Below are 63,958 nucleotides of genomic sequence, written 5' to 3' on the forward strand. Positions count from 1 at the left end.
CATTTCTTAGCAACATGACAGCTATTTGCTGCACATTTATAGGTACAGTAGAAAAAAAAAATGGATTTGCTGCACATTCCTGTTAAAATATGAGGTTGTAACATCTTTCCATTAAATATCAGTGCTGTTACCTACTGACATTGACCCTTGGAAAACATCATATATATGAAAGGCTGGCTTATTTTAGGGATCTCTTTCGTGATAAATCTTTTTTTTTTTTTTTTTTTCCCCAAGCACTTTTTCTTCACTAAAATTAAATTATATTCTTCATTCATTCTTCACTAATGCCAGGACTTGCCACTATTGTTTTGTCAGCCTGTTTAAAGCTTATTTTTAAAATCTTTATAAAATAAACTGCTTTTCTGCCTTTCACTGCTTTTTTGTGTGCTTCAAGTTAAAGGAATGCTGTTTGGCAGGTCCCTTTTCCTTTCAAGTTACTGTGAAACTATGTAGTTAGTAGAAAATATATAACCACAAGAGCTCCAATAAACTGAACTGAAAGTGGTTGTATATTTTGGTGGGCTTTCTAGACATTCTGCACAAAGTGCAGTCGGATGTGACACATCAGGAATACAGCTTTAATAGGTAGGCCTCCAAAGCACACAACCCTTTTCTCGTGTTCCTGTCACTTTTAGCACATATTTGTTACACAGCTAATTAAACTGCCTTTTATAGGGGTGGCTGATGATGGACCTTTTCCAAGTACCTTTCTGAAGGGAAGGTATTTTGTATATTCACAAGCATCCTATTTAACTCTATTTTATTTGTTCCTTAGTTTGAAAAAACAACAACAAAAACATGCGTTAAATATGTTTTATTATTATTATTAATCATACAGTTTTATCTGAAGTGAAACTTACCTTGTGCTTTTGCTTTTCGTTCTTAAACATGAGTAGTTCTTAAAGTATTTTGAATTTAATGCTTGTCAGAGTTGCTCTCCTAGAAGCTAAAAGGTCTGAAATAATACACTGAATGACTAAATTGAAGAATAGAGATACCATTGCAGATTTCTTCTTGCTTTCTTACTGACCTACCTTTAACTGCATGAAAGGCATTACTGCATTTTAGTACATGCTGTGTCATCAACTTTGTCACATACTGACAGCATCCAAAATATACTCAGTGGCTTCTAAATCCTTAGAGAAGCCAGGGAAAAGAAAGAAATGTATCCTGGAAAAAAGAAAAAAAGAAAAAAAAAAAAGGTAAGTGTAATCCAACTGAATATTGTTTCACTTTTGATATTGCTATGGTTAAACACCCTGATGTTCCTTCTGTAATTCAGATCTTTGTCTTCTTACTGCAGCACTCAGTAGCTCCAGTTCCATGTTTTTGAATTACACCTTTCCAGCACTGATGAATAATTCTTCTGTTAACAAGTTGATCATACTTCCAACAGAGGTATCAGCTAGAAGTGTGATGTAACGATCATCTTCAAGTGCACAGTTGTAACACTACTAATGGCAGTGAGAACATATAAACTAACAAACATTTTTTGATATTTTTTGGCACCCATCACAACAAAGTCCAACTCTTTTCAAAATTTAGCTACATCTCAAATTTCAGCAGATCTGGATATATTTTGGACATTAACTGAGGCTAAAACATAAAATATGTAAATAACCTAGAGACCATCACCAGTCTCTAGCTTATTTACTACATCAAATTTTTTAACTTCATCAATAAGTTATTTTCACAGTAATGCTTCATTTCTTAGCAAGAAAATGTGATGTCGTTCCTCCATTTGCCTACAAATATATTGATAGTGGTATCTACATATATTCTAACAGTATCCACTCACACGTCTAGGACAGGAGGAGTTACATGAAGTCCATGGGACTTACCAACTCACACAACCACAAACAGCTCCTGGAGACTGCAAGGTAAAGTACTATATGCTGTGCTACACCTTGCATGATAAAAGCTAGCTGTTCTGAGAAAGATTTGTGTATACTGAATAGTAAAGCCCATACTTACGCAGTTAGTTAACTCTTGGTTTAAGCTTTGATTTGCTTCCCTATGAAGCCCTTAGGCTAGGGCTTGAAACCTTGGAGGATCCTAGGGATCCTAAGAGAAAAAGATCATTCTCCAGAGGTTTATTGTACAGCGTAAATGAGGAGTGAGACAGAGCTGAGTAGCACAGTAAGGACAGCGTGAATTTCTTTTCCCCTGATGCTGCCACCATCATTTGATGTAACAGGAAAAAAGAGTGCAACAAAAACCCTGTATTATTCTGTTGCCAGAAGGTAACATTTAGTTTAGTGGTTTTATTTGTTCAACCTAGACTAACACCCTTTTTGGGAGGAAAAAAATGTATTTGGTTATTAAAAGGTTTTCTTTTCTAGGTCCTCATTTCCATATAATTCATTAATCACCTCTTCACTTTAGTTTTCTTGACCCACTATGGTGTCCATGCAGTCAAACGTTGTTCTTATTAAGCTTGACAGAAAATAGCTAAAATTAAGAGGGTGTGTTTGAAAAAGAATGAATGGTATGAGGCAAAACTGGAAGCACGATACATTTTTCAGGATATAATCCAGCATTTCTGTGGAGAAGTCATTAGCCAGGAAGTCCCACTACAGTTTCTTGTTCTTTAGTACTGTGGCAAATTATGGTTGTTCAGGCTTGTTTTGTACCTTTGCATTCCCTTTGCTTTCTTTGCCTTATGTTCATCAAAAAAAAGATCACATCTGCTACCTTCAACTACTATTTCCATTCTGGGAGCGTTCTGTTTCTCTTTTCCACAAAAAAAGTAACATTTTCCAAGGAAGAGCAACACTCAGCTTCACACATGTTTAATCCTGAAGTGCATTTAGGAAGCGCTAAGACATGTTTCAGGCTCTTTCAAAAGCATTAAAGAAAACCTTCATCCACATAGTTTGCTGCAGCTATTTCTTTCAGAGCAATCATTGACAATGTTATATCTTTACCATGTTATCACCTAGCACTTCTAATGGGAACTAAGTTACATTTCCGCCCCTAGATCCTATGGAGAAGGGCTGGGGTCATAGTTTCTGTTGTAGGAACTAAAGAGGTATTTGGTAGTGGTATAAATACCGACAGGCTTCACTTTTCACTGTTTTTCTCTAGCACAGCATTTGGAACCACCTCTTCAACTTGTCAGCTGCATCAGTCTTGCGTAGTACAACACAGCCCCAGTGCAGCTGAGAAAACAATGCTTTAGCAGTTCTATAGAGGAGAAAAAATGTCACGTTTCTCAGGTGCGATTTAATAGATTCTTATTCCTATATTTTTGTAACAATGTTTGGTACTACACAGGTACCGAAACTGAATGTTACGAATAGGAATGACTTTGCTGAACATCAAGAAATGGCAATTTCATAAACTGAAAAGCCCGAGGATCAGTCTACTGTTGCAGCAGAACAGGAATATGAAGCAGCTAAATTGTACGCCTGGTCACAGGCATTATCTCTTGAGGACACTGGATGATTTGCATCCTCAGCTGATCCTCAGCACAAGTCTTCAAAGTTAAAGCACTGGAAAATTGCTAACCCACATAGTTGCTTTAACACATTCTCTCTGGCTTTGTGAACAGACTGCAAATATGAAAACATGGCTTCCTGCATTTATTTAGTAAGTTTAGCAGAACTGATATATTCACTGTAATTATTAAAAAAAAAATATAAATAAAAACGCTAATAAAAACCACACTCTGTACTGCAAACCTTGGATAAAACTAAAACAATTATCACACTTGCTCAGGTTCAGAACTTCTCCGAAGAGCAGCTGGTTGATTATTTGGGTGTTAATAAGCTTGTATGGAGATTCCTCTGGCTACAGTATTTAGGTTATTTCACGTACTCACTGTGGTTTCAGAGAACAGCACTGTGCCAAAATCCAGCTCTTTCAGAAATCAGCTAAAAATTTCCAATAAGCTTGGTATAAGTGGATCAGCTCCTACCTTTAGGGACATGAAGTTTCATTAAAATAAAAGCTTTAGTTCAGTTAATTATCATTACTTATTTCTCCTTGTCTACAAGATTCTTTCCATAGAATAATTTGGATATTTTTATTATCCAAGTGTTTTGGATGATTTGTCAGGAGAAACAGTGAAAGAAAAATATGAACTGAGGATCAGGGACGGGGAGGTTTTGCACTGTAAAATGTCTTCTAAAACTTACATTTTTTAATGTTTTGGGTTTATTATCATATTAAAAATTACTGTTGGAAGTTCAAATAAATTCCCGGTATTAAGTTGCCACCCATGTTAGATAAGAAATGTGAGAAGAATGACCTGCATGAGCCAGAAAAGGAAGCCAGAAGAGCTGTTACACAAGGCAAATCCCACAGAACATCCACAGCTGGTCGGGAAGGCTCAAGTGATTAGGACTCCATCCCAAGAATAAATTAGCCAAGAGGGCTTTCTGAGAGGCACAAGAAAATACCAGAGCAATTTCTTTCTAGGGGTGAGCTGAATTTTCCTCCAATAGGGGAGAGTGCTTTGGTCGTCCCTTGTACTGGCACCACCACAAACACCATTCTGTGGATTTTGTAAGACTTCAGGAATCTGGGAAGGTAAATATATACAAGAGGAATATACTGACCACCTTGGAACTGCTCCCTTCAGGTTATGGAAGTTAAAAAAGCAGCACGTGGGTGAAATACTTGTTTTCAGTTAGCATCAGGCGATTCTTTTGAAAAAGAAGGGATGGTGAAGTGAAAATCTCATCAGTAGTACTCAAATACCTGTACACATACCCATAACATGCACGATTGACCACAGGAGAGAAAAGATTGTCAAAGAGAATAAAGAATTACATGGTCGGTTTAACTCAGGCTTGTGAGATGAGCAACACGGCACCAAAGACTAAAAGAAACAACGCTTGCGCTGTGCCTGGGGACACACTGCAAGTGGGTGGGGGAAAGAAAGGCGCCAGTTTAGGTCAAAGACAAACCTGTCTGGTAAAACTAAATGCTGCAGCAAAAGGGTTAACCACTAAAGCCATCTATCTCATTAGAAAACAAGTATTTTACTCAGCACCATTTATTGAACTTTTATCCATTAGAGGAGTGTTACCAAGGGCGACATCACCATGAGACACATTTGACAGATACCAGATATGTGGCAGAGTTTTTTCTTATTTTCTCAAGTAATACATAGCATTAATCCAGAAGGCTGGGTGCTCAGCATGAGGCACTTAATCGCTGGAATGAATATCAGTGACAGGAGACTGGATATTTAAACAGACATCACCGTGAGATCTATTTTTACCTGTAAGCATTGCCAAAAGCTAACTTTTCAACTAAAGCAGCAAACGTAGAAGTAAAAAATGTTAACAAAAAGAAATTAGGATCATCTTTACACATATTCCCTTACCCTCTCACTTGAAGAAGCAAAAATTTTGCACGTGCCAGGAAAGTTGCATTGGCCAAGGTGGTGCTATGATCAAGAGATGACATTGAAACATCAACAAGACTGGATAGGCTGAAGACTTGATACCCTGGGGGCAGGGAGGGGATTCATCAAGTACGTTGTTAACTCCAAAGGTACCAAAGAAATACAGCATCTGTGGAACACCCAAATCTATAGTTCTTGTTTTAATATTATGAAGCTGATGGAATAAGAAAAAAAATAATCCATAACTAACAGGGAACATCTGTTAAAATTAAGAATTTCAAGTCAACAAGGGTGGATAACATACTAAAAATCTAGAAGGAATTAACAAAATTACCTTTGCCAAAGTACCATTAATTTAATATCACACAAAGCAAGTGAACACAGATGAGTGAGCTACCATGAAAAAACGAGACCACATACTCCAAAAAGTAAAGAATTTGGTAAGAACAACTCTGAGCCAGTTAATCTCAAGAGTCTCCACAGTGAAACAATGGAAGCATTACTTAAGGTTCCTAATCAACTAAGCAGGTGCTAAAGGCAGCCAAGTGTAGCATCATGGTAGAAAGGTACCACCAGAAATGTGACCTCGCTCACAAAGAAAGGAAGCTTAAAGATGAACAAAAATAATTGTAAATAACAAATCTGTGACATGGAAAGATTGCTGTCATCTTCTATTCTGTTGTATCTGTCTACTACATTTGGTCTGAGCCAGAAATGGGGGACACACCACAATTCAGAGGCCCCTTTTCTTGTGGCACGCTCCCTGGGGCCAGTGGATCTGCGCTGTTCTCTGCTGAATTGTGCTGCTTAGTGTGGCATCAAGTCAGGCCACCGAAGAGGGAGGAAAAGAAGTCACTTTGTGCAAAAAGTCTTAGGTCATCCCATGTACCAAAATAAAATTAGAATACTATTTTTGGACTGTGATAAGACCATCAGTTATTTTCAAACATTTTTCGTAATAGCCTTTTAAACCAGGGACTTTGACAGCAAGAGAGTCGCTGAAGAACGCTTGCAGAGAAAAGGAAAAATGTGTCAAGGGACTGACAAGGAAGGCTTACGTTAGCCTGCCTGAGAAAACAAGGATAACAACCTCCTTCATTTTACCTCCCTTCTTGGTATCAAATCTTGTCCTAATCCAATACATCAATCCTGAAATTAATACCTCGTTATGGGAAACTCAAAGTGGTAGGACTTAGCTTTCAGGGTCCAAGTGTGTAATAAATGCACGTTGTCTCAGAGCCCCCGATTCCATGTAGTTGATAGATTTGGTTGGACCTTCTCTTCTCCCAGCCTCTGAGGAACATGAAATGCTGGCCTCAGTTCCCATTTTTGTTGTTTAAATGTAAATTTAGTAAAGTCCTGCAAGCCAGGTACACTACACTAAGTATTAGAAAGTATACACAAGAGCATTTAAAGCTTAAAAATATTTTATTTACACTTTTCTTTATACACATTTTATACATCTTTTTTTCAGTTTAAAAACCAAACACAGCGCATATGCAAGTCTGAGCATACTGTATCCATAGCTAGGGAAAATTACCTTCTGCCAAAAAGATACAAGATTTTTTTATTTTTTTTTATACAGTTTAAAAGAGGCAATTCTTAAATAATTCAGAGTTTATAGCAGCCCTGGGGTAGTCATTAGACAGTTAATCCAAATGTACATATGAGGTCATATATATATATATATAATTTTAATTTTATATAGGAAAAGTATTTCCAATTGCTAGACAGAAACGCGGCAGACTCTGAAAATAACTCTTCCTGTTAACTTATCAAATACATTCCTCTCGATACAAACAATCTGATATCGTACACTGGAAACAAGTGGGATCCTATAGCAGAATTGCATTCTTCAGCATATAATAATATATTTTTAAAAGATCTAAAAAAATAACAATATATAGGGAAAATATTTAAAATAAAAAACATAGCTCACTCTTCCCCTCCACCTGTTCCCATAACTGACATGAAAGTTAGGTGGGTTCCACTGAGGTAATACAAGCCCCCTACATATAGCCTTACAGCCCTACGTAAAACTGTATTTCCTGGACTTACACCAATGCTTTCTACCAGAGCCATAAATAAAAACTACTGCCTGCAAATAGAAGTGGTTTTCCCCTAGCTACCAACTTGATATTAATCCAAAGATATTTGATCGTTGAGAGTTATTTTAAAAGACTGTATAAACATCAATTGAAATCTGGGAAGTTGAAAAAAAAATAGCAGAGAGAAATCCAGGAAAGCTGTACACACACAAAAAAACATCAGTTTTTCTGCCACCTGCCACATTGACGATGCTTTTATGAAGTTCATCCATACAAAGGGAAATTCTAAGTTGCTTATCATCTTCCAAAAATAGAATACAGATGCAAAAGTAGTCATTAGTATTTACTTTAAGCAGCTTCAGATTGTTTTACAAACATTAAAACCTCAACAAGATAGCTACAGGACACTGGCAAGCTTTGTTTTAAACGAGTTACGCGTACTTCCCAGTTATGTTCTTTCCCAGATTCCTTCCGTGAGCCCTGCCACATGTGATGGACCACGCTTATTCAAGTTAACTTCACTTTTTTTTTTTTTTTTCTATTAAATGAAGAACAACACGGATGTTTTCTTTGATGACCCAACCCTGGAAATACTTAAGCACAGCTTATAACATTTGTGTCTTTAGGTTAGAAGTACCTCACAGTTCTGTTTTCTTTACATTGGACTGTTCACATACGTGAAGAACGCAGTTGAAGTGCTGAAAGAATGAGGGGCCCAATTCACTGCTTTAGTTTTGTATGGAAAAAATGCATTAAAAAGGCTAGGCACCTCTACAAATGGGATTATTTCCAAAAAAGACTGCCACTTACAAAACTGACATAATCTTGAAGTCTATTTTTAAAGAGCCATTCGCATCTCCTTGTAGTGCTTGCCTTCATTTTGCAAAAGAATGGACATACTGAGTTAAACAATGTTTTTCTTTTTGAACTTCCTATAATTTGTGCCAGCTGAATATTATCCTTTGCTTCCTGAGCATCAGTGCTTCATCCCTGATGCAAATACTGTATCATCAGCAGGAAAAAAGGCAGCACTTGTGTTTGTAAGGCAGGAGGTCCATAAGAAAAAACGGCTGCAGGCCTCAGAGAGCAGCACAATATTAAAGTCCCAACCCCTTAGAACTAGGTACAGCAGGACGCCGTCATGCTGCAGAAAGTAGGGCATCCATGTTTCAAAAGAAGGTAACACAAAAGCAGGTTGTCAGGTACCTGCTATGCTGCTGCTAGCCCTTCTTGCTAGCGATGCTTTCTGAAAGAGCACTGACCCTTTGTAAAATCAAGTCCTGCCTTCCTCCGGTTGAATCGATGAGGAAAGAATTTCAAAAGGGTTTTTTTCCCCACCTCATACCTCCCGCTATGAAACTACTGCCAATGCTTTGTGGGGAAAAAAAACGAGCTAATTCTTCCTTGTGGGGTACTTTGAAAAGAGTAATCTGTCCCATAAAAACAGACATGGCAGGATGCTGAATGGCAACTGGCAGTGTTTAACCAACTCACAGAAGCACTACACATTTTGTCCCTTCTGGCTCATTTGGAAGCAAACCTCCTTCCTGGAGCCAGGTGCTACATTAAGACAAGAAGCTGATACATTTTGGTATAAATGTGAATCAACTAGGCTGTAACTCACTATGTCCACCTTTGAAATTAAAGGCAAGTACACTTGCTATTTAAAAGGAGGTGATACATTAAGTTCTAAGTATGTAGGTAAGATCAGATTTGCTGGTATTCTTTTAAGGGTGGGGAGGAAATAGAAGTACCTCCCAAGCTTACTGATCAAACACTGTAACTTACCTTTCCCTTGATGAATGAGAGGCATTTAGATGGTCTTAAAACCCTCCTTATATTAACTTACTCATAACACTTAAAATTTGATAGCAATAAGCAGTTCTTTTTAGCCAAACTAATTTTGTTTAAATAAAAACATTAAATCATCTGGAGCTAAATACTAAAAGAAAATACAAAGAGCAACTTTCAATAAAATCTCTCTCTGAGAGAGGACATAAAAACGACTGGCTCAGAAGTTCCCACTGCAGTGGAAAAAAAGAGAATGTAAGCTAATTTTATATTTTGTGTTTGAAACAATAAAAGCATGGTAGAAATGTTAACAAAATTAATATAACATTCTCACATACCCACACACGCTCTAAACCCAAGCAAATTCCAGTCATTCCTAATGTTCGATGATTACAGCCAGCTTCTAGACAGAAACACAACTTCAGGGAAGCTGAAACCAACAGTGCGAGTCGAAACCTCGTGGAATAATTGCTGTTACAGTCCTGAACAAGGGCTTCCAGAACTGGGCATCTGAAGACTGTATCTGCTTCAAAGCAGAGCACCTAAAAATGATCTGGTTGTTCACGTTGGTGTCGATACTCACCAATGACTTCACTGGCAGTTGCTTAGCCCACAAAACTAACAAGGTACTTAAATGCAGAGCTGAAAACTTTATTTGGGACACCTCCATCCTTATTTTTAATCGAGTCTTAGCCATGTGCAGTTAGTACACCTGAAACACGGAAGACCAGGTTTCCATTCCCATCCACATCCATTCCCCAGACTGACTGGTAAAGTACTCCATGCCCATTATGCCCATTAAAGCTTACTTGAGCAGGATTAGATTTTTGCTGCCCCATATACTTAAGAAACACGCTGGTAGAAATAGACTATGAACAGAAAAAAAAAAAAAAAAAAGTGTTTTTTTCTTGTGCCCTAGTATCCTATGAGATAGGTACAGCAGAACATTTTTTACTTGCGCACAGCCAGCACCTCCTGGAATCAGGTATCTCTGCGCCCACGTGGGGCGATGTTCACAGACATCTCATAGTGAAACTGAGGTTTTAGTGTAAACCAAGTTGGCTTTAAGTTAAACTATTAAATTATATTTCTTACTCAGTAAAGAATTAAATATAACTGCAAACCCCAGTCTGCATCAGAAGACTGAATATCAATATTTGGTCCAGTCACTACTGACATAGATAACTGATCACCACAGCTATGATGGCATATATTCTCTCTTTCTGTTAAAACTTATGGAAAGAAAATACTCTATCAATAAACCATTTTTTATGGAAAAGATCCCGCTGACTTGTCATGTAGCTCCAGATCCTCACACCTGAACCCAGCATAACTGCTACAAAGGTATCGTTAAGTATATGGATAAGGAGTTTTAGACATTGTTTTAACTTCTATGGATGATTTCAGATTTAGTTTAGGCAAGTAGGTGTTATTTTTAACACAGGACGTTTTGTGTGATTTTGGTCCCTCTGTAAGTGCATTCTTTTGAGCTCCCTGAGTACAGTACATTCCTTTTCTACAGTGATTTCTGACTGGAAGATGCTGTATAAAGTGGACTTGCATTGCTGCATATGAAGTAGAGTCTCTTGCTTAAAGAAAAACACAGTAGCGTAAGATTTTACAAAATATGCAGGTGCACGTTTCAGCATTTTGCCCCTACATGTCTGAACTAAGCCTCTGACTTCCACACGTTTCTCCTTCGGATTCTAGAAGCGACTACTTTCACGTAATTACAGAAAATGAGGATTAAATAATTACTCATCATTATTTATGCCTTGGCAAATAATTCTTACCCATGTAGTCTGAGTATCTGCAAGTTAACACAATGGACTTTTTAAATGCCCGCTTGGACCACACAGCTCACTCAGTTCAGGCACTCTGAGGTCAGTAGCTATAGGTATGAAGGTTGTTGTCATTTTTTGTAAAAGAAACATAAACGGTACCAACCATCCAACCACCGAGGCTCCAGATTTTTAAAACACAGTAGTTCACAGCAGCTGATAATTCAAAAATTAATAGTAATAAAAGATTATACCACTCCAATATAAGTACAAGCAAAGTCACTGCTGAGAATAAACATAGTACACCCAGTTCTGAAAATAACCGTGGGTCAAAGCCGTACCGTTGTGCATTTGCTTACTTACATTTTCCATTTTCATAAAAATGATGACTGGGCAGCACATTCAAACATAAAAGAAACTCAGGTAAGATATGTTTACTTTTAAAAAATAATTTATAAAATAACAAATTATTAACAGTTCATTATGTAGAATCAATGTAAAGATTTTAAAGTTACTGAATCAATCAGTATATGCTAAAGAGAATTTGATACCAGATGAGGCCTCCAGTTACTTAAGAACTTTGAATTATGTAGTTTATAAATGGAAAATACTATACCTTAAATTCAACAGATATGGCTGACTCTGTGCACTAGTTAAAATATAGCTGCACATGAAAAGATTTTTTTTTTTTTACAGTGTATGCATGTGTGTGTAAATATCTTACTCACCAACAAACACAATGCAGACAATAAAAGGCAGCACAGTAGTGTTTTGAATAAAAAAAGTTCCATTTTCAATTTTGTAGAAAACGTGTAAATTGCGTTTTGGCAGACTCACTGGTACTACTGTACAAAACCAGGAAAAAAGCCATGCAAAGGGGTCAGGATTATTCTTGAAAGTATTTAAGGGAAAACAGAAACACCTAGCAGATTTGAGAATACTTTGCAATTAATGGGAAAAGCATCCAAAGACAACACAAAACACAAAAATGGTTTAGATTTCTTCTTTTAAACCTGGTTGTACCCTAGTATAGCTAATGAGTTTTACTTTGATGCTCAATAAAAAAAATGAGAATAAAGTCTTTCTTCTCTTCTTTCCACAAATATTTTGTTAAATTCAATTGATTTCAGAAGCAGTGTGGTATCATGGCCATAGAAGAAAAAAATTAATGTATTATGGACATGAAATGCTATCAAAAAAAGTAAACACACCCAAAAATATATTTTTCTTTCTCCTACTTACAATTATGTTTGTTAAAAAAAAGCTTTTACAATATCAGACCAACTATTGACTTTTCCAATAAACTTGGTAAGAACTCTCCCTGTACATCCCCGTTTCTCTGAAGCATTTAGCAGTTGTTCATACAGACAAGCTAATGTCTCTGAAGGAATTCAACTGGTTTGTGTTTTCTGACAAAGGAGTTCAGCTTTTCAAATTTCACCGGGTTGTTCATTCCTTTTTAGCTGCAACGTCTAACATGCTCCAAAACATATTCAGGAAAGTGCAAGCTGCAGACTTGTAAGCCATCCAGTTTACACGGCATCCTCGGGTATTCATCTTCTTTCCATTTGTTTTCCTCTGGATCAAAGGTGAGAATCGAATCACTGTAATGACCATTGTAACAAAGGCCTCCAAGAACCATTATCTGTTTGTCCAGAACAGCTACACCATGACCACTCCTACCGATCGGCATAGAAGCCAGTATAGTCCACTGATCAGTATCTGGGTCGTAAACCTCTGTAGACGGACACCCTTGAGACTCAAAGGAAGCCCTCAGAATCACGCAGACACCACCAAAGACATACAGCTTACCATTATAAGAAATCATTTTGTGAAAGCATCTCGCATAATTCATTTTGCACTTGTTTTCCCAACAATTAGTGACCACTTGAGTTCTCCTCGTTCGCTGCTCTACTGTCCCTTCTTTACTGGGATCGAACACACACACTTGCTTAGAGGTTGAAGATGATGTAATTCCACCAGTGATATACAGCTTGTTCCCAAGCACAGTCCCTTCATGTCCGTACTTATTGACTGGGTAGGGATCCACAAACTCCCATTTATCTTCAGTAATATCATACCGTTCGGTTGAGTAAAACGTTTCGTCCCTGGTTCTCCCAGCCACCGCGTAAACATACCTCCCAATCACTCCAACAGCAAACTCAGACCGTGGGACAGACATGTCTGCCATTCGTAACCAAGTGTTCTGTCTTGGGTCATATCTAAACACTTTGGATGAAGCATGAAACTCACCGTCTGGCCCCAGTTCTTCCCCACCTAATAGGAACACAAAGTTATTGACAATGGCAAGGCAGTCTGGTCGTAAAGGTACTTGAGGACCCTCGAGTTCCCACCAGACCCTCGGTTTGTGCAAGAGAAGAATTTTACTGTTTACCATACTGTGTCCTATCATTCCTCTAAATACAGCAGTCTGGGGTTTGGCAGAACGAATTTTGTTCGATTTCATTTCCATCAAAGGCTGTTGGTGAACGCTATGAAAGTAATTCATGGCTTGGTCAACCTCATGTCGCAGCTGCCGGGAGTATCGATAAAACTCTGATGTTTTTACCTATGAATACATTTAAAAGATATTAAAATTCTGACCAAGAGAAACATTCCAGCAAATCTAAATGACTATGTGTCATTAAAAGATTATTTTACTTAGTTTCATTCGGGTATTCTTGAGAGCAATTGCATTTGTGTAGGGAAGGTTAAGCTAATGCACTCTTATCCAAAATCCAGAAGGCATTTGAGAAATTAACAGCGGTGGCTAACAGTTTCAGTGGAATACTCGCATGCAAAAATTAAGCAGGGATTATGCACAACTCAAGTCCCCTAGTTTAAAAATCATTATTCCTTCTCCGTAAAAGCTCATTCATCTTCTGCTTAATCAAAGAAGTGCCAAAATTAAAAGCGCACCATTGTCCTAGTTTTGAAAAACATTCTACACACCCATTCTAGACTAATTTCTAATGAATTCTCACCACAGAGCCCAAGCAGGTATTCCTAAACACGAGGCTCTGCTCAGAGGGCCATTTAATCGTGGTGGAAAGGGAAGGTACACAAACCCCTTCCTTCAGGGCATGTGATCACACTAACCACTTTTCATCATGGTTACCTTACGGTTCCCCCTCTGTGCATCTCCACAGGTTAACACACACCTTCAACACAAGAGGAAAATATATCAACAAATATTCTTTTGCTCGTGCATTTTACTGGTAAATTGCAGATGTAGGTTTGAACTACTACTTCCCCAGTGAGCACTAAAACCTTTGTATCGATGCCTAGTCATGAAGCTCTCCTTCCTGCTGCCATCTCTCAATTTGAAAAGAGCTCTCTCTGCTCTGTTTTTCTGAAAGAATGATTGTAATTTACCTTCCCAGACCTCTACCTAGTATCTAAGCTCATTTAAGTTCCTGAAACTGGTCTGGAGATGATTCCAAAACATATCATCTGATTTGAACGTTTTCATTTATGTAACTCCAGGAAGCCCTCAGTCACCATGTGACTCTTTTCAAAGAGGCTTCACTCTTTCTGTGCAACATTCTGAATTATACCTCTAAAACAAAACAAAACAAAACAAACAAACGAACAAAAAAAAAACACATTCCCAAATATTGCCTAACCCACAAATCCTCTATCAGATTTGATCCTAATTCTAAGTATCTTCCACAAAAAAAAAAAAAAAGGATTGCTTTCTAACACTCTCAATACCTTTAGTTCCTACCAGCTCCAAAAAGAGGAGCAATGCTCTGAAAAAGTGTCAGGTAACTCCAAAATTTCAAGGCAACCACACAATAACATCAGAAACTACTCTATTTCAACATCTGTTCCCCCACTTCCTCCTATTCCCAGGAGGCAAAAGCCCAGACCACCACTTAGGTAAGTGTTTATGGTGTGAATGAGTTTTCACATATATGAAAAGCAGTTTTGAAACAACTATTGTTTATACCTTGTGAATAAAATAGCTCCATAAACAAGGACTATGCAAATTACATTAGCTTGCTGTTAATCGCTTCTCTTCCTTGCATAGTAACCACGATGTTCTGCTATCAGATAAACATTTCAAAAAAATCACTTCAAGCCACATCCCAAACACAGGTAGACTTAAAGATTCAAATAAAATAAAATAAACAGTAAGTTAAATACAAAGAAGTAAAACAAAAATGACAAACAAGGTGGGTATCCTCAAAAGTTACTTTCAAATTCTAGAACAGCACTACAATTTCACACTGTTTGCACCCAAACTGGAGCAATCATTTCTGGAATTAAACAAAAAGACAGATGATTTTTGTTCCACCTATGTGCATCTGAAGTTTTCTTAGAAGATTATGGAAGATCAACGTGCATAAAACAAGCATGCCATCAAAGGCTGGCTGAGAAGGGAGGTGGTGTTTCTTTCCTCATCCGTCTGTCTTTACAATTCTGTCTTTAGACCTAGAAATGGAAATGCCAGCTGGAAACTGGCATAAGCTTCATATATCCTCGTCACTCTACTCCTTTATTTAGACAGCCTAAACCTCACACCATGAGAGTACACGAAAAGAAATGAGGGATCTATCTTATTTCAGAGACAGCCTCTCAAGGCCAAGGAGCCCATCTCTCAGTAGTTTATCACTACTTTTCTTGATAAGGGCACTAACATCAAAGCAAAGCTTCAACCTCTTACCTTAAACCAGTAAGAAAGACATCAAGAAGCAAACGTAACCACCAGTTATAAACGACCCTCTCAGACTGACCTATGTCTGATTAGCTACACAGACAATCTTAAACAGAAAAAAATATGTAAGCACTGGGAATTCTTACAATATTCAGAAACAAAAACTAGGGTGGTACGCTGTTTATCTATACACTAGGAAGAAAAGGTACTTGGAGGCTTCCTAGACTTTGCTGGTGGGGAAAAACATCAGTGTTGCTAGCCTTCCACCTTTCACCAGCACCACCTCAGCCATATAGGAACAGTACTTCTCCCAAGACTCAAATGATGGTCTAAGATGAATGGTGGGATGTGTCTACAGGAACAAGTAGAGACCGTTCATGCTTGCTTGATATGAACAAAGGCAAGGCAACTGTAGGACAGTTTGCCCACTTTCACATTCACCTGTGTTCGTCTGTGTGAGATCTGGAATTACTTGAAAGTCCTACCCAGATCATAGTAAGGAAAACTTCCCATACACCTACACTTTGGAATAATTTTATAATACCTTTAATTACTAGCATGTATAATCAAAAAGGGAAGCAAGCTTTAAAATGTATGTGTTTAGTGGTTAAAATACAACAGAAAGTTGTATATGTTTTAGTTTCAGTAAATTACAAGCATGGCCCACAACAAGCCTGCTGTGCGAACTGCTGTCTGATACCAAAAATATGCTAATGGAAATCCCTCAGCGTTCAGAAGTAGGCTAGAAGTAGAAAAAGTAGTTGTCCAACAAATATCTAAGTGCTTAATAGCAGACCATATTTTTCTGTTAAGTTCAAATGGAGAAGATCTAGAAAGAACATGCACCTAGTTACCAACATACAATATAAAATTAAAGAGAATGTTCAAAGCTTGTGTGGAACATCTGATAGATGGAGATGTAAATTTGAAGTAAAACAAACGTGCGTGGTAAGAAGTATACCATCAGCTCTGTAGTGATAATAAAAATGTTAAGTGCTTCACAGCATTCCCAGAATTTAGAGAGACTTTCTGTTCTCTTGCTGGAGGGTCTCACAGAAAGCTTGATTCAGACTTCCTTACCAACACCAGTCTTATTATAAAAATGAAATTTAATCCAGGTGATAAGTCTTCCCTCCTGTGATTTTTTTGCATTCTTTCCAGTATTATTCTTCAGTTTTCTGGACAAAACCTTCTTAGAGGTTCTGCTGGGATACAGGATTAATATTGGGACATAGCTACACAAAGAACCATAGGAGAAGTACGTCATTGCACCATCTACTAGTTACAGTGGTTCACAGTCAGACTTCTAGGTACACAGTCAGAAAACGGCATGAACAAAATGAAGTGTTTCATTCCATAGAAAAGATGAAGAAAATAATTAAAAGCCATTCACCTCCACAGCCCTCCTACAGGTAGCCAATACCAAAACTTTACCAAAATTGTCACCATCCTTCCAGGCATAGTAAATTGGAGCTGGAATGCATTTTCTCTTCTTCAATTTGAATCCATGAGATACTCAGTAAAGAGCTCTGATTCTCTAAAATAAAGCAACTATTCATCACTGACTATTTTCCTGCAGAATCACAATGCATGCAAGTTAAGGAATTTTTCTAACTGTATTCTGAAAAGAAATAAACCCAAAATATGTGCCTTTACATTAGAGTATCTAGTCTGAAAAGCAAGCCCTATAAAGGATCAGATAAACCCCGTGCTATGTCAGTGTTATTTTTCCCCTCTAACAGGGAAGATAATGAAGTGCAGGGTAAATTTCCTTTAACAGAAGTCTGCCTTCAAAGCATAGCTTTTTTTTTTTTTTCCAAGCAGCCATTTACCACTCTCGCTCTATTTGTATTTTTGTTACTTGGTCTTTTAGTAAAAAGCTTACAAAAAATAATATAGAAAGGCTGCTTTTGAAGTGGCCAAAATAAACATCTCTTATTTGTAAACTCAGTAACTAATTCTTAACATGTTATTATCTGAGGTAGATATTAGCATAGTTCCTTCTGTAGGACTGGTAAAAACTCTGAAAGATTTGGATGGTTCATAAAAAAACTCCACGATTTCTAGCTACATAAGCAGAAAACTATTTCAAAGGTCATAAAATTGTACCTAAGTTTTTTAAAATTGCTAATTCTGAATGTGTAAGTGAAGCAACTCAAACTCAACTACCAGGCACGCAGAAGCTATGCTACGTCTTTCCAAAGAAGATGTATGTAACAGATTTCTAGAGCTAACTCCACCTTTTACTTGCAAAACTATTAAAAAATAAATAATCGAGATTTGACTAGAGATTAGGCTGACTCAAAAGATCCATCAACTCTGCTATAATTCATACTATTTTCACATCTCCTTATCTCTGGCCATATTCTAAACACAATTACAAGCCTGTCAACAAACATGATTAAATTTCTGGCACGCTTACTCCAAGTCAAAATTCAGTCAAATTTAAAAAGTTACATGTATGTCTCTAAAAGGGCAGCAACCAAATTTACTTTGCAACCCAACATCAGTATACATGACACTAGGTAAATTGCTGTACTTAACTTTTCCTTTCTCTAGCATGGGTGATTACTTTGTTACAGCCCATGGCCAGTGTGAAAACTGGGTCAGTACCTGCATAAGACTTTGAAGGGCTATTCTGCGAGTGCTACAAATCAGGTAGTGCTTTTCAGCCTAGCTGTAAAAAGACAAAAAGACTGTGCAGCAAGAACAGTGCTCTCAGAGTGTCTCCCCAGTTAAAAAAAAAAAAAAAAAAAAAAAAAAAAAAAAAAAAAAAAAGGAACAGCAAGAAAAATTATCACAGCCGAGCTAGAATCTAATAGCAAGAACTCTCCTATAGAACCAGAAATCTATATGCCAGAATTGAGGTGCTCAGCACATAATAAGTACTGCCAGCAAGTCTATCCAAGTCAGAGATAACCTTCAGACAGAAAAATATCACGTGCAGCACCTATTTAAGAGAAGTGGGAACCACTAACCTTATCCACTAGACACTTATTCTAAACCTCAGAATATTAAATATGTAGAAAATAGTGATGTGTAATTTACTAGATATGGAGGTGAGGAAAAAAATTATAGACAGATACATTTATCAAAGACAAAAATCACAATGACAACATTATAATGCCATCTTTTCAAAAGCAATCATTTGCTAGATACAGAAAAGCACATACTCAAAGATGGACTAATTAATGTGCTTTTCATCGTAGCTCTAAAGTACAAATTGAGGTACCTAGTGATTAGTAAGCTTCTGATTTAAATTCGGAATTTATAAATCAGCATGGACTAGTCATAACACACTCTAAAATATGGTTATTTGAAAAAACTTCCACGATTTAAGGACAGAGATTTTTGAAACATTTACATCTGAGCAGTACACAGATCGAAATCAAAAGATGAAGGGAAAGCATAACATGGTGTGGTGGTTTTACCGTACTGGCCAGCTACACATGGTTGCATACAGTAACAGAGAAAAACTCAGCTTGCCTTAAGACTTACAAGAACTATGGGTAGGTTTAAAATAAAGGCAAATGTAATGTCTAATGGAACTTGTGCTTCTCAGTCATGAACCTTTCCTTTTCCAACAATTTCTCCAAATCCTTATATTTATCCTTCCATTTTCCTCATACATCTATTTTAAGAGCCAAACAACAAAGTACCTATTCCTACTTTAGAGGCAGCTCTTCCAGGACCGTTTAGAGCAAGCAAACAAACCACACCTTCTCTTGTGCATCCCAAATGCATGTCAGTCGTGAGGTATTAACTCAGTCACTCATCGATTCCTTTTTAAAAAGACAAGGCATCCCACTCAGATTGTAAATCTCTTTTTAAAAAAGCTGTAAGAAACAGAATGGCCTAAGAGGCAAAAAGTATCCTTACTGCAACTTGCAAAATTATGTTATGTAAGTTATTTATGTACTATAATGACAGGCATCTCAGAAATGCCTGTTAGAAAGGTTACATAAGAGTACATATGACATGTCAGTGAGTGTATTGTGAATTCTGAGCTTGCTGAACCGTAAGAGTCAGCCTCAGACTGTATTTGGTACATTTATGCAGGAGTTTACCATGTGCTGGCTTCAGAAGGAGGAATTCTTGTCTGATTTTTGATCTCCAGGAAAGCAGAGTAATCAATATCTTCCCCCTTGTACACACAGTAGCAGGTTTTCCTCAAGTTACTGACAGAACAGTTAACTGACACGTTATTTTATTAAAAAAAATATGTGTTTTTGTTTTTTTTTACATTGGCTTCAGCTGCAGATGTCCTTTGTCACTTGTCATGTTGGATTACTCAGTGCTCTCTAGCAGGTCAAAAGACAAATACATTTCTAGCTGCAGTGACGAATGACATGCATATTTAGCTGTGCTTCCCTGTGCTGAACATAGCACTGTGTCCCTGTAGAAAGTGCACTGGCGTCTCTCCGTTGCCACATACAATTATGGGTAGGGCATTCACAGATACAGCTTTCACCTGTGGGTATATAACCCAGGACACTGAAAACAGCTTCTCTCCTTAAGTTCTATCTGTTTGGTAGCTGCCAAGAGAAACCATGGAAAGCCCTGTATGCAGGACAGATACCAGTGATATCAAAAAACAACTTCAGAAGTTACACCTGAATATAACCCTAAAAGTCAACACACACTTTTCACTTGCGCTTGCAGAAATTTCATGGGAGACAGCTTGATCCTTGAACTCCTATCCCAAAAACTCAAAGAGCTGAAGCCTCTTCCACATGAATCTTAACCTATTAAATTGACTTTAAGAATACCTGGTGAATCCTAACAGTTTTCCTACTGAAAGGCTTAAATTACATAAAAAGGTAAAAGCTTTATAAAAAACAAGGCACCACATGGTATCTTGCAGAATCCAGCTCTTACTAGCTGGAAACATTTTAACCCAATATAAACATTCCATTAGTGTTCTGAAACAATTCTAGGTAATTAGATTTATTTTATGTCCACAGGCTAATACAGGATCACCAATATATTTTATGTATTAAGTTCTCTACTCAATTCACACACAAAAAAAACAACCCATTTAAGGCCCAATACAGGGCCTTAAATCCTATTAATTCATTAGGAGGTGAAAAACATACAAATTAAAGTTCGTCTGATTGCACAAAATTAATAACATAATTAAAACAAAATAGCACAAATTAAGTAACTCTTAACTTGAATACCTTTACTGCTACTAGCCTGTGAGAGAGCTGATTATGAGCTTTGTAGCTCTCTATTGTTGACAATAAATATTCCTGAGATTATCAGGAACTAAAGAACAACATTTTTTGTCTATTCTTCAACAGAACAGTGGAAAAAGCAAGTTCTCTTTTAGACCCTCAACATACACAGTCATCAGATAAATTTTAGATCACCTATTACAAAGATTCCTCTGATATTCGAGGTCATTATGTTTCACACTGTCAATCACATTTGGTTGCATTATTTGTCTTGTATAAAATCAATTGCACGTGTAACTTTGAGGGACCGGGACTTAGTTCCAACTTCTGTGTAACAGCACAAGTACTGAAGATACAATAACAACAAAAACACCCTGCAGATTTAACAGCAGATGACACTTTTCATTTGTAAACAATTAGAATTTTTAAAAAAGTACTTAAAACACACAAACTCCACAGTCAGAATGCTTTGATTATATTGGTAACATTTGTCACGACATATGCCCTACATAACACGTGCAGTCCCAAAATCTCTGGAAAGCAAGAAGCAACTTGTAGAAAACAAGAATGATTAAAATAAAACTTGATACAGGTGACCTTGTTTTAAAACATCCTTTCCATATGAAATCACTTAAAACACATGTACTGTAAACCTACCTGTTCTCCAGCCACTGTACATACTATTGTCTAATAAACATCTTAAAGTATTGTCATCCGATTATCTTCTACAGGTATACTAGAAAAATAAATGGTATATTTTTGTTCCTCCTAACAGCACTGGGAATCTTACCTATTTAATGGCATGCTGCCCTAGCTAAATGATGAATCCTGTCTATTGCTTTTCAAATGCACCAACCTTCTCAAAAACACTGGATGGTGTCATCAAACAAAACCTGATGTTCTGAATGATGGTGTCCGTATGCCTCCAGCGTCTTCTATCATGGCGCAGCCAGGCCTGAACAGCTTCATACAGCTCTATCTCTGGAAATCTGCTCAGATGATCATTATCCAAGTAAGACATGAGCTTCTCAAAGCTCAGATATGAAAGGAAGTCAGGTCTGGACATGAGCGGCACAAAATTCTCTAGCAGAAAGGAGTCCAGTTTTTCCCTGACTCCTTCGATGTTTACACCAAAATCATCCAGGAGTCTCATAATTTCTGCACAGTTTTCTAAGCAGATCTTAGCTAAGAGAAAAGAGCAGCAAAATTTTACCACCTCTATAAGCTGGACATACATGGCAGCCTGAAGGATTTCATGAACAGTGTTCATACTCAGTTCAATAGTTCCATAGTACATGAACTGGAGGACATGACTGAAGCCTGTAGCTGTCAGACCTTTCAAATGGATTTTGTCCTGATCTCGTTCCCGCATGTCAGCTGTGAACATAATCCTGAAGTAATCACTCTGGGTGGCAAGCAGTGCTTTATGGGCCTGAAATTGGTGGTCTTCAATGACAAGTGTGACATCAAGAAGCAATCCCTCCTCATACAGTGCTCTGAATCCAGCAGAGACACTGGTGTCATGGATGGAGGAGCTAAACCCTTCCACGTCCCCTGCCATGAATCACCTGGGGGAAAAAAATAAACATAAAAATAAAAATAAATTTTTATTTCTAGTAATGAACACATCACAAACTCTTCCTGACCAGATAAATCCTAACTGAAGTTGCTTTCACTAAGACTTAAAAGTCTTCCCCATCCTTTTGGTTTTATCTTCAGCTGAGAAATTAACTGAAAAAACAACTTAAGATTCAAAATTTAAATACTTTTCACCCCCAAATATTCTCCTTTTAAAGAAAGGATGATGAACAAGAAGAACTATGCAATAATACCAAAGTAATTCCTCACTCCACACTACCTAGTGGTCAGATAATGAATATACAATACCAAAAAGCTCACCATTGTTCTCCCTCCTTCCCCTCCCCCCCAGTCTTTCTAAAGAAGGCATCTCAGGAGAGCAATGAAACACACTCTTGAATATGAAAGGTTTCAGAAAGGAAATGGAACTTCCTTAACTTCAGAACCAAGCTGCAAAAGAACTGTACGAGGTGTAACATAAAATAAATAAATAAAATTACTCTCCTTAAAAACGTACATCAATTTACTCAAAAGTTATTTCTGGGAAATGAAACATTCCGCAATTCGAAGATACTGTTTAAGTTTTCTGTGTCTCATTTGTCCCACAACAATATAGTCCAATTTTCCCTCTTGTTTCTTATTCTCAGAATTATTTACATAATGAGATTTATAAACTACAAAATACTAAAGGCCACAGGAAGCACTGACAGGATCAAGTCACAATAAATAATATACTATCTACTGGGTTTAGTGAAGCTTAACTGCTTTTTAAAGTGCTACTTCTGTTCAAGCTAGGGTCAACAACAATTAAGTCAAAAAGAAAATAAAGACCGGCAGCATCTTGCCCTGTAAAAGTTAAGGAAGATTAATAATCAGTAAAAAGCAGTATAAAAAAGTACTCAAAACCCAAGAATTTGTCAAAATCTTGCTCACCTTCCTGGGGTCTAGCTAGGGTGCAGTTCCGTTAAACAGCTTGAACCAACCTAATAATTTATCACTATTCACAGGGCAATAGTGTGCTCCACTCTCCCTCTGTCCTCAACCTGGAATCTAAGCTTCTGCTGCCTACTTTGTGCCACTTCTGCTGCTCATTGGACTGCTCTGGAAAACCCATTCAGCTCTTAAGCCTGGTAGAAAATAAACCATGGGGAAAAACAGAACCAGAGAGTGACCAGGTTGGCCAAGGTTTCACAACTTCACAGAGCAGTTAGCACGTTGCACCCCAAGCACCGCATCCTGACTGCTGCCATTCTATCGGCAACGTATTTTATGAACAGATAATCACCTCCTCTCCTTAACTCATCCACACCCATTCTGGGAAACAAAACCTGAGATTTTCTTTGTCTACACAAAACTACAGTGGTGTGTGGGTGTTTGTAGCCGCGCCTTGTGGAATTGGCACCACTCCCACACTGTTGAAGCCTGCTGACAATCATAGAATAGAGTTAAGGCCAGGAGCAATTCAGGCAAATTAAGGCCTTAAAGCAAAATTCAAATTCCTCAAAGTTAGAGCAGGAGCAAGGGAACAAAGTTGACAACCCAAATACTTTCCAGTGATCCAGTATCCATGAAAGGTAAACTCCAGAAAGGTAAATCATCATCGAATATTTTCCGCTTAGCTGTTGATAATTCTTGTATAAAAGCAGGAAAGTATAGAATTACTCTTCTAACCCTTAACATCTCAAAAAGAAGCAACAAACAGAAGAAGAAACATAAAACCTGGCTTCAGTAATTTGCTTTCCAATAGGAACTGTGATATCAAATAAAAGACAAGCACTAATATTAGATTTTTTTTTCTTTCATTAGAGCACTTCTAACACCTCCCTGTCCACCTCCAGTTCTCTGATGTCTAACAGTAGCTGAGCTCACACTAAATTCTTCTCTCTTTATGAAACTTTATGGTTACTTTAAACAGGCTTTAAATGGGCTCCCCATTTTCACAAAATATAGAGCAACTTCTATATACAACTGCCTCTCCATCGGGTTTGAAACTGGACACGGGGTTCAAAGGTTAGTAGGAATCCAAGGCAGCAAAGCTGGGTTAGCTACATTTCTTTAGAAGATAACTAAGGCATACACCTCAGCTTCAACTCCAAGGTGAATGGAGATGACAGGACAGAAGGACAGCTGACATCTGCAAATGTGAGACATGAACAGAATAACAGAAGAATAAATAAAAATAAAAATAAAAAAAAAAATATATATATATACACACACACATATATATATAAAAAAAAGGACAAAAAAGTCACAAGAGAAGGAACATTCCCCAGGTGACTGAAGCAATATATAATAATCTGAAAACAATGGGATTTCCCATCACACAGGTGACAATCTTGTGGAAGGGGTTTCTTCAAAACTGTACATATGTTACTGCATAAATAAACACCACACAGGAACAACACCAGTAAGACATGTTGGGGGCCTTTGCCCTTAACTTGAGAAGGATAATTACATTATACATACTCTGCAAACGAGAGGAACTCGGGGATTTTAAAAGGGTGCTCTCATCACCGTCAAAGCAACAAAAAAGGAAAAGTCAGCAAGCAAAGACAAAGAGAGACAAATCCCAGAAGGTAAAAGCACCAACTCCAGAGGAGCAAGTCAGGTGATCTTTTTAATGATCTTGATAAAGTCACAATATCCAAAACCCAGCATCAGACAGTGATCTAGGCAACTGACTGTAGATGGCCCTACTTGAGCAGGGGGATTGGACCAGACAACCTCTCCAGAGGTCTATTCCAACCTCAGCCATCCCTTGATTCTGTGATCAAGGTGTTTTTATAGCAATTGCTTTAATTATTTTTTTTAAATTGATTAAACAATAGTAAAAAGAAAAAAAAATCAGAAATAAATTATTACAATTCAAATTTGTATCTATCAAAAAGTAAGGTGGTAGGAATCACCAAAAGGCAATTAAAAAAAAAATGCACTGAGGAAATGCCTATTAGGTTCCAATTTTCACATCTCCCTAGAAGTGGTTATTTGGTAAAAAATAAATAAATAAATAAATAAATATATATATATATTAAAACAAGAAGTCAGCCACAAAACTCAACAGTAACAAGGTAGTCAACACTCTGAAATTATTATTTCAGAATGTTTCAGAGAATGTGATGTTTTAAGTCACTTAATCTTTCTTTTCACATCTCTGCTTACATTATTTTTAGCAAGTCTACAATTTTCAACCTCAAAATGCTTCCTCCCAAACATCACACTGCATTTAATGGATGTCTTAGGAAGACACACAAATAAGACTTCACCAAAACCCCATCTAAAGAAGCCTCAGAATTTTACGAGTAACAAGGAGAAGACTACTCATCTCCCTCTATTAAACAAAAGGAGTAAATACTCTTTTTCCAGTATAAACCCATACACAATATCAGAAGTCACAATTTTCTTTAAAACTCAAAATTATATTGGCCAGTGAATATACTTTAACAAGGGGTTAAAATAGTTTTCTACAGAGTCTTCAGCAGAGACTGAAAGAGTAAAAGTTAAATGCATATTATGACCAACTGGTAAAAATCTCCATTGCTATAGCTAGTATTCCAAGTCAAAAGCAAACAGCAACATGGTAGCTCAAACATTTAAAAAGCAATACAAAATACTCTCAAAGGAAGTCATTTTTCTAAAGCACAGCTATCCTATTCCTCCCACGCAGACACTTGCAATCTTCGATGTAATTCTATGCACTATTCAAATGCTGCAGCTTATTTCCCAGAAGACAATAACGTAACAATTTTTTCTTACTTTCAATAAAAATGCAAAATTCAGAGGTAGATTTTTTTCCACCCATGCAAATCACAATAGCACACTTGATTTGACAGAAGACATGTAGCCTACAGTGATCTGTACGAAAATGGAACAAAAAATTCCAACGTATAAACAATAAAGGGAAAAACCCCCTAAAGCTGACATTCTGCATTGTCCTGCGCATAACAGAGCTGATCAGTGTAATGCAGCACAGGAAGTAAGATTCTCTGCTGAAAAAAAAAAAAAAAAAACAAGACAAATACGCTCAACCTTGTTAGCTTTTCCTGACATTTCTTCCTCTTTCAGCACATAATGCATTACAGTCTACTCTGCTGCGACTGTAAAAGCTCTTTCTTGGAACATTGATTTCTCATCTTTATTCTGCAGTTGTAATAAATGTCTGAAAAGCCTGCTCCAGACTGCTTTTTCTTGCCGAACAAGGAGAACCTTCTTTCCTCAGGGTCTGAAGCTTTTAGTCACAAGTAGAAGAAATGGAGGCTAAATGCACAGGCTACTGAGAAGTTATGGAATACTTACTTGTGGCTTATGCCCTTCTTGATTTCAATATCTATCCAAAAGCAGTACTTCCTGAAAAAAAGCACCCTAAAAAGAAGCACCTGTATTTAATACAGAACTCTGTGTGCACTTTCTAGGGATAGAAATGTATTGTCCCAGTAAAGCACTGACATGATCAGGAACAGCATCTGAAAGGCAAATTTCTGCTTTCCTTTCCTGCTGTTCCTTAATTACTCATTTGTGATGCTGAGACAGAACTAGCAAGCTTCATATGAACTACTTGTTCATTCTACCTACCTCAGAGAAATTCTAAGAAAGCATCTATGTGAACACAGCTGAACCATGTTTTTTTCACATAATAGAACACCATCTCCAGGTTACACAAAAAGATATTTCACAAGACATATACATGTATAGCTGTGTTTTGGTAACATAAAGTACTAAAACAGAGCTTAAAAAACAGAAATCTGTTCAATCTATCCCATTCCTTTCATCTGTCAAATGCACGCATTTCAACCTAAATTTTAAAGCCAGTCTGTACGCTTTATATAGCGCAGCACATAGCAAAAACTGCTCTGAGGAGCACTCTTTCACACTAACTTTACTTAAAACAACACTGTCCTGCACTAAGGCAACATTTCTCCATAGTCAGATTTTATACACATACGTGAAAATAGACTACTTACAAGCAAAACTTTCACAGTCGTATACACTGGTCACTGAAAAATGGGCCTTTGAATGCAGATAGGTAATGAGTGTATAAACATGTTTATACGGTATAGATAATTTATCCCCCAAATTAGGCCTCTATTTATATGGTTTGACACTAAACCCACCAAACTTTGTCTAAACCACCATTTTTCCTCACAGTTCCCCACTAAGTGCAATGGAAGGAATTATATAAAAGTGAGAAGGATCAGTAAGAGTGGATATCAAAACTTTCCATTGCCAGAATAATTGGAGATGCAGGAAACAAAGAAGCACATCAAGTTTTTGTATGTGTAAAACCCTTTATAATCCTAAATTTTGGAACAACTTTTCTTAAACCTCTCAGCATTATCTGGTAGTTCACGCTGAGGACTTCACCCAGCCCGAGGTGAGAATTCCAGAAGCATCCAGTTAACTTCAGAAGTGAAGAGTTGCAGGCTTAACAGTCACAGAGCCAAAGGAACAATGCTGCCAGAACTTCAGAAGCTAACACTTGGGTACTCTTGAAAACTAGCCACTGCACAAGGCATTTCTTTTAGCGGCATACATCAGACACCGACAGTCTCTACCTGTGTTGCTATCTCCAAGCAATCCACAGCAGCATTTCTGCAGCAGATCAGTTGCCTGTGAGGTCATCATGGTTAAGCTAGAAGCGTTATCAGAACTAGTTATAACCAAACATACTTAAATGACATATGGATCGTCTCAGCTCTGCATGTTTATACGTCACACTGGAAGTGTGCTTCAACCACAGCGTACAGTACTGGGAGCCTTTTGTTTTGAAAAAACCTCTAACCCAAAGCAGATGTGTTGCTGCTCTTAGATATATGTACTCATAATGGATAAGGTTCTCAACTCACATTGCTTGCTGTTCCTAAAAAACAGCATTACAACCCAATTTAGTCTTTCTGCACTGAAGAATCCAAATGCACATACAAAAAATTCTTTAAAACTAAATGGTTCTATTGAAGAGTGTAGGTATCGCATACAGTCAATTTAGATGAATACTAACAGATTTTGTCAGAAACTTCACACTTTACAATGCTAACAACCAGAGAAGAATAATATGCTCACCGGATGAGCCCTTAAATCAAGCTTTAGGATGATAATCAAAAGTTGTCTGGTGAAAGTGGATGCTTGACAAGTTTTCAAGACTGCCAGACATTTGCAGTTGCTTGACCAGTTTAATCTCGCCTGACTGAATCTAAACTCAGTTTCTGTCCCATGAATTAACATTAATAACATATATGTTAGTTTTGCATAGTTTGCCCATTAGGCGGATGACGTAATTGCACCTCGCAGACATCGAGAGATTTTTAAACCATTTGGCTAAACTATCACTGCAGCTACACCTTTATAAACAATGTGCACCAGAGCTAAGAACAAGCACAGCCCAATGCTGTTCCAGCTACATTTACTGATGTCAGACACGATGTCTAACATGATGTTAGACATGCAGTCTAAAATATTTCTAATAGAGCCATAAGAATGAGAATCGTCTCTAACAAGAAAAACTTGTAACACTAATATGTAAGACTTAAATGATGGCAGGGATGAAAACTGAATTGCCACTGCTCTCAAAGAAGGACCGCCCTACCTTAAGTGTCAACATTATTTATGTATTTGTAATTTATATAATGATTATATCAAATGTCAGAATGATATTGACCAGTGATTTTCTCATTGTCAACATACTATGAACATCATCACAGCGGATTTTATACAAGAAAATATCAAATTAAGTATTTCCTACTCAGTCACCAAAATCTAATCCTACATGTTTACAGCAAAGTGTTTAGGCTCTTATTACATACAATTTTAGCATAATAAAAGGTAATGAGCTATAAGTTACTACTTCATAAAAATTATTTTTAATTAAATTTAGGATATCTTAACTACTTCTTAAAACTCATCGACTTGTTTGTTATCATCAGTAAATTTATTGCTAACTCAGCTGTGCTTTTTAGTAGTCCCCTCTGAGAAAATAAGAATGATGAGATTGTGCTCTTTGTCCAAGATGCACAGCTTTTGACCCCACTGTCAAGTGCCAACTTAATTTGTCAGGACAGAAGTCTCAAACTTCTACAAATCAGCACCAAATTGGCAGCTACTCAAACAAAAAGACCCAGTACTACCTCCAGCATGAGTTCAACTTATCTGTTCTGCTTCACCTGCTGAAAGGCAGATCAGCACGTGTAGATCCAAACCAGCTACAGGATATAATTAAGGAAAGTGAAAGGAGATGAGTGACGGTAGGAAAGCTTATAGGACATGTGGTAGAAATTAAACACGTTGGCTAGGTGTTGGAAGGAAAAAACACAGAAAGGATGTTGACGCATGGTGGTATGCCAAGGGGATCCAAGTGTGAACTGGGGTGATGGTGGTGAAAGGGCTGGGTTATGTCCTAGGAACAAGTATATGACACAACAAACAAGTCAACAGGACACCACACCTCAGCAGCTCTGCCTTTTTATCGGGTAACAGCTTTATGGTTCCCCTATTCTTCATTTAAAGGAATGAAAGAGACTTCAAGTTTTTAAGTGACGTTTAAAACAGGTCGAAGCCCCAGTACCAATCCTGAGTGGCAGGCTACTCCCGCTACCAGTAACCACTATTTTTTCTAATGCCGCCGATCGCAAAGTAGTCCTTTCCTGCGGCAGGCGCTTGGCTGACCCACTTCAGCTCTCCTACCGACGCGTCCCACACGGCTGAGCGGCCCCGACCAACGGGGCAGGAGGGCCGGCGGGGCCCGCGGCGCCGCGCTGGGGGCCCCCGCTCTCCCGGCAGCCCGCCGCGGCCCAGCCGTGCCGCCGCCCCCTCCCCTCCGGCCGCAGGCACGGAGCTCGCCGCCTCGGCCGGGCTCCGCGAGCGGAGCGGAGGAGGAGGGCCCCGGAGGCCGGGTGAGACGAGGGGGCCCGGGCCGCCCTCGGCGGAGCTGCCGGCAGCGGCGCGGCTGGCGGCTTCGCCTACCTCTGGGCGGCAGCGGCGCTGAAGACGCGGCTCCTCCCGCGGAACCGGCGGAGAGGAGAGGGTGCCCTCCGCCTAGCATACAGCCGGAGGCGGCGGTAGCGGCGGGCCGCGCCGGGGGGCTGGGGAGAGGGGCGAGGGCTGAGGCGAAGCCGGGAGGAGGCGGCGGAGGAGGAGGAGGAGGAGGAGGAGGAAGGGGGGACCCCGAGCTCCCTCCTCCCCGCGCTCCGCGCTCGGGGGGAGCCGCTCCCCGCTCCGCCCGGCCAGGGGCGCTCCGCGCTGCCCGCCCCCCGCGCTGCCCGGCGCTGCCCGGCGCCATGCTCCCCGCCGCGGGCGCCCCGCGCCGCCCGTCACTTCCGCCGCCACCTGCGGCCCGGCGGGCAGCCCGCGGGAGGGGCCGCGCCCCGGGCGCCGCGAGGCGGCCGCCGCTCCCCCGCCCCGTAACCCGGCGCCTCCCCGGGCCGGGGCCCCGCGACGCCGCTCTCTCGCTTACCGGGGGCGAGCAGCGGGCGCCGGCCGCCGGGGATCGGGAGAGCCGTGCCCAGGAGCGTCATCTGCTCGGCTCCCCGCCCGCCGGCAGCCACCTGCGGGGGCTCCGCGCCTCGGGGCGGCCCCGCGGCTCGCCAGCCTGGCGGCGGCCCTCGGGGCACGGCCGGGCGGCTCCCGGCGGGGACGCGGCACCGGAGCGCGCTGCGAGCGGCTGCGAGCCCTCGGCGGAGCTGGCGCAACTCCTCCCCCTCGCAGCTGGCCGGCTGCGGGAGCCGCAGGCTGAGCACAGCCGCCGCGCTCCGCACGGGCAGCCCCGCCGGGCGCGGGCCGGCTGCACGGGGCTTGGCCGTGGCCCGGCCTTCACCTCCTTGCTTGGCTGTACGAGGCCAAAAGCAAACCCAGCCTTCCCCGCTGTAACAGGCTGCACGCCCGCTGCCATCCTCCCCGTGCGAACTGCTGTTCCCATCCCCTTCGTGCCAGTTTTCAGCCGTTCGTCGCCACCCCCGGCCCGCTCTCGATGAATAAAACAGCAGCGCAGCTCCTCCAGAACTGCCACCCTGACCTGAGCGTCTATCCCACCTCTCACAGCTTCACACAACCAACTAGTTACTCCGTGCTCAGCTTCACAAAAGACTTCCCGCTGCTATTCCCGCTCTGTCCAACTGACCTCCTGCTGCTCCCTCATGGCCTACTTACTCCACGTTGCAAACAACCTGCTCCCATTCACTCCCTCGAACCAGTGACCTGACCTCTCTCTGCTCAGCCAACTTCATACCGTTCCTCCTCACGCGCTTACTCACGCAGTAAATTTGCCCCATTTCCCCGGTCACAGTTTCAAAACCTGTTACTTGTGCAGTTACGGTGAGACAACCAACCTTTACACACCCGCTATCCCAAAGCTGCTACCCTTCCTGCCTCCGAAAGACAGGCTCTCCCTTATTCGCAGGCTATGTCCTCTGCTGCATCAAGCACATACACTTTGACAAGGAGAATCACTGCAGAATACGTTCCACACATGCAGAAACCACACAACTGAAACACCATGCATCCCTCTGCCCTCTTCACTTTTGGCCTTCATAGTTCAGGGAGGGTGTAAACAGCTAGCAGGGCTGTTTTGGTTTTACCTGACTGTCATTTTGCTGTTTGCAGTTTGTGGCAAGCTGAGGTGTGAGATGATCTTCGGGTCTCTCCTATACGCTGCCATAGAAATGGACCTCAAACCTGGCAAAAAAAACAAACAAAGCAAGCCAGCCATTTTTACATACTTGTTCTCATCATTATTAAAACATGCATTAAAGTATTAAAGAGTATTAACAAAAAAAACCACTCCTCCTCCACATCAGACAATTTACCTCCACTGTAAAAGCCATAACTTGTTAATAATGCTTCAGTCTCCTAACTAAAAATGTGAGACTTAAATTTGGGCCCCAGACAGCAACGAGTAGGGTCAATACTACCTTAATACTAATTTACATAGAGATTTAGGTTGACTCCTCTCATTTAGGTATCTGTACAACCTCGGTTATGAAGTAGTTACCATTGGCTTAACTGAGACTATTGAAATTAATATAATTCTGGACTTAAGTTTTTGAGTTTTATTAGTATGCAGTTCACTATTCCATTTCTATAATTTAGACATTAAATTTAAGCATGCACGTATCATATACTTGACAGTTCCTAGAAAGGTTTTTACCTTGTTTTGATTAGACATTTGCAGTCTTTAGACTTTCATTTTTCTTCATACTACACATATTCACAAATACGGTGAACCCTAGTAACAAAACATCAGAATATGCAAAATGTAGCATTTCGTTGTTTAAAGTAGGCGCAACCATTTGTGTATTTTTTCCCATTCCTGGCAGAATTCTTGGCAGGGATTAAATCATTTCTAAAGATTTCTGCAAACGTGACAAAAGCTGTTTCTGTAATTTTATACTGCACTGCATTATTGCATAAGTATATAGCTAAGTAACTGTAGAGTCTAGTATTTTCAGCTCATTTTCATGCCTGATGTTGAGGCAACTACATTCAAATACCACATCGCACTCTCACTGTAATTTGTCTATCTGTCATAAGCATGTATTGTTTCTCCCAAAAGCAAGATATTTACAATTCTTATGTAAAACATCATGTGGCCCGATGAAAGACTAGAAATGTAAATGTGTTTTATTTTTGTGCAGAATTACTGGGTTGCAAGACATAATACATTTTGTCACTGGCAACATCATCACCGTATGGTTTCTTGCCACATTCTTGTACTCTTTTCTTCAAAACAAGAATGCCGGCAATGTATTTGCTACGGGTATATACAGCAGGAGTCACTCCTGGATCTTGTAGCAGGAAAGTATGGGAATAACATTTGTGAAAGTGGGAGGTTACGCGCGCTGTTAAACCAGGCATACCAGTTTTGTACAGATTTCCATCATCGCATTTCAATCACATGTGTGCTGTGTGCCTGAGACCTATTGTTTTCACCCGAGCAGCTAGCCGGGCAAAATCTGGGAACCTCCACATTTTCCAGTAAGCAAAACCACTGTTGATGAATATGGATGCATCTGACAGCGGTTACTCATTGTGAAACCAGTTGCTCTGATCACTGAAGAAATCCTATTAGAGCAGCAATCTCCCCTAGGCCTTTAAGAAGTTCCCATGGAGAAGTCAATTCAATTCCCCACGGGGGAGGGCTGTGAATTTGGCATTTAGTCTCTGTTAAGTTTCTAAAACGGCTGTCAGCACTGATCAGGGGCTTTATTCCATTCTTAACACGTTTATGTTGTGAGCACGTTATGTTGCTGAACGCAGCGTGCATTTGGGGAGGGGAGGGGGGGGTTGGGGGCTGCTGGGTATAAAAGAAGAGCTCATGGCTTGGGGCAGGGCCTTGTATCTGCCCCCTGCAGCACCCCGCCTCCAGAAGCCAGCAGCGAGGGCACGAACGGGCTGTCACTGGGAACCGCACCAGGCTGGCGGCCAGCGGAGATCCCCGGCCCGCTCGCGGTGACATGTTTAAAGCCGTTACAGCCGTTACAGCCGTTACAGCCGCGGCGCTGGGCGCGCACACGGGCAGGCGGCCCGCCCCCCGCCCCCCCGCCGCCCCCCACACACCTCCATCTCCGGGCCGCTGGACGCGCGGTGACCGCCGCTGACGCCTTCACCCCCCCCCGCATCCCACGGCGACGCCCGATCCCCGCGGCGGCCGTTAGAGCGGCCGTTAGGGCGGCCGTTACCTCAGCTCAGCACCGCCCCGCCTCCCCCCCCCCCCTTCCCCCTCAGCCCGCGACCGTTACCCGGCGGCCCTCCCGCCCCGCGCATGCGCGAGGCCCTCCGCGCCCCGGCGGCGCTGCCGCACGCGGGGCCGGGTTGCATCACCCGGCGGCAGGGCGGCGGGGGCCTTCCGCGGGGCTGCCCCGCGCCGCGCCTGAGCCGCTCCCTCCCCGCGCCGCCACCGCCGCCCGCCCCGCCGCGCCGCAACCCCCTGCGGGGCGGCCCCGAGCCGGGCTGTGCTGGCTGCGCCGGGCAGCGCCGTGCGGCCGGGCTGAGGGCGGCGCGGGGCGGGGCCGGGGCCGGGGCCGGGGGGCAGGCGGCGGCGCGGGCAGCCCCGGCTTCCTCTGGCGGCCAAGATGGCGGGGGACGAGGCGGGGGTGACGCTGGGGCAGCCGCACCTCTCCCGGCAGGACCTGGGCAGCCTGGTGAGGGGCGGGCGGGGCCGGGGCCGTTGCCGTGACCGTTGGGTGGGCTCCCCTCAGCGCCCCGGGGCCGTGTGGCCGCGCTCCTCTCACGCCTCAGAGCGGTGCTGGCGCCGCCGCGGCCGGGTGCTCGCCCCCAAGGGGCTCCCGCGCCTCCGCGCCTCGCTGCTGGGTGCGGCCGCGCTGCTCGGCGCTTTTATCGCCCGTTTGCTGCCCGTTTGCTCCTCGGCCCCAGTCGCGGTGCGTGGCCTCGCGCGGGGCCGGGGAGGCTCCGCTGCCACCTGCAGGGCGCCGGCACCGCGTGAGGCACGGCGGCAAGGAGCAGCGAGACAGGCGCGGCAGGAGGGCAGAAGCTGCCTCCAACACGGACGTTTTGTTCGTGTGGTACTCGAGAGCAGGGCGGGTGGTGTTACAAGGCTGTAGTGGGTGATACAATCGATACACAGACTGCGGAAATGCGGTGTTTGGCCAGGTGCTGTCAGTAGTTTCCAGCAGCAATCTGCTGAGGACAACAGGTTTCTTCTTCCAGTACACGAGGTGGAAGTAACAGTGTTGGGGGACAAAGTTGTCATTCAAAAAATCAGAATCGGAACCATGGCGTTAATGACGTCCCTCTGCCTACTTACTCCACAAAGCTGCAAATATACCCATGTTTATATACTTTCTCTAATAGAACCTTAATCTCAAAGAAAACTACTATCTATTGCCAGACCTTTCTCTTTAAAACATAAGTACAGTTGGCTGTGTAGCCCATGATAAGTTAATATGATTTTACATGTTGCAACCAATTCAGTTTGGGGATAGATGCGAGGTATTTTTATTTTTAGAGCTTCCTTTGAAGCTTTTTGTTTTGCTTACTTTTCTTCTGTCTTTCTTTAACACTGCGACCTCTTCTGACTGTAGGCTTTTTGGCCTATTCTGCATACTTAATAAAATGGAATGCATAACGCTCGAGGTGTTTTAATGAGCTCGGTTGGATTTTTGCTTAATAGAACTACTGGATAAATTTTAAGAAAATACATATAGTACTCTAAATGTTTAGATCCAGGATGAATAAATTGTAAAATCTCCTTCATACAGGATGTTACCAAGCTGACGCCTCTGTCACCAGAAGTCATCAGCAGACAAGCCACAATTAATATAGGTAACAACAAAATTCTGAAAAAACGAGGGGCTGGGGGCATAGCAGTGTAACTTATCGTGGTGCTCGTGTGTTAGCATATGGTACCTGTGTTGGAAAAAATTAAGAAATCCGTACTGAAGCACAGTAATGTAGGTAAGGTATTCTTACTATAAGTTTTGTCAAGATGCAGGAAGAGACTAGTCAAACCGTTTTAACTTGAAAAGCACTGTGATTTTACTTCAAGAACTCCGTGTTGAATGATGTGGGGAGTGGTTGCTAAAGTAAAGTTTATTATACCTTAAAATTACACATTGAAATGAGTTTCATGAAAATGCAAATCACGACAACGCAAAGATCTGTGCATCAAGAGACAGTTCTAGGGTGTTGTGCATTTAAGAAACCCATATTTATTGTGATGGCACCACTGGAGCCAGTATGCCCAGAGAGTTTGGGGTGATTATGACCATAATAGAACACTGCACAAATTAGACAATGGCTTATTGACAAACATCTGTTTTTAAACCATAGGTACAATTGGCCACGTAGCCCATGGAAAGTCGACAGTAGTCAAAGCTATATCAGGAGTTCATACTGTCAGATTTAAAAATGAACTGGAAAGGAATATCACAATCAAGCTGGGCTATGCTAATGCAAAGGTGAGTTATTGGTAGAGATAGAGCAAATATATGGCTGATATATTTCAGGGTGGATGGAAGCTTATAAATAATAAACGGTTAATTAAACCTCTCAATTTTTAAAAATTGTTTCCAGATTTACAAGCTGGATGACCCGAGCTGTTCCCGACCAGAGTGCTACCGATCCTGTGGAAGTAGCACCCCAGATGAATTCCCTACAGATATTCCTGGCACCAAAGGGAATTTCAAACTAGTCAGGTACCTGCTGTAAAATGAGTGGTGCAAATTGTATTTCCTTTATTTGCATTTGCTTTACAGAAATGAAAATAGTTGTCAGGATTGAGTTGTGAGCTGAATGATAACAGACCACGTGCTCATAGATGCTGAGATGGGGCACCCCGATCTGAGGGAACTCTTAAACTGTGCTCTCTGTCATTGTCTGTTTGCAGGACACTGAAGTGAAACGATGCTTTGTTCTACTCTTACCATAAGTACATTTTTCAAGACACCAGAGTAAGAACTAATATGGACTTTGCAAACTCATCTTTAAAATTCATTTCTGATGTGTGGCTTTTTTTCTGCCTCAATGGATAAAAAAAAAAAAGTTTAAAAGTTTTCCTAGTTCTAAAAACGAATCTCTTAAAGCCTGATTCTTAGTACTGGAGGACAGGCGTCCTTCATTTCCTTCACAAGCATAGCATGGTCATTATGCAAGCATCGTAATCACAGCTGTGGTTGTGTGAGTCTGCACAATGATTGTTCAAATGAGAGTACTCACAAAGGCAGTTGTATGACAGGATTCCTGGTTCATGCTTACCTATAAAATAGGCGTCCTGCTGTAGTCATGTATTTCCTCCTTTTCCTCAGATTCCCAGTAGAGCACTAGTTCTAACAATAGCTTCTGTCAGGGTGTGATTGTTGTGCAGCCATTTTTAAGCTCTTGCTTTAAAGCTTTAGGTTCTTTATCTTGCTGTTTATTTGCTTATTGTAGATTTTTAATGTTGCTGGCGAAGCAGAAAATTAGTCTCTTCCTTTTTGGTGGCATGCTGCAAGGTTTCTTCGTTGAATAGTTTCACACAAGAATGTAGTGTGTCGACTGTTATCAGCTGCACAATGCATTCATAAGATTGGAGCTAGCAGCTGTAGTGCTGTCTCTGGATAAATCTTTGAAGTGCAATTGTTACCATGTAATTAAAGATGCATCATTTTCTAAAACTGGAGTGAGAGGCATCTTAAAAGAGATCAGAGAGATGGTGTACAATGTGCTAGTTCCTGTGTTTCTTTGTTCTGGTGCATTTAAATCTAGTCTAATTTACATGTATTTTTTTTTTTTTGAAATATTAAAGCAATAACTAGTGTGAGTATATGGTATTGAATTTGAGAACTCAGCCTTTCTGTAGTCTTTCCATAGTCTTTGTGTTCTTAAGTGTATACTTTTACTGTATTACTTCTCAGCAACTGTCTTGAAATTTTGTTTGCTTCTTTATTTACTTAAACTTGTTCTTTTTGTTTTTATTTATTTATTTTAACTTGTGTATCTGCTTAACCATTCACATAAATCAGAGAAGTTGTTGATAATTGGCTTTTTTTCTTGTTTTTTTTTCTCCCTTTCTTCTACAATAGGCACGTCTCTTTTGTGGATTGTCCTGGCCATGATATTTTGATGGCTACTATGTTGAACGGTGCAGCAGTAATGGATGCAGCTTTACTGTTGATAGGTAAGAATTGTTACACAAAAGCAGGGCTCTATTTTTTTTAATACCATAAGGCAGCTTTATATTTATAAATTTATATATGAAATCTAGTGGGGTGGGGTGAGTGGTTAAAACAAGAGAATGCTTTTGAGATGTGTTTAAGAAGCTTAAGTGATGTTACAGTGAAAATACATTCCAACAAGCTTTTTTTAAATACAGCTATACATAGTCAATAGCCTGGTAGCCATCAGTTGGCCAAGATGAATCTCTGTAGTGAATACTACTGTAACATTTATATTTTATGGAAGTGCATTGGATACAGTTACTTTTATCTGAAGCTTCAGTTTGCTTTAAGTTTGTAGTCTTAGTCATACAGAAGAGTACACAGCCATCAGTATGAGCAGCAAATCCAGGTGAATATGGGGCAAATGCAGGTACAGGAGATTGAGCTTGACTAAAACAATTGTTCTGATTTGCAAGTGATCAGAAATAAGTAAAACTCATTTTTATGGTTGTGAAACAATAGAATGCTCTACAGGGATACATGGCAATTACATTATCTGGACAGGGCATGTCAACAAACAAGAACACCAACTTCAGATATTGAAGTTTAAATAGTCCAAGGTAACTGATAAATAGGGAGAGACAGCTTAAGTCTAGAAAGTGTGATAGACCAAACTAAAGTGAGATTAACTGTCATAATGGCACATGGGGTCAAAGTTGGCTTCTTGGATGGCCAGCTGTACTGATAACTGCCCTATTCACATACTTAATATCTTTACTGTCTGTCATACAGTTTGGGGATGTTGCTGGTTTTATTGTTAGTGGTAAGAAAACACTAAGGAATTATAAGACCTTTCTTGAAAGGTCCAGTACGGTCAGTACTGAGATGTCTAGATACCTAGAGGGTGGCATGATTCAAGTAGACGTGAGTTAACTGTCAGTACCTTGGGAAGCTTTAAATCTGTTTCTGCTGGGAGCAAGCAGAATGGCAGACCGGTCTTGCAACCACTCATCTGTCATATTGTGTGGATGCTGAATCCAGCAGTTCTGGGAAAGAGTGAGTGTTTTTTCTCATGTAGCTTACTTTTTTTTTTTTTTTTTTTAAAAAGGCTGACTTTTTTTTTAAAAAAAGGCACAACAGAAAAATGTCCTAAGTGCAGGAGATCTGTCGATCTCTCTAGTTTCTATATCACAGTCCCTTTTCTTCTTTCAGCTGGCAATGAGTCATGCCCTCAACCCCAGACCTCAGAACATCTAGCTGCTATAGAAATCATGAAACTGAAACATATTTTGATTCTGCAGAATAAGATTGATTTGGTGAAAGAGAGCCAGGCTAAAGAACAGTATGAACAGATTCTTGCATTTGTACAAGGTAAGTTTTCACCAGCAGAAATCCAGTCAGTGGTGGAAGTTTTTCGGTGTTGAGACATAGAGATGTTTGTTTTTTTGTTTTTTTTTTATAAACATATAGAAAAGCCCTGAATTGGACTTCACTGATACACATGGTTTGTTAATCTAAAAAAAAAATAAGCAATTGGAGTTGTGCTTCATGTTTTGGTTCACAAAAACTGACTTTAAAATGAATGCCAATGTATCAAATGTTTAGGTATCTGATCCCTCTGAGGAAATTCTCTTAAGACTTTTTCTGCTCACCCAGAAGCAGATTACTTTTCTCAATTTTCATAGAGCAACTGTAAAACTCCTCTGTGTGGAGTTATCCAGTGGCCACGCGAAGGTGGTTTCAGACTGCCTTGGAAAAGTAGGTCTGTCTGGTTTGAGCTAAGATGTTGAAGGGAAGAGTGTATGTTGTGATACTGCTTTGAGAAATACGTGTAAAGTGTGCTTCAAACTTCATTAGTGCTTATAACAATGACAGAACACTTGGTCATGCTTCTATAAATATTATATTAAGGCTTGATGTGGAACTGGTTTTAGGTACAGTTGCAGAAGGAGCTCCAATAATTCCAATCTCAGCACAGCTGAAATACAACATTGAGGTAGTCTGTGAGTATATAGTGAAGAAAATCCCAGTCCCTTTGCGAGACTTCACATCCGAACCAAGGCTTATTGGTATGTAAATACTTATCTTCGGGCTTTTGTGATTTAAATGTTTCCTACCTTTACCTACACTCAGAACACCATGTTGCAGAATGCTCTAAAAAGATGTGGGCTTAAAAGGAGCATTCAGTTTGCTCTTTAAAACTCTCTTCCGAGACCTGTATAATTTGTTGATAGCGAAATTAATCCGGTTAAATCTATCCAAGGTAATTGTTCTTTTGTATATATTCTGTGTGTCCAACAGTAGTAAAATGCAATAAAGATGAGAAATTTGTCAGTATCTTAAACATTAATTACTGTGAATTTAAACTTGATTTAACAAAGTATTGACAGGCTGTTTCATTTGAAAAATAATTTACATGAAAATCCTATAGTTAGGGTAGCCTGATTTAATTTTCTGTATTAAAAAGCCTCTGTTCTTGTACAGCATATTTTGAAATTCAGTGCCACTACAATAAAACCACATTTTTGCCTCTTGCCCCAAAACCCACAGAACATGTTCATAGTACATATGAATGGAGTACATTAAAACAAGGTTACAAAGAAGTTGACGTTGCGAATATTGAAGTTTTCTAAATAGCTGATCATTGCTTTCTTTTTCAGGTATTGATATTTAACTTAATGTGTGTTATGCAGAAATAGATTTTTAAAATACTGTTTATATATATATATGCTGCTTAAATGATATTGAGAACAAAACAGCTATATATTCATGTTTTATTCTCTCTGAATTATGTTTTCGTAAGTAGTTGGATACCTTCATAAGGATAAGGGCATTATTGAAATTGTTGTTGAAAAAACACAAATTCTTTGAAAACTGGCTCTTAAATATAAACTTGTTTCTTGTCCTTTTCAGTAATTAGATCTTTTGATGTCAACAAGCCTGGCTGTGAAGTGGATGACCTTAAGGGGGGAGTAGCTGGTGGCAGTATTCTAAAGGGTGTTTTAAAGGTAACCTTTTCTCTCTTTTTGGAGATTTTTAGTGATAATGAGTAGTTTTTGTACGTTTTCAGTACAAAATTAATCTATGTAGTTCATTTTTTTTTAAGAAGAAGAATACCATAAGGTGGCACCTATCTTGTCTGTATGTGCATCATTGCTACTTTCCTGTTTTAAAATAATGTAACAAGAAACACTGATTTAAAAAAAAAATACTTTAAAAATATTTCTGTATTCTTTTATTATTAATGATACTGTTTTCATTGCTTAACAAAAGTTGAGGGAGCTAATTACTTTTTCCCTGTCCTACCACTCTTACTTTGTCAATTATTTTGTGGAGGAAGGGAAAAACTTTAAAGGTACCTCTGAAGTGTATGTGGGTTCCCACAGGTCTCGCTTCCTGACTCAAGTATTCTGTAAATATTTTTTTCTTGTGGAATACTGTCAGTAGGTGGGAACTTCAAAAGTTACTGCATTAGACCGGAAAGCAAATTGTCTTTGAGCATTTATTTAACTTGTATTTTCTTTTTTCTGGTTTATCAATGATCAGTTACACAGATTAAATTAACACAATTTTTATTGGTGCTGTAACACTTCTAAATGAAATGTTATTAAAAAAAGTAAACTGAATTTATATGTCACAATTAAAGCTGATAAAGATCCTTTGCAAAAGCAGTTATTTAAAATTAATTGGAAGGAAAAGCAATTGCTTGATTGGCTGTAAGATACAGAGCTTTAGGTATTGTCTGGCTTGCATTAAGCAGTGCCAAAGTCTTAGAAGTTCTACAGTAGCCCAAAACATAGGATTTGTATTAACAGTGGGCCTTGGAAGAAGTATGTCTTACCTATGACTAGTAGTTTCTTCCTGTTCCTGTGAAACCACCTGTTAACCACTTTTTCACCTTTGTAATTAGGTTGGTCAGGAAATTGAGGTCCGGCCTGGTATTGTGTCCAAGGACAGTGAAGGAAAACTCATGTGTAAGCCAATCTTTTCCAAAATAGTGTCACTCTTTGCAGAACACAATGATCTACAGTACGCTGCTCCAGGAGGTCTTATAGGTAAGGATATTCTCTTACAGAAAGATCTTTCTGTCTAATGCTTATTGAAAACACTTGGTTACTACACTGAAATCCATTGCTAAGTGAAACCAAAAGGGATATGAGCAATTTCAAATACTTAGATGCAGAAAGAGACAATGTGTATGAAAACTAAGTATTTATGAAATAATTTTCCTGTCACTAGCCAACTTCAATCAACTTAAACTGTTAATTTTATCAGCTATAATGGTAGAATATATCTTCATGTGTTTATAGACAGATCAGTCTTGTTGGCATTCTGAAAGGGCTGTCCAAGTTCACAGGGAATTCACAGTACATTCTCAGTTTACATGTATTGTTTTGAGGTCTCATTCAAATATTTTAATTACGTAAATGTGACATCTCCCTTTTGATTACTCCTTGGGACTTTCCTTGTTATGTTGTAGGAGTTGGAACTAAGATCGATCCAACTTTGTGTCGGGCTGACCGAATGGTAGGGCAAGTTCTTGGTGCAGTTGGAGCACTGCCTGAAATATTTACAGAGTTAGAAATTTCCTATTTCCTGCTGAGACGACTATTAGGTGTGCGTACTGAAGGGGACAAGAAAGCTGCAAAGGTCTGTACCCTTTTTAAAAATAAAAAAGTATTTCATGTACTTTTTTTCTGATTTCTGTTTTAATAACTTGTGCTAAGTTTCATTAATACCTACATTTTTGATGTAGTATTTTGTTTCCTTGTTTGTATGTGGTTGTTGCAAAACTGTTACCTCAAATTTTACAGAATAAAGCTCTTCAGAGGAATAGAAATTCATATCAGAGTAGCTTAAAATACTATGAAATACAAATATATCTTCAAGTTAAATATTCTTTTAAACACATTGGTAGTTTTCCTTTGCTATCAGCATATTCATTGGTGCAATATGCACACACTGATTTAATTCCTGCTTGCCTGCGTTTTGTAGATTCTCTCTTTGAAGAACTTCTTAAAGTTGAATATTTCTGAAAGACTGTAGCTGAATAGAAACTGAACTTGATACACAGTATGGCTTTGTGTTCCATGGTCCATTTTATACTAACAAAACCAGAAGATCATACTGTTCCTTCTTAGTGTTAACATCCACAGCCTGCTTCATGCAACAATAAATGAAATACTTCAGTGCTCAGATCCTCTGTGAAATTATTTTTTGAGAAATCATTTTGATGTATGTAGTTATAAGGCAAATGAAAATATCCAGATAATTTAAAAGAATGGTAAAACGCTTTGTAACAATATGTAAGATGATGATTTTGCTTTTGATAGAGTATGTGCAGTTCTAGGTATGTACAGAAAATAGGATATACCTTCTTGGGATTTAGGTATAACAAGAACCTGTAGTACTACGTGTATTGGCCTTCACAAGAGTTAAAAATATAAACTTTTTATCCACTGATGCATTTGCATGGTTTTTATGTGGGATATCTATGGTTTTTGCATTTCTCAGCTGTACTGTTTTTGTGGCCATTAGGTAATAATGTTCAGTACTGTCTGTGGTATTTCTCTTCGTTTGAGGAATTGTGTTGCTAAATGATGTTGGCTTAGTGTGAGCAGGTTATTTTAAATACTAAAGCTTATGTTTCAGACTTCTGTATGTCTTATTTCAGGTGCAAAAACTATCAAAGAATGAAGTTTTAATGGTAAACATAGGATCCTTATCTACTGGAGGGAGAGTCAGTGCAGTAAAGGCTGATTTGGGCAAGATTGTGCTAACCAACCCAGTGTGCACAGAAGTGGGAGAAAAAATTGCCCTGAGTCGAAGAGTTGAGAAGCACTGGCGGTAAGTTGGCAACAAATTGGTAGAATATCTGGCTGTTATGATATAAACACAAAAAATGCATGGAGGCTAAAAATGATAAGCGGATTCGATTGATGATTAATTTTAAGCTTAGTGCTGTACTGCTCTTTAGATGATTATGCGTACTGTAACTCTTATGTATTTATTCCATAAGAACATAAGGGTATTTATATTCCTTGACCCTGCACAACTCTTGCAGTATGAGGGGAAAGTATAAGGAAACAGGAGCATTCACCCGAGAAGTTCTTACTGTATGAAAAAGAACTGAGGCTTTAGTATCCATGGATGGGTGTTTCAGTTCAACAGGAAAGCACAGACAGGAATTTGGTGCTTCTTGTCTTGGAGATAGCTGATGAATCAGGAAACCCTGCGCAGAGTGAGCAGAAGAAAATAAAAAGATAAGTTCTTGAACAGGAGAAAGAAGAAGGGAAAAGAAATCAAGAACCTAAATTAAGATAGCAAAAGCAGAAAGGAAGAGGAGAATGTATTGGAAACTGAACAGTGCTTTTTTTTTTTTAAGCCAGTGACTGTCAACTTATGCAAATTTTAATGCAAGTTTTGTTCAAAGGCATCTGTCTTTCGTACTTCCCACTCATAAAACATGAGCAAAGTTTGCCAAAAGGACACTTGTCTCTATACAGTTGGTATTGTGGGAAGGAACTTGTTGCCTGAGGGAATGGAGTACTGAGAAGGTGGTAAGAAAGCAAGAAAAGAAGAGAAAAAATAGAAAATAAATACATAAAGGCATAGAAATTAAGCAGCAAATGGCAAAGCAAACAAGATGTATGTTCCAGGGAACACAGATTACAAATGTGGACTAATTATAAGCTATAAGTATGGTCCCAAAAAGTCGGAAATCCAATGTTAATTGATTTTGGTTACTTTTTTTCGGTACTCTGCTGATGATTACCAAATCATCATGAGAGCCTCTACTGTTAGTGAATGAAATTGAAATGCACATAGTTCCTGCGCATCTCCTTGCTTTAAAAGCAAAATGTATTAAAGATAGTTGAGTTAATACGGTCTGCCTGATGACTGTGTAAATGAACATGATCTTAAATTCTTTTAAGTATGTTTTTCTGAGATGACAGTAGCCTATAAAAGGGGCCTTAATATAAGATTACCAAACTTAACTGAGAATTGATTTACCTTTATAGGTTGTAGTTTCATTAAGAGTTAGAATTGTTTATAATTTTACTGCCATCTTGTCTGAATCCTCACATTTTTATTTCTCTCTGAAAGTAATGCAGCACTTTCATATAGGTAGAAAGAGATTTAGCTATATTTACAGTTACCTATTGCAACTTATGTTACAAAACCTTCAGATTTTTTGTTCACTGTTGTGAGGTTCATTTTTAATAGATAACAATCGTGCAGATGTTCTATGTCGCTCATCCTTAGATCTTGCAGGATGTTTTGTGAGGAAAGCAAGTGGGGAAAAAATCCAAAATGTGAATTGAAGGCTTAAGCATAATAGAAGTACGTTGACTTATTATGGATATTTCTAACTGCTATTAAAAGTAGTATAAACTGTTTTTCTTTTTACAGTTTAATTGGTTGGGGTCAAATCAGAAGAGGAGTGACAATCAAGCCAACTGTCGATGATGACTGAAGAATGAAAAAGAGTGCTTCATTTTTAAAGATGAAGTGCCTATTCCTATCTACTTTGGAGGGGGGTATATTTTCACAGTGGAATTGGAAGCTGTGCAAACATTATCTTTGAGTTGTATGGCTCTCCTTGTACATCTTACTGAATTTTACCCTCTTACTAAAATACTAGTCATTATCACCATTAAAAGTGTAAAAGAAATGTTGTAGAAGTGGGTTTCATTATCCACGTTTTAGTAGAAATTAATTGCACATGTCTCATGGCATGTCTAATTTATGTTTTCTCTTTCAGACATATCTGTTTAACATCAGTCAAGCCAGCCCCAGTGTAACACACAAACCATAAATCTGGTATGGAAATAAAATAATATCACTTATTTTCATTAATTCCTAAAACATTTTGAATAACAAAAGAGAGCAGTGATTGCTCAACCAGTACAAGAATTAAACAAGCAAAAAACATCCTTTCGCAGAAGACTAGTACCCTTTCTGCACAACATCTTGGTTTATTTAGTCAGCTGTTTACAGCAAAAGCTTTCTTCTAAAATTTGTATGGTTCTGACTTTAGGATTGTGATTGTAGTACATGTTATAATTAAGATGGCAGTTATAATTAAGATGACTTATATTTGTCACTTTCAATATTACAAGGAGCTTTGGATAAACCCCCAAAGAAAAACCACAAACTGGATCTGAATTGACAGTACTTTTTTTTTTTTGAACTTACGTTAGAATGGGTTTACAAAAAGAACAGGATTAACTTGAAGCATAGCTGTTTATCCTTGTGGAACTTGTGAGCAACCTGGCATATTGTAAATTAAGCTATTGAGCAATTACTAGCTGTGATCTTGAACTATAAAATAGCTGGAAAAGGCTGTTAAGGGAATGATTTTGAAGGACAAAATCACAATGAGATGAGAAAGGTATAAAAACCACTTTTACTTTCCTGGATCACATACTCCTTAGAAGAAAACAATGTAACAGACTTACTGTAGGGTGCTAACACTCACTCTTTTAGGTTTAACTTCTTTTCATTTGTCCTAGTGTAATTAGTTGTGGGTATTTCATATAGTAGACTATTTAGCAAGTCATGCTGCTTCCCATATTTTTATACAAAGTACTGTCTTCATTTTCAAAATCTGGTTTGAGCCACTGTGTTTAGGATGGTCAAGAGCATTTTAAGGGTAAATATTGTTTCACTCATCAAAATGGACTTCAGTGAAGCATACTGGTTTTGTTAATGATTTCACACTGTATTTTGTGTTGCCTTATTCCATCTACATTCTTGTACTCAGTTTCTCCATTTGTAAAGTACTTCTACCTCACACAGTGTTGGGACTAAATGCATTGATTTTTGTATAGTGCTTCTCCTTTTTTAAAAGTGTCAGATACAGTTCTTCCTGATTCTCCTAGTACTTGACCAGTATACAGTGAACATGGATGTTTCAAAGATTGCATCTTCAATGCTTTGGAAGCTCGTTTATGTAACTCAGAATTCTAAAGACTTGGATAAACTAAAATCTTACCTAGTTTGGTTGCATGAAGGCACAGAAGCGAAAGTAAGACAACACAGTGCCAGAACAACCCTGCCACAAAATTGAAATCTACTCCAAAGATTTCTTTCTGGATGCCCTCAACATGTGGGTCTAATACTAAAGAAATGCCAAGCCAAAATGCTTCTGATATATTGGTTAAGCACCCACAGGCATTTTTAGGCATCCATGTATTTTGGAGATTAGGCCTTAATGTCTTGATCTGAAATTCAAAAGAAGTGCTATAATCTTTCCAAAGCACTTGATGTATTCCTTCACTTAGGTAGGTAATAAATGCAAAGTACTAGTACTGTCCTAGTGCTGGATCAGTAGCCGTAACTACATCATTCCATCTCAATATCTATAGGTCATTACTTAGCTTGGGTCTAAAATATGGTTTGATACTGCTGTAGTTAATATCAAATTTATACATTAGGTATACATTATCAGTAATAAAAGTGCTTTATGAAATTTTGTTTTGTTCCCTCTGAAACGTTAAGCAATGCCTTGTTTGTCTGATCGTGTGCACAGGAACTGATGGGAACTAGTGAGCAAGTAGAAACAATTGGGTACCAGGATGGTAAACCTTGATTCTGGTCTGTTTTTACATCAGCCTGCTTTCACGGTGGCTTTTCCAACAGACTTGGCTAGGTGTTTGAGCAGCTGCAGCCCTCTCCTACAGCAGTTTCTTTTATTTGGAACTTCCTCCTGATGGTGGATTAGGCTCATTGTATGTGCGTGTATGCTGTGTCATGCAGAAAAAGAGTTGCCTAAGAGTGGATGGTTGTTGAATCGTCTGTCTGGAATGAAGTCTGTTCCTGATCCTTTCCAAGAAAAGGGATGTTAGGAGCATGTGTGGGTGGTCTGAGTTGTGAACTGGGATTTATATATGACAAAGTGTGCTATATGTTTTGTCAGACTGTGGTGAATGGGGCATGTAAAATAATGCACTTACCTTTTTTTTTTTTTTTTGTCTCCAGAATTTTCCTCTAACTGAAAAGCTTTGGCTCTGCTGGTATGAGTAGTAAAAAAAAAAAAAAAAGTTTTGATTTAGATGTAAACATGAAGCACATGATAGTAGTCAGAGCCAAATACAAATGTTGTAAGTGTAAATATGTAATGTGCTGATGTGTCTGTGTACAGCCACCTCTGTGTACAGCCACCTGGCATTCACTGGCTACAGAGATGAAATTGAGATGCCATGATTTGGATGTATGAAAGTAGAAGAAAAGATACCATATAAAACTAAGGAAGTTAATTATTTCATGTTCTTGATTTGAATGAAAAATAGTAACAGTACTCATGTGCCCTGTCCCTTTACCAAGGATCTGTTTGAAAGGAGCTCTTTTATTTGAACCCTTTGTAGGTCACATTTAGCAACATGAACATAGGTGCCTGCTTCAGGTGTGTTGGATAGCCAAGGCACGTGTATGGAACTGGCAGCCATTGGTTCCTGCACTCTGGAGCAGTAGCTGGCAACCAGGCAGGATACAGCAAGGCATCTCGGGTGGCACCAGGTACCTGTGTTTCGGTAACTGGATCTCTTCCAGTAATCTGTTAGCATTTGGTAGTTGGCTTGAGGAGGGTGCTAGGGTGGAACCTCTCAGCTATGCGGAGCAAAGTAATGTCAATCACAGAACGGCCGAGGCTGGAAGGGACCTCTGGAGATCATCTGGTCCAACCCCCCTGCTGAGCAGGATCACCTAGAGCACATTGCACAGGATGGCATCCAGGCAGGTGTTGAATATCTCCAGAGAAGGAGCCTGCACACCTGGGCAACCTGTGCCAGTGCTCTGTCACCCTCACAGCGAAGAAGTGCCCTCAGATATTCAGCCAGAACCTCCTGTGCTTCGTTTTGTGCTGGTTGCAACATCATACGTCTGTGCCAGGCCTCTCATCATCTTCGTAGCCCTCCTCTGGACTCGCTGCTGTAGCTTTGTGTCCCTCTGGTACTGGGAGCCCAGAACTGGACACAATGCTCCAGGTAATGCATCACCTCACTACATATTTTGTAAAAGCATTCCAGCATGTCAAAAATCTACAAGACCAGTGTAAGTTAGCTGTCTTTTAATGAACCCGTAACTGGTTCTCTATTAAAACTTGTAAGACACATTGGCTGCCGGTCATTCCGAGGAGTTCAGTAACAACTTTACTGGAAGAAAATCCATTTTCCTTTTAGGAATTAAGAGAGAATCAGATCAAAGGCTATGCATTTCTGTTGGCAGCTTGGATTTAAAATGTGGTTTCAAGGCCAAATCATCTGTCGTAAGATTGTAGGTGACAGGGAATGTGGAAAATCCTGATCTTGCTTTCCCCAATTAGGAAATTAGCCTTCATTTCCTTAGGTATCTAATGTAACTTAAGACTTTATACCGTTGTGCTCTATCTCCATTAAACTAAAAATAAATTCCAGTCCATGTGCATACATCAGTTGCACAGGTCCATTAATTCACACTGGTAATGCAATTAAAGTCAGGATGGTGTAAGTGTAGTATTGTGAGTCCAAGCAGCGTGTATTTAAAAAAAAAAAAAAAAAAGTAAAACCATAAAATCAAAACATCTCTATTTTTCCTTCCCCAAGATTCTGGCTGTTTCTACTTTTTAATTATTTTTGAGTTAGTCTGAGCTGATTAAAGAAAGGAGGCATGCCCCCGAGTGTCTGCAGAGCGTCTGCATGGCCATTTCCTAGGATACGAGGCTGGTTGTGCAACAAGGAGGTAACATGAAGAGAGCATTTCCCAGAATTGTGGTGGTGCTGCTGTTAACAGTTTAAAAGCTGGCTTGCAAAGCCATGATTTCACAAAAATACTGGGGAAAAAATGTCATTATCTTAGTAACATGTTGGTATTTTCTCTAATGCTTTAGTATGTTTGTTGGTTAGGGTATTGCATACATGCAGCACTTGCTCAATGCAAAAAGGACAGTGAATGGATACGCAGGAAACTAATTCTGTGATGCAGCAAAGGGATAAAGAAAGATAAAAGCTTGTATTTGTGTGTGATGTTTATTGAGGTCCTTTCTTTGAAGAAACTTATAAAATGCTGAGGAACATATAAAGTCTTAAAAGGATGAGTAGGCTTAGATTCAACAAAAAATTAGGGTGATTTTTTTTTTTCTGCTTTTCGTACCTTAAAAAGAGGAGGTTTGGGGAAAGCTTGGTTTGTAATCATACATATGCGTGGGAAAGGAATTCGCAGGTGGCTCCATGCTGTTTCACATGTCCTTGAATTAGAGATCATGAGGAAACAAGCGGTAGAAACAAAAACTTGAGTAAGGTTGAGATAAAGTAACTTGGCGACAGTGTTGAAGATGAGCTTTGGGCAGTGGCCAATTGCTGGCTGGCTCCAGGTGCGTGTCTGAGGGTCTCTAACCAGTTGTATGACCGATTCGGGCGCGTGGACAGCGTGTGGAGCTATGGGGAAAGTATGTGTAGTAGTGAAAAAGGGCAATAAAGGCCTTCTGCTCAGGAGCCATCAGGAGTCTGTGTCTTGCATCCCTTCAATGGTGACCCCGAGGTGGGAGGAGCAGCGCTGCAGGAGTGTCTGAAGGGAACCCAGCCGAAGGAGTCAAGCTGGCAGCTGGACTGCAGCTTCAGCCCCGGGACATGGCCTGAGGGACAGGTGAGCGGCTGGGCGTTAATCATGGGAGCTGGCCTTTCTAGCCTTTCGCCAGAGGAAGAGGCTATCGTGAAACTACTAACGCAACTCCTAAAAGAGAGGGGAGTAAAAAATGAGCCATTTAAGATAAAGCTACTATTGAATTTTTTGCGAAAACAAGGGTTCCCCTCAATGGCTTCCACGGTATTTGATGTAAAAACTTGGGACCAAGCGGGGAAAATACTATGGGAAGCAGCGTCCAGGGGGGATACTGATGCTGCTGAGGTGATTACTACGTGGTGGCTGGTGACTGAGACTTTAAGATTGTGGCAGGCAGAAAAGACAGTACGGAGCACTGCTGCCCAGGCCGTAACAGCAGCCAAACCGAGATCAGAGCCTGCAAGGTCACCAGGGAGGTGCAAGCTGATAGACCTGGGGGATGACAAGGAGGGGGGCCGCAGACCGCTGCTGAACCCCTCGGCTCCTGCCTTGCCTACCCCCGGTAATGCCTTCCAGTGGGACCTAATTAAAGAATTAAGGAAGGCTGTGAGCACGCATGGACTACGCGCACCATTCACTCAGTCGTTGTTGGAGTATGTTATGGCTGGCCAGCTGCTGGTGCCGTACGACTGCCGTCAGATAGCCGCGCTGATTTTAACGCCGAAACACAAATTGCTCTGGGAGCAAACATGGGAAGCAGGGTGCAGGTTAGCCGCCCTGGGCAACATGCAGCGGCCGCCCGGTGACCCCCTCCGCGGGGCCGGGGTCCCACAGCTGATGGGGACGGGGCCGTTCCTGGACCCGAGGCTGCAGGCTCGGCTCAACGCCGCCATCCTGCGGCAGGCCGCCTCCCTGGCCCTGCAGGCCATGCTGAAGTTGCCTGGAGCTGGAGAAGCCGAGCCACCGTTCACCAGCGTCAGGCAACGCCTTACCGAGCCCTACATGCGGTTCATTGGCAGACTGCGGGGCGCTTTGGACAGACAAATTGACAACCGCGAGGCGAAGGAGGTCCTTACGCTAAAACTGGCAGTGGAAAACGCAAACGCAGACTGTAAGAAAATACTCCGAGCCCTGCCTGCTAACACTACGTTGGTGCAAATGATAAAGGCTTGCAGTCCAGCTGGGTCCATCGACCATCACGCTGCCGCTTTGGCTGCAGCTTTTGCTGCCGCGCTTAAAAGCGGGGGTAAGCGGTGCTTCCACTGCCGAGCCACGGGGCATTGTGCCACCCAATGCCCACAGCGAGGAGCCGGGGGGGAACGTGGTAACCCTGCTCCTCCCACCATCTGCCCACGGTGTGGCAAGGGGTGGCACTGGGCTAGGCAGTGCCGCTGGAAGCATAACGCAGAGGGTCAGCCTGCACAGCCGCGGCGGGGACACGGCAAGCGGAGCGCGGGACAGGGCCGCACGATGACACCAGTGGCCGGGCTGTCCTCGCAGAAGTCACTGGGGCAGGCGGTGATGACTACTGGGCCGCAACCACAGCCGCCCCCTGCTCCTGCGTCACCGTGGGTTCCCTCACAGCCCAAACCCAAGAAAGCGCCGCATGGGATGGCTCTGCAGTAATGAGCTGCACCCTTTGGGACATTCAGATCTGTGAAATACCTCTGAACGTAAAGGGATCAATAGGGAAGAGATGCAGCACCCTCTTGCTAGGGCGGTCTAGCACCACGCTAATGGGTCTTTTTGTGCTGCCTGGAGTAATCAATGCTGATTATGAAGGAATAACACGAGCAATGGCATGGACTCCCTCTCCTCCAGGGCTCATACCTAAGCGGACTAGAATTGCACAGTTCATGCTATCTGAAGCCATAGTTCCACAAGCAGAGACACACGACCAACACAACGTGGGGTTTGGATTGACGGGACCCCCATCAGTTTTTTGGGCCTCGGCCATCGCCATCAAGAGACCTACACTGACTCTAACATTTCATCACCCAGAGGTGACCCCTTGAGTGCACAAATAACCATATTAATGGATCCCGGGGCAGAGGTCACGGTAATTGCGCTTCAGGATTGGCCCAAAGGTTGGCCATTAGATTCCACCACAAAAGGCCTTGTGGGAGTTGGTGGTGTCTCCGATACTTTTCAGAGCCGGGATATGCTTACCATTAAGACTCGTGAAGGCTCGCTCTATAATGTGATGGGACAGGGCAAGTTTACCCTGAGCTTTCCAGAAAATTTTTGATAGCTACCATTGACAAATGACCATGCATGAGACTCACCTGGAGGACTAATAATCCTGTGTGGGTGAATCAATGGCCGCTCCCTGCAGAAAAGGTCACTGCTCTCCAAGAACTTGTCCAAGAACAGTTACAATTGGGACACATTACCCTCACAACCAGACCCTGGAATTCACCCGTGCTTGTTATTAAAAAGTAAAGTGGAAAATGGCGATTACTTCACGATTTACGTCAAATAAACAATGCGATGGAAGACATGGGAGCTCGCCATCCCACATTACCTTCTCCTGCTATGATCCCTCGAAACTGGAATATAGTAATCATCAATTTAAAGGACTGCTTCTTTACTATTCTGCTTCACCCTGCTGTTACTCCTTGATTCGCGTTCTTGGTCCCCAAAATCAGTAAGACAGAACCAATGGATTGGTATCATTGGACTGTGCTGCCCCAAGGGATGAAAAGCTCCCCAACAATTTGCCAAACATACATAGCAGGAGCACTATGCCCCGTATGCAAACAATTCCCGCATGTATACATTATCATTATATGGATGACGTATTGCTCTCCAGTCTGACAAACAACGCAGGAAGTACTGCCTGTTCTACGGCAGGAGTTACAGAAATGGGGATTACAAATCGTGCAGGAAAAAAATCAAATGGAGGCTCCTCAGAAATATTTAGGCTGGAAGATACTGCAGCGAAGTATTCAACCCCAAAATTTAGCCATTACAATGGAAAATCACACACTCAGTGATGTCCAGAAACTTATAGACAATATAAATTGGATAAGAACACAATGTGGAATTGACAACCATACCCTAGCACCCCTGTTCGAGTTGTTAAAAGGGGACACTGATATTAATATGCCCTGCCAGCTGAAGACACTAAACTAATGAAGACAGGGTGACACTACACCATATAGAAGAGATCTCTGCCCAGCAATGCTAGTGGTGAGCAGAAAATTTACCTGTTCAGCTCTACATATGCAACCAGAATCCACAGCCTTTAGCTATTATCGCTCAATGGGACTCCAACACAACAGACCCATTGCTACTATTAGAATGGGTGTTTCTACCCCACCAACCGACAAAGACACTTGCCACCCGCATTGAGATGTTCTTGGATTTGATTAGGAAGGGCAGAGAACTAATTATACATGTAGAAATGGCCGGAGAAAAGCCAAAATCCATTATCATTCTGATAGTTGAAGACTGTCTTGATTGGTGCCTCCAGAATAGCTTAGAGCTACAGTCAGCCCTTTCGGGTGTCAATGGTCAATTTGATATACATCTCCCATCTCATAAAATGCTTACTTTTTCTAATAACGTACAGGTTGAGGACAAGCCGCTATATTGATGGCACCCTGTCCAAGGACAAACAGCATTTACAGATGGGTCAGGGCTGTAGTCATGTGGGAACAAGGAGGCCACTGGCAGCATGTGATAGAAGCAATACAGGGCTCCCCTCAGATAGCAGAATTACATGTGGTAGTAATGGCATTCAAGCAACAGGACCAGGCTCCACTAAATATTGTGTCTGATTCACATTATGCAGTAGCACAACGAATCAAAAGATCTCATATCAAACACATCCAGAACGAGGCACTATTCTTAAAATTTAAAGAGTTATTATTTCTTGTAGAGCACCGTACCCATCCTTATTGTGTGATCCACATTAGAAGTCATACGACACTCATGGGATTCTTTACAGAAGGAAAAACCCGGGCCCGTCAACTGACCAACATTGCATTGCAAGTCCCCGTGCCAAATACGTTGTCCCGGGCTTGTTTATCACATCAATTCTTCCACCAGGCAGCAAAAGCATTGTCCAAACAATTTGCCATCCCCATAGGAGATGCTAAGCTCATAGTACAGACCTGCCCAGATTGTTAATAACAATCAGGCTCACCAACTACAATTAATCCTAAAGCCCTCTCTTCTCTTCAGATTTGGCAAACTGACATTACTCACATTCCCGAGTTCGGGAGGCTAAAATACGTTCATATGTCCATAGATTCTTTTTCACATGTGCTCTAGGCCTCTGCGATGGTGGGTGAAACAAGCCGTCACATACAGGTGCCTTTCTGTGTGGCCTTCACCGCCCTCAGAATCCCTAAAGAAATAAAAACTGATAATGGCCCGGCTTATGTGAGCCGCTCTACGTGGGTTTTTTTCCATACCTGGGGTATCACTCACAAGACAAGCTTCCCACGCTCACCCACAGGACAAGCAATAGCAGAGCGTGTTCACTGCACTTTTAAGGACTTATTGGCAAAACAGAAAAAGGGGAAGACACAGGAGACCCCGCAGAATAGATTAAACAAAGTGGTATAGGTCATGAATCATTTGACACTACCTTTTCAATACGAAGAAATACCACCATTAAGCATTTTAAATCAATGGAATCAGGACTAACATCCGTTCCAACAGGAGAAGCGATGGTTATGATGAGAAATCTGGATACTGGGGGTTGGGAAGGACCATATCCCTTCATAACCTGGGGGTGAGGGTACGCTTGTGTTTCCACAGGACAAGGGCCATGATGGGTGTTGGCTCGTGGTGTGTGACCATGGTTGGGACCATCGTCCTCATCCACCTCTGCAGCTTTGGTTCCTCCTGGGTCTCAATCCAGCCCAGACAAAACATCTGGGTCACCCTCACCAACGTGACTGGACAAAACCATATGTCTGTCTATGGCCAGCGTGCAAAATCCGTTCATGACCTGCCTAGATTCCACTAGAAGATAAGGATCTGACAAATTCAGTTAGCAGCACATCGACAGGGCCACACCTTGTGGGGGGGTGGAACCTCTCGGATACAAGACATGCCTCCAGAGAAGCAATGAACAACTGGGATGGTTGGGTGGTCCAATTACCGATAGCCCCGTTGGAGCTGCAGGAATTGGATATCCTGGGATGTGTAACAGCAACAGCATGTGTAAGGTTCAATTGCACGGGCAAAAAACAGATCATGAAACAAATGGTCAACACCACCCTTGCTCCTTATTGCAATGCATCTCTTTGTTGCAATTATACAAAACTATAATAGCATCATTCCTTGTGCCAGGAGTTGCTCTGCTCGGCTGTGGGATCGACTGTGGAATGGACGCCCCTAGCTGCACCCCAAGCATTTTCCTCGGAGGGGTCTCCACTCTCAGCCACTCACTACGGGAGTAGACAAGGACCTCCTGAAGCCGTGGACAAATTATTTTAAGTGATATTTTCTTGTGGTATGAATGAGAAGTGCAAGAGGCCTCTTTGCGTGACTGTGTGATTGTGCTGTGTGAGTGAGAAGCAGCATCGCTGTGAAGCAACATCCCTAGTGCTTAGTGGCTTGTTGACTGATGTAGACTCCAGTAGGCACGCTGCTTTACAGTCGTAATTCTGCATGTGATTCTCACCCTGTTGCTTACTGTACCGTGCTTATTGCAAAGTTTGCGATGATTGATAGAAAAATCTATAGAAAGCGTTTGGTTGGTTGAAAATAAAAAAGGGGAATCATGGGAAAGGAATTTGCAGGTAGCTTTGTGCTGTTTCACACGTTCCTGAATTAGAGATCATGAGGGAAAAAATGGTAGAAACAAAAACTTGAGCAAGGCTGGGATAAAGTAACTTGGCGACAGTGTTGAAGATGAGCTTTAGGCAGTGGCCAGTTGCTGGCTGGCTCGAGGCGCATGTCTGAGGGTCTCAAACCAGCTGTATGACAGGTTCGGGCATGTGGACAGCGCGTGGGGCTACAGGGAAAGTGTGTGTAGTAATGAAAAAGGGCAATAAAGGCCTTCTGTTCAAGAGCCATCAGGAGTCTGTGTCTTTCATCCCTTCACATATGGAGGCAATAAGAAAATGCTTCTTAAGTAGTCTGGCTCCAACATGCAGGACTAGTTTCCAAAAGTAAAAGTTTAAACTACCTCATTACTAAAACCCTGTGGTTATATTCTGATGTATAAATCTGTTCTTGTGGGAGTTTAAATATACCAGTGGTGAAGCAGGTAGCTGTTCAAGTACGAAACCTTCCAGTTTCATAGGTCAGTTCTCACGGAAGAGTGCTCTCCTGATATCTCATAGAGATTTCTTTTAAAGTAGCCAAAATTAAATGCAGAAGGGGGAAAATGAGGGCAATTAGAGGTTCTGATACTTTAACAGCTGTTCTGATACTTTAACACCTTCTGGCTTCCTGGCTGAGACACTGAATGCTTTTGAGTGGTGTAACAGGGAAGAAGGGTTGACTTGTCACACAGTGCTTTGTACTGGCTCAAGTTAAACTAAGGCATTGTTGAAGGATACAGTGCTGACTGAAGACGTTGTCAGGCTGCATTACTTCAAGATTATTTAACAAGGCAGCCTGATGCAACGGAGCCTTTCTTCAGTACAATAAGGAGGTATCTTGTGCAGTGGCACAAAGTTAATGGGCCGTGTCAGACTAATTATTTCTGAATTTTTAGCACGTACTTGGGAAATGCCGTTTCTCAGCCAAATCTCAGGTCATGTTCTGAAAGGGCGAAGCCTGAATTTTCAGCTAACATCTTTGCTGATTTTGTTCTACTACTACTACAAAAAAAATAATAAAAGTAAAAATCCACAAGCATTTTAAAATGATACTTCTGTTATGCATTCTATCTGCTCCCTCGAGTTCTCTCTAGCTCACTCCTGGAAAAGGAGCTTCCACTGTTTTTCCATGCGGCTTCTGCCCCCTCCTGTTGATGTGCCGCCATCCCATCGCTCCTCAGCCAGGCAGAGGCCCCGGCTATGCACGCCCCTGCCCTTCTGCATCACGCCTTGCTTCAAGGACAAGGCCAAAAACCCCTACATACTTTCAAACAGCTGCCTCCCCCTTCCTACTAGTAATATTTAAACATTGCACCGAGTCCTGCTTTCCAGGGCTTGTCTCTTCCTGACCATGCGATGGCGCTTGTGTATGCATGATTACATCCAGTGGTCTGTCCCCAAACCGCCAGACTTCCTGCGCACGGCCTGTCGCGCATCACTTCTTCCATTACCACCACTACTCTGGCACAGCTGGCTTAAAAGCTGATGCTCACGTACAGTGATGCTAAAATTATGAATGTGTCCTGGCGTTGCTGTTCTTGTTTCTGTAAATCTGCATCTGTCTGTGCACATCTAATTTCCCGTATGTCTCCAGTCCGTCTTACTGCCATAGTAAGAGTGCTCGTTCCACATGGTTTTGGATTGAGCCCAGGCAAAATAAACATTTTTAGACAGTTTTTTGTTTGTGTTGAATAACATTTCATCTGTAACAGTCAAAAACTTATGTAAGGAGCACAAGCACATAACTAATTTCACCTTTCTGTTTAACCTTGAAAGGATTAAACAACAAAGAAACAAAAGACCCTAAACCCTAACATGGGCAATGTATAACACAGGAGGAGGAAGTAGGAGAATTTTGGTGGCAAGGAATAGGAATCTTGTCAAAGGAATTACTTCAAGCATTTAAATAAATATGTGTGAGGAGCGGCTGAGGGAGCTGGGGTTGTTTGGTCTGGAGAAGAGGAGGCTCAGGGGAGACCTCATTGCTCTCTACAGGTACCTGAAAGGAAGGTGTGGGGAGCTGGGGGTCTGCCTCTTCTCATGGGTAACTGGTGATAGGACTAGAGGGAATGGCCTCAAGTTGCGCCAGGAGAGTTCAGGCTGGCAATGAGGAGACATTTATTTTCAGAAAGAGCAGCCAGGCGCTGGGACGGGTTGCCCAGGGAGGTGGTGGAGTCACCGTCCCTGCGGTGTTCAAGGAGAGGCTGGATGTGGGGACATGGTTCAGTGGGTGACATTGGTGGTAGGGGGATGGTTGGAGCAGAGGATCTTGGAGGGCTTTTCCAACCTGGATGGTTCTGATTCTATATTTAATGTCTTCTATAAGATACAAGGACTTAGAACACCAAGCTCAAGCATGGATGAAAATAGTCCAAATAGTTGAAATAATGTGCATATGTGATTTTTACTTGTGCTGAGGAAGGCTTCGCTGAAAATTTACAGGGTCTGCATTTTGAAAACACCAACTTTTCAGATCGAGAAGTTGCTTCTAAAGCCCAGCATATATATTCTTTTTAATATTTCAGTACATCTACAAAAAAAAAAAAACAAAAACCAAAAAAAGCCGCAAATTTAAGCCTCGTGTTTCATAATCCTAAGGATAATAAATATCAAAAGAAAAAAATATAGGGTAGGCAAGAAGGTGTCTATCAGTCATTTCAGTTCTCACACTCACAGCAGGAACAAGGCCCACCAGACTGCATTACATGATTTTGTCACCACCTAGCAATTTAGGGGGCTTTTTATGTAGGACTTTTCTGAGGAACTTTTGAAGCATTCAAGTTAACTGGAGCACCAGCTCTCTTTTATTGTCTCTTGGTTGACATTTGTAAAGAAATCTAAAATGTCAAACAGGAGTCATTCTAAATACAAAGACAGCCTCAGCCTCATCCCCTGCACAATAGTACCCGACTCTATGTTTATGTACTGTTTCAGTTTATTTAATGATGAAGCCCTGAAAAGTTTTTTCTTCTGCAAATGTGCTGTAAGGTTCTCTGGTCCATTTTTGTTCCTGGTTTTGCTTAATCATCTATTAGACTATGTAATCCATTATGAATCTCAAAATGTTTCATTTGCCATATAGCCCTAACTACTACATGCATTCAGAATTCAGTCTCAGCTTTTGGCAGTTTTTATTCCAAAAGCTTTTTTTTTTTTTTTAATCTAACGTAACTAGTACTGTACATACAGGAGTAGAATATTTTTTCTTTTCTTTTGTACTTCTCCTGCCTACAGCCAAAATGCTGATGATGAAGTTTAGCAAAAAGCATTTCCCGTTTATTCCTTTGGCAGTAATTGTATACAACTTAATCCTTTATAAATCTAAAATGGAGTCATACTTTTCACCAACAAAGGTATGAGAGCGTAATTATTTCTTCCATAACAATTGCAAGCATTCACATATTCTCCGTATGGTTTTGGCTCCTTGCCTCTTCTCTGGCTGTCTGATAACACGTGTGTTAAACATGCTGAGCCTGCACATGCTGGTGCGGCCGCGCAAGCGATGCATGTGTACGCCTCAGACACACGGATTGTCCTGTTAATACCGGTGGGACTATTATCTGCTTAAAGGTAAGCTTGTGGTTTAAGCGTTATGGAAACTTTGATCTCAAGTTACTTCGATTTTCCTGAAGGTATAGTTCTTTCTTTACATGACAGTTCACGCTATCACTGTTTCCCCAACATGTATTCTCACGATGGCAATTTATTCGTGCAGCTAAAACCTCACATTTGGCTTGGAAAGGGTTTATAACTTTACGTTGAAGTGTCTGTTTAGACACTTAATACTAAAATAATAAGAGTGGGCTCTCTGTACTTAGTGGTGCAACTTGGTGCAACTTTATGGACTATTGACAAGCTTCCACACGTACTGAGCAGATCGCAAACAACTATCAATTTAAGTAGACCACAGACTCCACATCCCAAGTCACATAAGGACAGGGAGGAACAAGGAGTTTCTTCAGGAGTTTAAGCTTTACTTCCAGGAGTTTGAGTTTCATTTGTGTTTTTGTTTTTCACTTTTGCTCCATTCTTGAGTCCCATCAGTCCAGTCCTATATGAAAGTTTCACGTCGTGACATGTATTTTTTATGCAAGTTTAGGAAAGAGATTGCTCATGTCTGTGCTGGAGAAACCCACTTTTCATTTTTATAGGGTATTTGACATCTCAATGTTTCAAAGTACTGTTGCAGCTCACGTAGAGCACAGCTGCTGCAGCTACAACAGAGGTTTGCTTGAAAGAGAGCAAGTAACACAGTTTTGAAATGACAAATCCAAACCTAAAAATCAGTTCATGCTATTCTAGCAGCAAATTTTGTTCCTATTCAAGTCACACTGAAAACAGAGTTGGTCCCTTAATGCAATGCTTTGTTTTGTAATGCCCTGCTGTCTTGCTAAACTATTTATTAAAGAAACAGGGAGGGGCTGGCACAGTCCTATTTCAAAATACAATGCTTGTGTAGTCACTGAAGCAGATAGCCCTCAGGGCCATTTGCAACTTTTTTTTTTAGCTAAGAAGAGAAAATAGAAATACCTTTTAATTGTTTGAATTTTCTCTAGCTTTTCTTTTTCATAACCTATCAGGCTGTCTTCCAGCAACGTATTGAGCTGAATGTTTACCGGTCCTTTCGCCCTTACTGCATGTACTCACCAGCAGCTCTGGAAGTGGTAGGGTTGACTCATGGAGAAATAAGGCAACTGAAAAGTGAGCTTACAGAATTATAGGGCAAGCCTTGAATATTTTTTTTTCCTTTTCCCCCCTAAAACAATGGGAGTTTGAACCAAGGAGACATTATTTGAAATTGCAGAATAAATAATTAACCTCCCTACCTAATTAAAAATTCCTTTCAGCATGCACAGCACTTGATAAGGAAGAGTTAGAACTAAAATTGCCTGTGGAAACCCTACCTTTAGCAACTAAATATTGACAAGTCTACTGAATATCTGTAAACCAATGTATTTCAAAGCTTTTAATGCAGCCAAACCACTTGTCAGTTCCCCAGAGGATGCCAGAGGCCCCTACACAACACAAGGACCACCCTGCTGTTAAATATAAGATATTTTTTCAAAACTTTTTTTTTTCTTTCTGTAACTATGATGTTTAATTTATTATTATTAACAAGGGAAAAAAAAAATCTGCAGTTTTGATCTTAGGCAGCTGAAAAAACTGTGTCTGGAATCTTCCCAAAAATTCAGTTTGAGGCCAACACCCCTAATGGAAAATTTCAGACTTGTGAAACTGGCAAGGTTTTATGAGCAACTAAAAACCTGTATAATGCAAAACGTCAGAGAGCTTCAAAATAAGTGACACTATGCTGCCTGCTTCTAATGTTTTTAACTAGAGAGGTTATCCGAGATAAGCATTTTTAGTGGCAATTTCTTCAAAGGAAGTTTGTGTAGTAATAGATGATTGACCAGGTTGATTAATATTATTTTTTTTACATTACTTCATTCATTGCAACTAGTTTTCTCATCAAAAGAAAATATTTCTCTCTTACATTGTCTTCATCCATCTTCCTTAGTACCCAACCTTTGGCTCCAGGGCATTTTGATGGCCTGTACACAGGGGCAGTCCAGTTAAAATGTCTTATTTGGCTATCTACATTTGCAGATATGTGGAGATGTGGAGACAGATACACATGGTCAAGTTCAACCAAGCTGGCTGAAAACAAAACAGAAACATAACAAACAAACAACAACAACAACAAACAAACAATAACAAAACCAAACCAAACAAAAAAAAGATTGTTTCTGGTCCTAGAGGTAATTATTGAGTTATACCATGGGGTGGCTCTGTATGCCCAAACTCAATTGGCACTTTTGTCCCTAAGCTCCACCGGTTGAAGTCAGTCGGTGGCTCCGTGCTGTGGGTGTTGGTGTAAGGGCTGTGGCATGCATGTCTTGGTGGTCCAGCCGTTTGTTCTGACAAACATCAGGCCAGATACTACCTGAAGCCTGGGTGTTTTGACAGCCTGGGCACTTTTCCAGCTCGTGTTGTGCTTTTCAAGCCTTGTTTCCCAGGAGCCACGCGAAGCTTCCCACCAACATCAAGCCAGTTCTCCCTTTGGGTCTCACCATGCTCTGAAGACCAGCGGTGATGGCAGAAGAGCAGATGGACTGGTCAGAGCCATTCACAGCCTCCTGGGGGAAGGGTGATGGGCAGCACACCCAGCTGTGGCATTCAGAGAGTGCTCCAGCTCTGTGGGGGGCATACCACCTGGCAGGAGCATGCAGCAAATCCATGGGGATTGCTAGGTGCCAAAGTCAGGGGACATGGCAGGTGACTGTCCTGGAGTTCTGCACTGATTTAGTCCTGTTTTTAATGAGGCAGATAACGAGCAGAGCTACCTGGAGAACAGGAAACCTCTACTTGTGAGCAGCTTGTGCCTGTTTTAGTGCCAAAAAAATATCAAACAGAGCTGTGATTTGGGAGAGGGCTGTGAGGTTCAAAAGCACTCGCCCTTTGTTGCCTGTGGATCACATAATGCATACCGGGCCCTGGACAGATTTATAGGCTTGTGATTCCTTACCTGCAAGAAAGATAAATCATATAAACCTCTCCTTCCTCTACCCAGCAGGAGTTCCAAGCCCTGGCTCTTCTCAACACCCTTTCACACCTTGGAGTATCTTGCATCCTTTTGTCTCACTGCATCTGTCCCATGCTGTGAGTTCTCTGAATTTGATGATGTTGGCTTCTCAGACACAAAATTATTCAACACTTCATACTATGGATAAAACATCCTGTGGCTTACAGATGACTTCAGCTGTCTTCACTTTTCTGTAGGCAGCTTCAAGGGACTTTGCTTCACACATTCAGACTTGTGCACGGCCATAAGCCTTCATCACAGCACACAGCAATAACCAGCGCCGCTGCGGGAGGCTCCAGCAACTGTTCTCCTGGTAAAATTTTTGCTCAAATTGAGAAGAGTTACAGACCCGTTTTGGGGCATGGTGCCTGGGATCAAATCATCTCTGATGCATTTCCTTCTGCAGGCCTCAGTCTGTTCTTTACTGGATGTTTCTGGGTCCTGCGTGGAAACCCTTGAGACCACCTAACCTGGGACAGTTTTGGTGAAAGACCAAGCGATTGCCAAGAGATAACGGCGGGCTGGTGACAGCACCGTGGTGGCAACATTCTCTTGTGGTGGACACAGAAGGACCCTTTCCTAAAGCAGTCAGCAAAGAAAAACAGCAATAGCATCTCATTTTGCTAGTCAAAGGACTGGCAATAAAGAGAAATGTGAGTGAGATGAAATAGGCACTGCTGACTGTGTGCAAGCAGCAGAACACAGACACTAGAGGACTCTACTCGGATCTCTTCACAGGCTTTCATTAGATAATTACATTAGTTTAATTTGTAAACGTAAATTATGTCTGGACAACTCTTTAGAAATTTTGAACAGCTCTATGCAGATTTTACTATCTACCAAATAGTGACAACTACTACTGGGCATGATTTGAAATATTATTTTATTTTTTTTAATTATTCTTAAATAGAAAAAATCTGAATACTAAAAAATATGACTTCAATAAATTATATTCTTTTGGGTACTTGTAATTCCTTGCACTTGAACTGAAGGACTTGGATTCGGGGAAATATACCAGAACGCTATCCCATCTTGAGCTGAATAAGCCAAGGTAGAGAATCCATGCTATCCCTTGTGTTTTGC

The 63,958-nt window shown here is 40.8% G+C and overlaps 2 protein-coding genes across 8 annotated transcripts; one reads left to right on the forward strand and one right to left on the reverse strand.

Moving 5' to 3' along the window:
• Positions 1-9,466: 9,466 nt before the first annotated feature.
• On the reverse strand, positions 9,467-34,251 carry KLHL15 (kelch like family member 15). Of its 7 annotated transcripts, none has more exons than XM_027449050.3 (5): positions 34,112-34,251; positions 32,521-32,598; positions 31,952-32,048; positions 21,670-22,381; positions 9,467-13,545 (listed from the first exon to the last, which is right to left on the reverse strand). In XM_027449050.3, exons 4-5 carry the CDS (start codon positions 22,372-22,374, stop codon positions 12,436-12,438), a joined length of 1,815 nt encoding a protein of 604 aa, XP_027304851.1. In that variant the 5' UTR covers positions 22,375-22,381; positions 31,952-32,048; positions 32,521-32,598; positions 34,112-34,251; the 3' UTR covers positions 9,467-12,435. The 7 variants fall into 7 exon arrangements, with proteins under 7 accessions (XP_027304851.1, XP_027304852.1, XP_027304850.1 ...); XM_027449051.3 differs by lacking the exon at positions 34,112-34,251 and adding an exon at positions 34,052-34,074; XM_027449049.3 differs by lacking the exon at positions 34,112-34,251 and adding an exon at positions 33,930-34,067.
• Positions 34,252-34,363: 112 nt separating this feature from the next.
• On the forward strand, positions 34,364-45,641 carry EIF2S3 (eukaryotic translation initiation factor 2 subunit gamma). The gene is made up of 12 exons (XM_027449055.3): positions 34,364-34,513; positions 35,591-35,654; positions 36,162-36,289; positions 36,405-36,526; positions 37,892-37,986; positions 39,179-39,337; positions 39,901-40,035; positions 40,880-40,974; positions 41,877-42,021; positions 42,447-42,616; positions 43,641-43,813; positions 45,380-45,641. The coding sequence occupies exons 1-12, from the start codon at positions 34,445-34,447 to the stop codon at positions 45,441-45,443; spliced, it is 1,419 nt and encodes a 472-aa protein (XP_027304856.1). The 5' UTR covers positions 34,364-34,444; the 3' UTR covers positions 45,444-45,641.
• The last annotated feature ends 18,317 nt before the right edge of the window (positions 45,642-63,958 follow it).

This window comes from Anas platyrhynchos, chromosome 1 (assembly GCF_047663525.1).
Source record: "Anas platyrhynchos isolate ZD024472 breed Pekin duck chromosome 1, IASCAAS_PekinDuck_T2T, whole genome shotgun sequence".
NCBI classification, from domain to species: domain Eukaryota; kingdom Metazoa; phylum Chordata; class Aves; order Anseriformes; family Anatidae; genus Anas; species Anas platyrhynchos.

Bases quoted from the DNA above. Each gene is read 5' to 3' on its own strand.
- KLHL15 (XM_027449050.3), bottom strand. From the start codon at position 22,374: ATGGCAGGGGACGTGGAAGGGTTTAGCTCCTCCATCCATGACACCAGT. The intron at 13,546-21,669 runs GTTGGTGCATTT...ATGTATTCATAG, and splicing joins CATCCAGTGTTTTTGAGAAG to GTAAAAACATCAGAGTTTTA.
- EIF2S3 (XM_027449055.3), top strand. From the start codon at position 34,445: ATGGCGGGGGACGAGGCGGGGGTGACGCTGGGGCAGCCGCACCTCTCC. The intron at 36,290-36,404 runs GTGAGTTATTGG...AATTGTTTCCAG, and splicing joins TGGGCTATGCTAATGCAAAG to ATTTACAAGCTGGATGACCC. The intron at 42,617-43,640 runs GTCTGTACCCTT...GTCTTATTTCAG, and splicing joins GGGACAAGAAAGCTGCAAAG to GTGCAAAAACTATCAAAGAA.